At 36.8% G+C, this 72,089-nt stretch overlaps 2 protein-coding genes across 4 annotated transcripts in view; both read right to left on the bottom strand.

The window, feature by feature from the left end:
- Positions 1 to 36,841, bottom strand: part of LOC121428318 — a 47,938-nt gene extending 11,097 nt beyond the window's left edge. For 2 of the 3 annotated variants that reach the window (XM_041624874.1, XM_041624877.1), the window contains exons 1-13: positions 30,754 to 30,861; positions 19,715 to 20,019; positions 12,945 to 13,122; positions 11,786 to 12,040; positions 10,746 to 10,969; positions 10,142 to 10,294; positions 9,222 to 9,354; positions 8,260 to 8,491; positions 6,906 to 7,289; positions 5,469 to 5,770; positions 4,678 to 5,086; positions 4,078 to 4,297; positions 2,555 to 3,603 (exon numbers count right to left, since the gene is read on the bottom strand). In XM_041624874.1, the coding sequence (XP_041480808.1) occupies positions 2,555 to 3,603; positions 4,078 to 4,297; positions 4,678 to 5,086; positions 5,469 to 5,770; positions 6,906 to 7,289; positions 8,260 to 8,491; positions 9,222 to 9,354; positions 10,142 to 10,294; positions 10,746 to 10,969; positions 11,786 to 12,040; positions 12,945 to 13,122; positions 19,715 to 19,894 (3,719 nt within the window). In that variant the 5' untranslated portion in view covers positions 19,895 to 20,019; positions 30,754 to 30,861. Of the gene's footprint in view, positions 1 to 2,554; positions 3,604 to 4,077; positions 4,298 to 4,677; positions 5,087 to 5,468; positions 5,771 to 6,905; positions 7,290 to 8,259; positions 8,492 to 9,221; positions 9,355 to 10,141; positions 10,295 to 10,745; positions 10,970 to 11,785; positions 12,041 to 12,944; positions 13,123 to 19,714; positions 20,020 to 30,753; positions 30,862 to 36,604 lie in introns of those variants that run through there. The other variant, XM_041624876.1, reaches the window with a different exon arrangement.
- A 7,759-nt stretch (positions 36,842 to 44,600) lies between these two features.
- On the bottom strand, positions 44,601 to 56,246 carry LOC121429117 (syntaxin-6-like). Its single transcript, XM_041626030.1, has 7 exons — positions 55,750 to 56,246; positions 53,687 to 53,856; positions 52,426 to 52,583; positions 51,538 to 51,648; positions 49,456 to 49,562; positions 47,959 to 48,053; positions 44,601 to 45,934 (listed from the first exon to the last, which is right to left on the bottom strand). Exons 1-7 carry the CDS (start codon positions 55,782 to 55,784, stop codon positions 45,861 to 45,863), a joined length of 750 nt encoding a protein of 249 aa, XP_041481964.1. The 5' UTR covers positions 55,785 to 56,246; the 3' UTR covers positions 44,601 to 45,860.
- Between the last annotated feature and the right edge of the window lie 15,843 nt (positions 56,247 to 72,089).

Below are 72,089 nucleotides of genomic sequence, written 5' to 3'. Positions count from 1 at the left end.
TCATTTGAATGTTACTTTCATCAGACATCTTTATTTTCTTACAACTTTGGATTTATTTATTTATTTATCTATTTTTATTTATTTTATTTATTCATTCATTCTTTTGTTATTTTTATTATTTAATATTTTTGGGGGGGGTGTCAAATTGATCCCCCAGTAAAAATCTGGTCTGAAGTACAAATAGGGATAAATGTATATACCCAGCATCATCATAATAAATATGAATAATCAAATTTTTCATATTTGTTACTTCAAACCTGATTAATTATGTGTAGGGGAAGGCGGGGTAAGTTGAGCATAGGGGCAAGTTGAGCCACCAGCCCCAGGCCAATAATGAATGAGTCAGACATTGTGGTGGTGTCATGTATTGATGACCCATAGCATAACCCCTAACCCCACCGTACTGTTTCCAACTTTGAAACAAAAAGTAGTTTTTTAGAGGGGAAAATATGAATTTCAGCCAAAAAAGTAAAAAAGAGTGTGAAATAGATAAGTGCTTTATAAACACACACGTCTTTAAATATAATAAAGACATGATAACAACATTATTAGTCCAGGTATGGATCTTCATTCTTGTCATAGTCTTTTATATGATGGATGCATAATAAATGTGTGGATACAAAATTATCGCACTAAGTTCGGACTGGGGTAAGTTGAGCCAAACAGCATGGGGCAAGTTGAGCCATGGTAATTCCTATGGTAATGTATCTTAAAAAACTAACAAACCATAAAAATCGATTGAAATGCAGGCTGAAAGGAGCAAATTTACATGACTGCTCTTTTCCTTTTACAGAATGTTAGTATTTATAGAGAATCAGCATATGAAAAGACTTTAAACAAACAAGTGGAATGCCTCTGGCCGTCTCACCTGCATCACGCGGTTCAATATAGCAGGAGTGCTGACTTTGCATACTACTCTAACTCGCACAAGATGTTCAGTGATACATGGTTACTCTTATGTCCTCTTTTTATGAACTAGACCAATAAACTTACAGAGATATGATGGTTATTCAACAAAAAAACCCAACATGGCCAAAGTTCATTGACCTTACATGACCTTTGACCTTGATCATGTGACCTGAAACTGGAACAGGATGTTCAGTGATACTTGATTACTCTTATGTACAAGTTTAATGAATCAGATCCATAAACTTTCAAAGTTATGATGGTAATTCAACAGATACACCCAATTCGGCTAAAGTTCATTGACCTTTGACCTTGGACATGTGACCTGAAACACGCACAGGATGTTCAGTGATACTTGGTTACTCTAATGTCCAAGTTTAACGAACTAGACCAATAAACTTTCAAAGTTATGATGGTAATTCAACAGATACCCCCGATTCGGCCAAAGTTCATTGACCCTAAATGACCTTTGACCTTAATCATGAGACCTGAAACTTGCACAAAATGTTCAGTGATGCTTGATTACTATTATGTCCAAGTTTCATGAATCAGATCCATAAACTTTCAAAGTTATGATGGGAATTCAACAGATATCCCCAATTCGGCCAAAGTTCATTGACCCTAAATGAACTTTGACCTTGATCATGTGACCTGAAACTTGCACAAAATGTTTAGTGATGCTTGATTAATATTATGTCCAAGTTTCATGAATCAGATCCATAAACTTTCAAAGTTATGATGGGAATTCAACAGATATCCCCAATTCGTCCAAAGTTCATTGACCCTAAATGACCTTTGACCTTCGTCATGTGACGTGAAACTCATGCAGGATGTTCATTGATACTTGATTAACCTTATGTCCAAGTTTCATGAACTAGGTCCATATATTTTCTAAGTTATGATGACATTTCAAAAACTTAACCTCAGGTTAAGATTTCGATGTTGATTCCTCCAACATGGTCTAAGTTCATTGACCCTAAATGACCTTTGACCTTGGTCATGTGACATGAAACTCTAATAGGATGTTCAGTAATACTTGATTAACCTTATGGCCAAGTTTTATTAACTAGGTCCATATACTTTCTAAGTTATGATGTCATTTCAAAAACTTAACCTCAGGTTAAGATTTGATGTTGACGCCGCCACCGCCGTCGGAAAAGCGGCGCCTATAGTCTCACTTTGCTTCGCAGGTGAGACAAAAATTGACATGCTGGTTCTTCCCCCCATACATTTTGTACATAGTTTTTGTGGCTTACCCCAGAAGGTGGCTCAAACTTACCCCATATATGGGGCAAGTTGAGCCATTTGACATCGGTTTTTTCAAAGGTCACGATGACTTTCAGTGTGGGGATAGAAAGTTATATATAGGTGGAAAATATTTCAAAAGAATTAAATTTCAAGGCAAGGTACTTATTTCGACAAGATTATTAATCATATCAATTCTAACTTGGAAAAAGCAAAAATTGTCACAACTTACCCCGCCTTCCCCTATATGCAAATTTCAGCCCCAAATTCGCTTTGCATCTAAAAATTCTGTGCCAACATGCCCCATTGGGTTATCTCTTCCTTTTTGACCTTTCAAAGCTGTATTCATGCAAGAGGAAAATAAATCCATTCCTATCAAAACAAAAGAAGAAGATGTACTCACTCTTTAAGAATTGAATCTTCAAGTTCCACTGAAGGTCCTTGCGGTGTCCTGATGTAGTAGCCATCTCCCTCAGGGGTCTGGAACCCTGGAGCGACTTGGCAATCCTGAACAGTCATGTTGACAGGCATTGTGTTCTCCACCATGCCAGCACTCACCTTCAAAGGTCCTGTGTTACTTCCTAGAGCCCTGGCGGAACCAGACACTGGTCCATATGAAGACGCAAGAGCCCCTGCATGGGGGTACTTGGTGTACATGTGCAGGATGGGTTCTTTACTAACAAGCTGGGCTGGCAAAGGGGCAGAGCTGCTTGAGAAGTGGGGTAAAGAGACGGGGGTTTCCTCCTCTCTACGACCCATCTCGATCTGAATCTTGTGACCACGCTCAAAGTGACTGCTGCCAGCCCTCTGATCCTGCTGCTCAACCTCCTTCAAGGTTCTCTTCAGTTCATGCATAGACATCCTCTCAAAGTCCCCCATGTTGTGCGAGCCATGAGGTGCCTTCTGCAGCTGTTCATCTTCATTCGTCGAGACGTGCCGTACCAACACCTTGCTGTAAGTCATGGTGTAATTGGTTGCCGTCTCTTTTACAGCCTTTCCAGTGTTTGGCAGAAACAAAGACGTGCTCGTCCAGGGATTGTAGCTTCCAACTTCACTCTCACACCTGTCATCCTGATCTGCATTGTCATCATCATCATCATCAAACTTGGAAGTCTCTATCTCCTCTTCCGTATCAACGTCAATACCATTTTTTCGGTGGTCGATATCATCATCATCATCATCCTCGATTCCAGTGAAGCTGAAGCTCAGGCCTGCTGATACTGCTCCCTTTGATGAAGTGGACGTTCCCCAAAGGTTATCACTGGGTGATGTCCACCCAGGAGGGGCATTGTTCGCGTTGGACCAAACGCTGGTGGTAGGGTTGTTAGAAATTGAGGGTTTGCTCCAGGAGATAATAGCTTCTTCATCCTTTGTATCACTATCATCCTGGATTTCATCAAGCATGGTCACCAGGTAGGATTGGCGCTCCTTCAACTCAGTCAGGCTGGGTCCCTGATAAAAAGAAATGTTCAGGTGATATTTAATTTCTCATAATATCATGTGTGATATCTTCTTAGTTTCATTTTTACAAGTAATATAAGTAATTTTCAGTACAGTGACAAAGTAAATGGATTTTTGATAGAATGCGGTCAAAAATTTATGCCCCTTCCATTGCCAGGCACAAAAAATATATACTATACACACAACTACATGAACATGAAGCAAAATAGAGGATATGCCATATGAGGTTCTTAAATATTTGTGAGAGCAAGATATATCACTATCAGTGTATGAAATGGCCTCAAAATATAATGAAATCATCATCAGCATTCCCACATGCAAAACATGAGCCAAGTTATTTGTGTTGTCTGTCCAGAAATCTGAGAGCTAATTCTCACAAACAGCTGCTCCTAAAACATGGCCAAGGTTTTTGTAATAGTACTACCGTTTATAAGTAGACACTGACAGAAAGAGAGCATGACTTACTCTCTCAACTCTAAGAGGTGGTTTCGGTTGGGGCGGTGAGACTACTGCCTTGTGACTTGGTAACTTAGGCCTCTTAATCTCTGGTCTCTTGGGGGCATCATCAGGGATATGATGACCAGGGATCCTCTGCTGGCTACCAACTGGTAGTGGCTGTCTCAGGTCAGTCACCCGGTGTCCTCTTCGCTCATGTGATGGGTAGTAATCAGGATCTCCATGATACCTACAGGATGTGAACAGAATACAAACAAAAAAGTAACTTAGTTTGTTATCAGTACTGTCCGAAAGACCAGAAATCTGAGGCCCAGGCTAAGACGAAGGGCAAAGCCAAATTGCCCAAAGCCCAAGGACTTCAGACCTCAATGGCCAGAGCCAAGCCTTCCGTGGTCAAGGCAACATCATTGACCCCAATGCCAGCCCTGTCGAGCACAACATTGTTCTTAGCTATTAAACTGAGACTGTTGATGAAATAAAAGTCACAAAGCTGAATTACAGTAAAGAACACATTCCCAGTAGATATCCAGAGAAGTGTCCTAAGTTTAAAGCATGAACAGATCATCTTTTTTCATCTAGCCACCAGAATTATTGAATTTATTCACTCACATGGGTTGTAGCTTGTACCTCTGGCTTGGCAACAGCGACGCTGGCGGAGCCGAGGGCTCAACATAGTCTTCTACAGGCACCACATCATACGCCTTCATGGTGTGAGGATCAAAGTAACGCTGCACCACTGGTCTATGGTACTGCCTTGGCTCCGCTGGTGGTGTCTGTGGTATCACCTGGGATTCAGGGTATAGATATCCACCACCGTTGGTGCGATGATAAGGGTAAGGATGCTTGTCTGCCTGGCGTTCATATGGATCACCCTGGGATGGTGGCGGTGGTGGTCGGGGCATGGTGGGCACCAGGACACGGGGATGGGATGCAGGAGCTGGAGGAGCTGGAGGAGCATGACCATTATAGCCACTAGGAGCCTCTTTAGGGGGCATTCGCCTCTCATAAAAGTACCCATCTGTAAAAGCAAAAATAATATAATCAATGAATTTCCACCATAAAAGTATTTTTGACCTTTTTATTATCAATAGGAGTTTATGTTGAATAGTTTCATTAGTTTGGGGATGGGAAACATGACTGCCATGAAAGTATTATCTGCTTGTAAGTAATCAATCAACAGGAAACATGAAAGCACCATCTAAATTAACTTTATACATGACTAATAACAGCGTAAACTGTGATCATGTCAATCCACAAACCATGTTACAGCTTCCACTAAGCCCCAAGTTCCAAAAACAATGTAGGAAGGCTGTGCAAAAGATTTGCTATTCTAGATGATATACAAAAAGACTCCATACACGTAAAATTGGAAACTCATAACAAAATGAGAGTATACATACCCTCAGGTGGTGTAGAATATCTGTCAATCTCTGGATCTGGTAATCTCCTCTTGGCTTCATGGTGAACCATCGGTCCACCACCACTGCCTCCCACACTGGATGTCCTCTCTGGCTCCACCTCCATAGAAGACTCGGTGGAATTCATGCTCATGCTCCTACTGGCTAGGTACATCTTGGCATTGCTGCTTGGCAGGACCCCAGGGTAATGAAGGCGTGATGGGAGCTCTGAAGCGGAGTTACCAGCTTCCTTCGTCAATGCCTGCTGCTTGTTACGAGCTTTGAGACCATACAAAGACGCTTGTCTGGAAATAGATAGGTATAGGAGTTTTAATAACAACAACTATGATGATGATGGTCATAATGACGACGATGATGACAATGATAATTATAGGCATTTACATATCTATTTAAAAAATTCAAAGGTGCATAGGGCTTACATCAATCCAATGTTATCAAAGGCCATGGACATAGATGTCCTGTTGACTGGCCTTGATGGCCTCCTAATTAACCCTGAATAATTATTGTGCCCATTCTTTATTTTCCATTTCTTTTTGTTTTATAGATAAATGAGGGGATTACCTGGCACAGGGCAAAAGGGACAATAGAAGATATTATGTACGGCTGTTACAACAACTGACACCATGAGAAACAGAGCTGATGAATCTAAGGGCCTTTTCACACGTGAATCTTGAATCATCACTGTAGTGATGATTTTCTTTTTTCCCCCTTCCACATGGTTCTTTATTTTCAAAAAGCATAATTACACTGTATAAACATTTACAATTTTTTTCAGACAAACAGTAAATAAACATGGTATATACATAATTCCTAATAAATAATTGTAATGATGATTGCTATTGCAATCATGACTGTGATTAGCATTCATGATTCTAATCATGTTCTAGTTTGGTTTCACACGTGCTAAACATTCGTCACTAGCTTTTTCACTGGAATCATCATTCTAATTATTTTTTTACCATGTGAAAAGGCAGTTAATGTGGTTATAAAGGTCATTGCTCCCAAAGAGAGAGCAGATACACAGAGGAAGTATTGACAAAAATTGTGAACGTTACAAGCATTGACCTGGGTATGGTGGGTTAATGGGGAATTCATATGAGAATTTGGAATGATAAGGCTCAATGGACAGACTGAAATCATGTAAATACACTTCTGATATGCACCTTGTAAATTAGATGGCATATTTCATTGTGACTGTGCTATGAAACAGTGATGGCTTTGTCTCTGGGTCATTGTCTGGCAAGCAGTAGATGACAGATGCTGGTTTTAAGATTTCAATATTTTTCAAATAAAAATGTGATCTAATTTCCCAAATGCAAGCCACATATCTACTTATATTTACTATAAATTATTTGCAAAAAAACAACTAATGAGCTCAATTCTAAATCTAGATTGTGATCTTGTTCTTCAAGTACTTACATATCATCATCTAGACGGTCTTCATCATGTTTTTCAGTGGAACTGATTGAATTGAATGAACTGGTAGGGGGTCTGTGGGTCTGGCCTGATTCAGACTTATATCCAACAACAGAGGGCGTTCTTTCCTGGTCGGAAAGCAGTTGAGACACACTGCCGTAGCGAGACTCGCTGCCGAGCCTCGGAGTGGAGCGATCATCATCAACACTGTACTTGGACTGATCCATTGAACTGCTTATTGTGGTACTTGGCATAGACTTGATGGTCATCTCATTCTTACTCTCGCTGAAGGAGCTGTTCAAGGAGCTGCCCAAGGAGCTGTCTCCCCGAGAAAAACCTGAATTCTTGTTCAGGGATGACAGCAGTTGACGGCTTTTTGAACGGTACCTGAAATGAATGATAGGGACACTAACTTCATACATTTTCAAAATAGTTTCCAGTCTTAAAGAAGGATGGAAATGTAAGAGGGAGATAATAGTGCGCATCCAAACATACAGCCTAATGGATATGACTACTGGTACAAGAGAGGCAATTCTAAACAATCTTCAAAACAGGTGAGGGATCACCTAAGAGAGAGATGGAGTGTGCAATTGCAGACGTTTCTTTTTAAATTCATAATTAACAGCTTATCATGCCTTGAGCAGTTTATGAAGTGAAGAATTGAGGAAAATGGGGGGGGGGGCGGGATTCAGATGTACAGAGGATAATTATTTTATGAAATGACCCAGAGGTATTATTTGTTTGCAAGAATGATTAGAATTATTAACTTGTTAGAGTAATTATTGAATTAGATCATGACAAAATAGATGAACTAATATTGATAATCTATATTAATGTTTAACTTCTTTGTTTCCTTGACAGGCACTCAGTGAGAGGGTTCTCAACTTTATACTTTCCTTGAGCATGTAATCAAAAATGTAATACGATGCTATAGAAATCTTACCTACCACTTCCACTAAGTTTGACATATGGAATGTTTCAAAAGATCAGCAGTGTTGTGTGAAAGACCAGAAAATCTGAGACAAATGCCAATTCCAGACTGTCCAGGGCCAAGGACAATGCTAAGGCCTAACTAGCAGCAGTCAAGACAGTTCAGTATGATCACAACATCAATGATTTTCAATAAAAGATAGTTAAACCTATTGAAATTTGGTTTTTATTTTGTTATTCCTGGTCTTGTCTGGCTTGTCGGAGGACATACCCGAGGTCAAGGCTATTTAAGACTCAAGACCTAAGAGGCCTAGTCCAAGACTCAATGTCCCAGGCCAAGCACAAGAAATTGTACTTGAGATCAAGGCTAGCCTAAAGGTGCACAACACTGATGATCAGATGCAAACTATATTTATCTTCTACTCACTTCTCTAGCTCTTCCTCTGAGTGTGCAAACGTGCAGCTTGGACCCCGAGGGCAGCCTCCCTTCTGCATGACATCCCGACAGAGACTGGTCTTGTACTTGATGTTCTGTGTCTGAAGGTCCAGAGTCTTCTTGTTCTGGGGGTAGTTCTGAAGGAACTCCATCAAACCTTTGAGGACTTTCCTGACTGCATCAACTGCAGACATTATGCCTTCCCATGAGGAAATCATTGCACCTGTTGCACAAAACAATAGTAATGAGGTGGACGATGATGGTGGTGGTGATGATTGCATTAAAATAAATGAACTTGAACTAGATGATAATAATCACACTTGCTTATACAGTTCTTTACACTTACTCCATCATAAGTCTCTGAGCACTTTACAAAAATATTGCATGATAACTGTGGCTTTGGCAGAGCTGCTGAAATGTGCTCTATGTTTCAAGGAATGAATTAGACATAATAGTATTATGGTACATGTACATAATACGCAAAATATTTATCATCTCTATTCCCTTCACAAAGTGAAATGAATTTACATGTATATGAGAAATTGATAGAATTATTAATTTTAGTTGAATGAAATCATAAATATTATACTAGATTGTACAATACATTCCTATCAGCAATCAGGTCCATTTTTACCTTGCCCAATTTCAGTGCAGAGCAAAAATGATATATATCATACCGAACGAAATGAATGAATTGTTAGAACCCTAGACCCTCTGATTAAGAGACAAGAAGTAAGAACCACTACATCATGATGACTCCAATGATAGTGATAAATTGAGGGAAGTAAGGAAAACTAATATGCATGCATGTAATCTGCACAACTAAATAGTGAATGAGAAGATTTGCAAAAGATATGTTATTGTTCTTTACTCATGTCGGTGCACAATTTGCTGTAAATCATGAAATCCCATCGTTCTGCTTTGTAAGCTTAGAATGAAATGAATAACAGTACCTGGACTTGGGTCAATGGCTGCCAATTTCTCAAGCTGGGCGCGGAGCTGGGCCAAGCGGACTGGATCCCCGGAGCGCTGGAGACATATGGTTAGCTCCTGGATGCTGGAGGTGAAGGAGGCTGGAGTCTGGAGCTACAAAGTGTAAATGATTGAGGGATGTATGATCCAATATTTAAATTACTGATGCATTTATATATAATATGTTCCTAAAATTCATTTTCTGCACATACACAAGTTTAGATATTTTTAAATCTTGAAGGATTGGGCTATTTCAGAACCGAGGTAATGAGGACTGGGGGGGGGGGGGATAATGCCCCCCGCCCCTGTGATCTTGGCTGTAGTATTATGTGAATGCACTGAATTTGGCATGCACATTCTTGACAATGTATTTCTTGATAATTATTTTCTCAGTATAATGAATGAAATATGCAAATTCATTCTTGAAAAATATTGATTTGCACATTAAATAACTAAATGTATTTGTGATTTAAACTTTTTACAGAGGTTATGTTCATAATCTTATATACAGGAATTTGCACATCAAAGATTGCAAAAGTAAGACTTCTCTTTGATATATTTCTCTGTTTTTAGAATTTGTTTTGCATTCCTTGATTTTCACATTTTGCTTTTGTTTTGTTCATGAAATCTGTTTATCTTTTCGGTTTAAAACACAATCAGTATTGACTTTGGACATGAAATCATGTTTATGGGCAATTTTTTGTCTGGCATGGACTTACAATATGTTGTGTAATTTCAGAATAGAATACCAGTCCACCATAAATTTGGTCTAATAAGATGCACAAAACTTGAATATAAAAGTAAGCGAGTGGGCGGTAAAAAAATGTGCGGCAGTGTCGGAAAAATTTCTCGAAGGGGAGGGGAGGTCAGTTAACTTAGGGTTAAGAATGAAGCAACTCACCTTGTCAATGATGGACTGCATGTGGGATTTATGATTGAGATCGCCATAGAGAAGAGATGACCATTGCTCAGGTGATATCCTCAACCCAGCCTCAATGGCTATCTGAACAATCTGAGTATCATGCTCGCGTCTCAGGGAATCATAGTTACGAAACTGAAAGATCACACAATAATAACATGTAAGCCTTAATATGAAGATGGTACAGTTCCAAAGCAACAAACAGATTAATGACCTATATTTCCACATTACTTCACCATTCCACCAGAGACAATTAATAGAAAAAGTTGCCGACTGTGGGTGATACATCATATGGCATGTAGCTTCCAAAATTAAACAACACCATTTTCAATTGACAATAAGTCCAAGATCATCTGGAAAATCTTAAAGAGGGTTAATTTCAAGCGTAGAATTCATATGCAATTATGTTTTGAATTAATCATTTTATGTCTTAATTGTAAGTATTTTAATAGTAATGCTATAAGCCTTAGGGAATTAAATTAAGTAGGTGTCATGTGTACCCCCTGAGTAGATCTGTGAACAATGAATACATAGCTACTACTAGATCCTTTATTTTCTTAGCAATGAATTCAAATAATCATCTAACCTCTTCTTTCAGCTGCATAAGAGAGGATTCCTCTTCCCTCTTGGTGACCTTAAAACAGGACGCTCGGTAGAGGAGTTGAACCACGTGACCTACGCTGGTCTTGGAGGCCTGAGGAAACTGCATCTCAAGTTTCTGAACCACAAACATGACCAGGACCTTGCGAGAGAGAGGTGTCCCATCCTCAAGAGCCAGTAAAACAAGCTTCAACGTTTCTTCCTGCATGGCTGCAAAATGAATTAAGGGAGTGGAAAGTTTGGAGAGGTTTACATACATGTTTATGTACAGAAACATGGTCATAATGAAATTCAATTCAATCAATACATGTATATGAATGTTGGCATAATATGCAAGTAGATAAAGCCATGCCTTAAATTTTAATATTTTGGGGGCTCAGCCACTTTTCCCCGATGTCAAATCCCTATATTACAATAAAAAATGGAGAAAATTAACAAATCTCCAAGACAAATGAGAGGGGGTATTGAAGCCTGTCAATAGGGCATTCACTGCCATGGCTTGGATAGCCTTTGGATTGATTTAAGCCCTTATGAAGTCACACTGTAATTGCTCTCAACAAACATCAGGAAATTAATTACCAGTAAGGATAGCAGAATTTGTACAAGCAAAAATGCTTAGCGTGGGAAGATATATCAATTAATTTATTTCATCTTCTATTGGTGACAAGCAGCCATGTTTAAAATCACATATTTGGCAAATTATTTTGTAGGTTCTACAAACGTCCCTCATAGTGTCTTTAAAACTATGTTCATAACATCAACATTTATTGTTGCATTTAAAATATGTCATTTTGACATATATTTTCAAGACTCAATCTATTACAATGGTATGGCATCTTTAGAATATAATATTCAATGCACTGTGGTTTAAATCACATGCATTATTCATAAACCACTACCCTGTGTTGAAAGAGAAACATGCAAAAGAACGAACAATGAATGAGCGCCACAGTGGGTTTGAACCCACACCTTGGGGTCAAGAGGCCTATGTACTAGACCACAACAACTCTACATCATTTAACATACCAGGTCCAAGAAACTGACAGCCTCTGGCACGCACAGCAGCCCACAGGTTGGTGGAGAGCTGCTGTGGGTTCTGATGCTGGATGATAAGCTCTGTAACTATCCTCTCCCCCAGAGATCTGGCCGCCCTGACAACGCGCGCCCTGCCTTCTTCCTCAATCAGCTGGCAGTTGACCAACGTGACTAGTTTACGCTGGATGGGACGGCTAAGGAGGGGTGTGGTACCATTCTGAGTTCCATTCAGGTTACTGGGTGGAGCTGGAAAGTAGAACAGAAAATGAACAAACTGTGATTACAGATCACAGATGATGTACAATCACACAAACTGTAATTACAGATCACTGATGATGTAATATAGTAAATGACTGTTTTGGAATGACCCCCCCCCCCCTCTCCCCCCGAGGTCAACCAAGCAGTCAAACAGTGCCTGCTTGAGGCTGTTGGTCACTGGTGCAATTTCTTCCAGACCTTTGGGCCGGTAAAATATAAATAAAACGTATGAAATTCAGTGCCACTAAGACTAAAGACTATGAATATCAACCACTGTTCAGGCCTTTTTCCCTATCTTGAGCTATAACGTATGTATGTATGTATTACCTCAGGCATGTGATCAATTTTTTTTCACGTATTTTGTATTGTGTCTATAATTTCCTGTTTTTCATTATGTTGTAATTTTTATGTATATTTGTGTATTTGCTTTTATGTCTGAAAATCTGTAATTCAGCCTTTTGGCTGCGAATGATTTCTTTTGTTCAAATAAACCATTTCTATTCTATTCTATTTTAAATTGAAACTTTCACATGATGCTATATTTCTAAACAATATATCAAACAAGAAGAGAGCTATGAAAATAATAGTACAAGAGCAGGATTTCGCAACTTTCTTGCATAAATTTATAGTTCTGAAATGTTATAATCCCAGTTGCATGGATACATCCATTTCGTTCTGCTTGCATTGTTTGCGTCTTTAGTTTAGTTACACCACTTCAGAATTGCCCCGATGTCGAGTGATCGCGTTCAACAAGAAATCGCGATCGATCAATATTGCATCCAAGGCAAAGGCCACTTTCAATGACCTTGTAATATTTGGAGCCCTGGAGATCATTAATTATTATAATTTGTCAAACAAAACAAATCTCTTTACATCTGTTCGACAAGCTAACCTTTGCTGAGAACCTTCAGGTAAAGAGCTAGTTCTTCAATGACACCCTGCGTGGCAAGGTAGTTCTCAAACTCGGAAGGTTTCAAGCCATCGGGAATGCGATGCCTCATTGGGTCCCTCATCACCTCCTCCCCAGCAATCAGCTGGAGGATGGCATAGTTAGTCGGGAGCTTGTCAACCTGCAAAACAAACCAAAGGACAGTATTCAGCTGAACTAACATTGTGGCAGCAAACAATGATTCCATAATAAAGCATCAACAAAATCAAGTTGTCAGAACATTATCTCATAGATCTACAACTGGTACATCGAAATAAAACCCAACTTTGTGAAATCATCAAATCTGAAAAAAAAAACACTCTGAAGATCACAAATGCAGATAAGCACATGTGGGCTTGGGTACCATTATTGGTGCTTTGAAAAAAAAACCCACACCTAGCAGGAATACAATGCTTATTTTGCTCATTTCTGAGTAATCACAAATTTTCCATGGTAATCATTTGGAACATATTTTTTTTATACATACAAACATGCAGGTCTTTCTTAAAAAACAACAACAATAATCAGTATATGCTCCTGTTTCAAGATTTCAATATTTCAACAAGTGGAATGCCTCTGGCCGTCTCACCTGCATCACGCGGTTCAATATAGCAGCAGTGCTGACTTTGAATACTACTCTAACTCGCACAAGATGTTCAGTGATACATGGTTACTCTTATGTCCACTTTTTATGAACTAGACCAATAAACTTACAGAGATATGATGGTTATTCAACAAAAAACCCCAACATGGCCAAATTTCATTGACCTTACATGACCTTTGACCTTGATCATGTGACCTGAAACTCGAACAGGATGTTCAGTGATATTTGATTACTCATATGTCCAAGTTTAATGAACTAGACCAATAAAGTTTCAAAGTTTTGATGGTAATTCAACTGATACACCCAATTCGGCCAAAGTTCATTGACCTTTGACCTTGGTCATGTGACCTGAAATGCGCACAGGATGTTCAGTGATATTTGATTACTCATATGTCCAAGTTTAATGAACTAGACCAATAAAGTTTCAAAGTTATGATGGTAATTCAACAGATACCCCCGATTCGGCCAAAGTTCATTGACCCTAAATGACCTTTGACCTTAATCATTAGGCCTGAAACTTGCACAAAATATTCAGTGATGCTTGATTACTATTATGTCCAAGTTTCATGAATCAGATCCATAAACTTTCAAAGTTATGATGGGAATTCAACAGATAACCCCAATTCGGCCAAAGTTCATTGACCCTAAATGACCTTTGACCTTGGTCATGTGACGTGAAACTCATGCAGGATGTTCAGTGATACTTGATTGACCTTATGTCCAAGTTTCATGAACTAGGTCCATATATTTTCTAAGTTATGACATTTCAAAAACTTAACCTCAGGTTAAGATTTCAATGTTGATTCCTCCAACATGGTCTAAGTTCATTGACCCTAAATGACCTTTGACCTTGGTCATGTGACATGAAACTTTAATAGGATGTTCAGTAATACTTGATTAACCTTATGGCCAAGTTTCATGAACTAGGTCCATATACTTTCTAAGTTATGATGTCATTTCAAAAACTTAACCTCAGGTTAAGATTTGATGTTGACGCCGCCGCCGCCGTCGGAAAAGCGGCGCCTATAGTCTCACTCAGCTTCGCAGGTGAGACAAAAACTTAGGTTTGCATGAATGTACATGAAGAATTAGATCAACAATATGATAAGAATTAACCTTTATTTTGAATTAAGTTATTGCTTGCTGGGACTACATGTACTTCAGCTTAGCTTTAACTCAGATACCAATTCAATAACAAAGCAAAAGAAACAAGCACCTTTCAAATCCCGAGACAGAATTTCATGTTAGGGTATATGATAGGTTTGAATGAATTCAATCTCAATTTCTTTTCACGATGTACTTCACAAATGACTGGTTGTTATCAATCAACATTCTCCATCTTTTGTTATGAAAGGAAAATGAAACCTTTGGAGCAACATAGCTTGTGTGAAGACAGAAAAATCAAAGAAACAGATCAACAAAGTTTGAGCAAAATTGAATGAATAATAAGAAAGTTACGAGCATTTGAAGTTTAGATCATTATTGTAATTAGACCCTCCCATTGGCAATAAGACAAAGATGTGTGATATCACATGTGAAAAACTTTCCCATTGCTTTTGTATATTCACTTAAAATGTCTCTTTTAACATATCTATCAGAAGATCATTAATTCTTTCTACAGGAGGGCTTGTTATTAATGTTGTAACCCGCACCCGTTGCGGTACGGGTTAACCTGCCGGTATGCCTCCGATCGCGGGTTGCGGGCCGGGCCGAGTTCATTCTCAAACCCGCAGACCGTCATGCGAAAAAAAGGGAGAATAAACGACGCATGATAAAAACATTCACAGTGAAAATTGAGTTAAGATCATGTGCTTCTTACGTGGCAGATTCTTTTAGAGACGTAGATATTTCCTTTTAAAAATGCCGTCGTATTTTTGTCTTGTGAATAGTGAACAGGATTGAGTCTGAGACAGTTCAACATGATAAATACATCGAGTTGCAAAGGCCAGCGCCAGTGCGTGCATGCAGCGCAGTCAAAAGCAACCGCATGGGCCAATGAAACTCGATGTTGAGTTTCCCGTCCCATTTTTTCCAGCTCATAATGAGGAACCGATTTCATTATTCATTATTTTTCAGAAGATGAAAGTTTGACCTTTTGTAACCTTTTAACGCACTTTATTCTGTGGAACTTGAAGCCAGGGAAAAATTAATCATTTTTTTTTTTGGGGGGGGGCTCCATTTTCATTTTTTTGCAATATTTCAGGGGCTCTTTTCAAATGCTACGTTTTTGTATTTTGAGGAATACCTGTTCACTTATTAAATTAATTATTACTTGTTGTTTAATATTGTATGATTTTTAAAGTTTTTTTCATGCCTAGAATCTTGGATGTGGGAGTGTTTTTGTGGGTGAGACTGTGAGTTGAACTTGATATAAATGAATTCAATATCTAATTTTTACTCCATCTAATTCCAGTACTTGACCATGTAATAAAGGCCCACATACCCTTACTTTTCCTGAAGTTCTTTGAAAACGCAGATCTCCACGAAAATTGTATTTCTCTATGGGGGAGTCTAAATTTGGTGAGAATGAACTCATTAATAACTTAAATATACATGACAATGAAGAAATCATCAAAATTCATTGGCAGTTTTGAAAAATATACCCGAAATATTAACTCTGTCTGAAGCAGAAAATCACCATCATTGAGGCCTTTACAGAGCGAATTGTCCCCCAGAGCTCTGGCAGAGAGACAGAGCTCAGACTAGCTAGCACAAGCGCCAATGCGTACGTGGGTGAGTCTCCCGTCGGCCTTGTAACAGATTGAGCTTTGATGATTTTTTTGTCTGATATTTAACTCATCAAATGATTTTTAAGTTATAATTAGCTAATGAATTAGCAAATAAGATAAGTTATTTTGGATGAGTACTAGGCCGTATGATAACTCACCAACGCGAGGTTACAAGACTTTGGGATTTATTGAGGTAGCTCAACCATACCTCGAGCGATGTTCGTGCAGGCTCCACCACTTCTACGGTTGTTGAGTGGAGCCTGCGCGAACATCCCTCAAGGTATGGTTGAGCATGCAGCGTCATTCCATTCACAAAAAAAGAAAGAAAAGATTTGCAGGTATTTACAAGATATAAAAATATCTGTCTCACTGAAAAGCTTATATTAATGTTTTAAATCAGTTTTGAATCTAGATATCCAAATAGTTTTTTTTCAGAATTTGATTTTCAAACGCGGGCCAAATTTCATAACGCGGGCGACGGGAAACTGAACATCGAGTTTTAGCGGCCATATTATCGAATGAAATACAAAAACAGAAGGAAATAATATAGAGATAAACGAGAAGAAAAAATTGACTGTATCATTATCCAGGTATTTATTGCAATTTTGATTACTTTATAGACGAGGTCCCATAGAATTGAATATTGTAATTATGATTGTTGTGAGTCGCAGTGTCGACCGACCTGGACTGAAAAACAACATTGCCGTCTGCCGATCCTTGCTGGGCAGCCTGGGGCCTGTTGCATGACGAGATGAGCGATACGTAGGAACGTCCTAGGACCATTCTTCCGAGATAGGAAGATTGGCGACAAATCAGCGTAAACCGTTTCACGAAGGCAATTTTGTCTTCCAAGTCCGCGACATCGTTTTATATCGATAGTATCGGAAAGATATTTAGTCTTCATCGTCACCTGAACCTTTTATTTCAGAATGACGACTTTTCATCAAATCATTTATTTCAATAAAAGGAGATCAAATGATGTTTTATTTATCACTGATTGTAGAATTTAAGTACGGAGCTTAGTTTATGAGGTAAAAAGAGAAAAAACTTTAAAGATTCACAAACATAACTGAATAAAATCGAATTTTTCATTATTTCACTTATTTAGAACATGGTGTCCTTTTAGAGACACCTTTCATTGATATTTCAACGAAAGAGACCCTTGTCCGATATAAAAATTGATTTAACTAAGTAATTTCGACATTTTATTAGTTCAATATTCTGTATTTTTTATAGAATACTTATGGTTAATTATAATTAAGCAAATTATGCGTTAATAGTTATTTGTTGAGTAAAAATAGGGTTTGAATGGAGTAAACAAAATCAACAGTGTCTGATTGTATGAGACTAAAGGGGAAAATATGAGAGGCTGCGTGTGAAAAATCTAATTTATTTATTTTATTTGTCAGACGCAAGAAATACAAATGTGAGTGATTAGAGTATAAACATAGCTCAGTTGCATGAGTAATCGAAGAGAAGGAAAATATGAACATTGCTGCAAACATTTCCAAGTGAATAAAGTAGTGCTTTGCAATAATAATTAAAACACAGAAAAAGTTGTGCAATCCGCTATGGAGAAAATACTATTTACAGAAAAAATGCTAAAAAATTACAACGATCATAAACGTTGGTCATAGTTTAAAGTTGATCATATGATTTATGGAAGTTTATATAAGAATATAAGGTTTAAGAATATACAATATTATTATGTTCAACATTTCAAAATTAAGGAGTAGAGACTACCGTGATTCTTTTAACATGACATAGGAGCCGAAAGGGGGCCTACCCTAAGATTTAAAATGCGCCTCTTCGTATGGACTTTTCATAATATTTTATTTGATGAACTTATCTTCATGTGATGAATTCGTATATAGGCCTAATCTGTATCTTAAATTTTTATTAGCTATTTTGATACTGCAGATTTTTGTTTTGTTTCACTGTTTCACATCTCAAGTTGCCCAAATCCAAGAATTAATTTTCAGTGATTAAAATCAATCTCATCAAAAAATAATAATCATAATGAAAATTAAATAAAAATGAATAAATGATTTAGATGTTAAACATTTTAGTTTTGTATCTTTTTTTTTTGCTTAACGTTATAAACATGTATTTTTTTCCTTACAAAATTTCTTTTAAAGAAGTCTTTCATGTTGTTCAATTATCTATAATGAGAAAGCATGAGGGGTCAGAGAGATAGTGCCGCCCATTTCGATAGTTCAAGTTTATTTTTTTAATGGAAAAGGGGTGGGGATAGGACGGAGGGAAAATAAACGAAGACATATTTTTAAAAATATTTGGGCCTACATTACCCCCCTGCATTACCCCCGGAGAAGTTAAAATGACATCCGTTTTTGGTCGTCTTGTCGACGTGAAATTGATGACAAATAGCCCCCATATAAAAAATAACTTGGCGCCATCCCAGATAAAATGCACCATCAACCCCCTAAAAAAATATGTTTAAAGGTGATATGTCAGTGTGGCTTGCCGTAAACGCATTTTCTCTCAGTGCCGACGGTGGCGGGCGGTGTGCAAAGAAGATCATGCCTACGTAGGACATGTCTGGAGGTGTCTTTCCAAGGACCATTCTTCGTATCGCCCAAATCGGCTTTGTGAAACAGTTGAGCGATATCTCGTTCTTACGTAGAATGGTTCTACGAAAGACCATTTCATGCAACAGGCCCCTGGGCTACATGTAGCTAGCGCGCTGAGCTGCGGCTAGCTAGCTCCGATCCGAGGCGTTAATTGCGTAATCATGCTTTCAATTTCGAGATCAGATCGGACTCATTTCGTGGTACAAAGTCACCCAAAAAACATTTTCTCTCCGGAATAAAAGGCAAATTTGCAAATTGTAAGTAAATTCACTCTAGGCTAGGTAGTAGTAAACATATATTTTCCTGATTTGAGCCTGTATAGTGTGGGGGTTTTTCATTTTTCAAAGATAAATTGACTTGCGGGTTAAAACCCGACGGGTCAGCGGGTCCCGCTTGCAAATTATTGGATTATACGGGACGGTACGGTTCGGGTTTTCACTTGCGGGTTACAAGATTGCTTGTTATACAGATTTTCAAAGAATATATTAGAGATTGTATCACCATAAGAGCAAAAAGAGACATATTGGGGGTACCTTATTTTATAGTCCATCAAAGGGAAAGTTGTTCACATGTGACATCACACATATCTGTCGCATTGCCAATTTAAGGATCTCTATAGCATTAGTGATTGCCATATTCAAATGCTCATAACTTTCTCATAATTTGTCAGATTTTTTTCAAACTTCCTTTGATCTTATTCTTTTATTTTTCTCTTTCCACACAAACCCACTTGTTCCAAGGGTTTCATTACCCTTTAATAAAAAGCCAAACCCTGTCATGTCCTTCCCTAGAATGAGAGATCACACTCACATCTTTTGAAATTGCAGTCTGATCAAACGGGCACTGCTGACGATGAAGCTTACTCAGGCACATCCTGCAAGCTGTGTGACCGCAAGAGAGACTGACCGGCTGACGTCCGCTAGGGCTGAAGTCCTTGCAGCACACCGGGCAAGAGAGGACCTCTGTCCACTGTGGGGCTTGGAATGGCATGATGCTGATTGATGTGTGGGGGACCTCCCAATCCCAATATGGTTCTGCTCTGCCGTATCAGCAAGCAGAAAAGCCGAGGCTAGAGAACTTTATGATGTCTGGCCATGATTGCACCTACTGTTGCACTGTGAACAAATTTCAGAAAGATTCAATAAACAATGTTAAAGGTTTTATAAAAGAGAAAAATAAACAGGGTATACAACAAACAACAATCCTTTGGCTTAAAAAAAAGGTGTTCAAAATGGCACTTTAATTAAAGTGCTTGAGTGTAGTTATAACTGTCCAGTAAAATTAAACAGTCAAAAGATTTCTCTTAAGTCAAGTCCACCCTGGATGTCTTTCTCAGCTTTATTTCATACCAAAACCGCACATAGCATACTCATCTTGTGTGTAAATGCACAATTCCCAAAAGCAAAAATCCATGAAAGCCATAATGCATGTCTATATCTATGGCTTCAGTATGCATTGTGTGGTGCACTGTACTTAAGGTAATTTAAAAAAAACAGAGAGATGAAATATGTACATGGATGCCTTTCTATCAGCCTAAAAACTCTGAAATCAACGAAAAAATCAAAAGAAATGCTTTTGATACGTTATGAACAAAGATTTTGAGTAATTTCTACCGTGCCGATAATAATAGAACACATACATGTATGTGATGAAATTAAGATGGTGTTTCAAGTCACTTTACATTTCACTTTTTTGAAGCACTTAATAATGATTTTCGGATGCAATTTTTTCTGGGCTTCATTTTTAATCATATCACAGACACAGGTGACAAGTTGGAACTCACAGCTCAGATTTTTTTAAAGTCAAGTCAATGTTAGCCAATGCCTTTACATTCTATGGCCACACACAGAAACTTCAACAATTTATGTTTAAAAAACAATCAATGAATTGGTCCGTTACCCTGAGTTAAACCCTAAAATGAGAAAATAATGTGGCGAAACTTGAAATAAGCTACAAAATCTTTCAATTAGCAGAAAGTATAAAGCAAAGCAAAAATGAAACAAAACATACTGTATGTGTGACAGGCAGCGGCAAGAGAAGGGGAAATAAAAGAACTGAATCGGAAAATAGAACACATTCAAGACCCTGAATCAAGAGAGCTTGTTTTAGTTTTCTTTTTTTGATTAAGTGATAAGGATTGTATTAAGTCTTTAGAAAGGCCATTCCAAATGGTTGGCCTTTGGGAACATATAGACTAGCTCTTGATGCTTCATATTTAAAAAGTGGAATATATAGATCTCTGGAATTTCTACAAAGTGTATTCATTTATATCATAATTACATGTATATATAGGAAGAAGTTAATCCTTTGTAAAGGGAGCAGGTTGTTAATGACAGAATACTTAGCTAGCACATCAATGATGAGGAGCTCACCCGGCATCTTGTAACGAAATTCAACACAATTTCTAATTTTAGCCCCCACCCCCGGGCCCGGACAATTACCCCCTGGACAATTACCCCTAAGGACAATTACCCCTGGGAACAATTACTCCCGAGATAAATTGCCCACGGTAAAAGAATAATAAATACACGTTAAATAATAAAAATATGAAAAGAGGGCATTTATTGTCGCTATGTTGATTTCTTTGTTGCAGCCTAGCTACGAGACGCGTATAGAGGGCGGCAAAATCATGAGCGGTGCAAGATAAAAAATGTGTGCATTTGCCGATAAATATCATGAATCTCACCTCGATGCTAAAATATCCTGCGTGCTAGACCTGGTGAAGCGGGATTTAGCACTGAGGTGAGATTCATGATATTCATCAGCAAATGCACGCATATTTTATGTAGCGCCGCTAGGCTGCAATTCAAAGACGAAATGGCGGCAAGAGCATCTAATAATAATAATAATGCTCAATTCTTGTATAGCGCATCACACATAGCATAGCATGTCCTGTGAGTAAATGCTTCTCTTTTCATATTTCTATTTATTTAATGTGTAATTTTTTTAAAGGGACAAATTTTGGCCAAAAGGATATTGTAGAATATTGGATGAATATCTAAAAGGATATCTAAAAGGAAATTGTAGCCCATTTACATAAATTTGGGCTCAAAACCCTAATTTAAGAAAAATGATGGTGCATGTAGTGCAAGGCAATGGCATGCTGTCCCTGGCTCCATGGAGATTAACCCAAGTACCTAAAATGAATAAATCTCTACATTAGGAGATTCCTGCATGTCCTGGCTAGTGTTGAGTAGTAGGACAACAAAAAAAAAAATCAGAAAATATTGAAAAACTCCTCCGAAACACAAATCCTAATAGGTCTAGTCTACATGTATATCACTCAGTTTCAGTCTAAGTCTACATGTACATGTAAGTTAGGCCTAGGCTAGGGCAAGGGGGTGCAACACTTGTCCTGACAGCTGCAGCTAGCCTAGGACTAGGTGTAGTCACGAAAATTACCGGACACTATCATGATTCCAGACGAAAACAATCTCATACCGAAAGACTTCCGCAGTTCAATTTCACAGAGCAATACATGGAACAAGATTGCAAAAACAAGGCGAAAAATCCAATAGAAAATGCTTTTAAAAAACGTCATGTAAAATAGTTTTGGTCATTTTCAAACAAAAGTGGACATGGGGGTGAAAATTAAAACTTGCTAGAAATCAGTAGGCTTTAATGGTTTTTGAAACTAGACATCTCAAAGTATATTTTTCCATTTCAGTTACGTAAAATTATTCATTGTGTCTTGAAATACAGTGAATTTAGTGCAAGGGAAATTTAATGTTACAAAATGTTGATTTTTGCATTAAAATTTACATATTGCCTATCACAATATAAAATTTGTATCAGAAGCATATTTGTTGGCAAGATACTAGCTCTGTATTGTATCTAACTCCTAAATAACAAAAAAAAATTATCTGAAGTGTTTTTCTGAAAAAAATAGATCTTTAAATTTTTAAAAATTGGTTGTCGTGTCACTCACGTTTTAAAGACAAAAAGTTTTCTAGAGATGTGTATTCTGAAAATTAATTTATCCCAGTACAGGAGCAAATACAGTTTTCCCTTACCTTATTGTATATAAAGTAACTTGGTCCAATGTGTTAAGGTTAAGCTAAAATTAAAGGTTAAAGTTGTGTCGTGTCACTCACAATGTCGTGTCACTCACGAAAGGTCGTGTCACTCACGGTCTCATATTGTGTATAAAAAAGGACATCGAATAATTTTTAAAGCATTTTACAACATAAATTCAATGATGGAGTCAAAACGTTGTACTTGACATCATTTAGGCCTACATGTATGTAAGGCTAATATTTTTTTCTGTTTTCCCAACTTAACACCCCTATCAATGGAAATACAGAAATCGACATTGAGTTCATCCATTTTCTTCCTCTCCATGGTTTCCTCAGTTTCAAAAATCCTGACAACTTTCCATTCGTGTGAATACTCAGATCCTGATTTATTTTTTGATGAGGTACTGAGATAAAAGAATATAATAACGTAATCAATCAACACAAAAATATGAATTCATATATTAAGAGAAAAACTACTACCGGTATACATAGTAATGAACAATTGAACACATTTACAGTGCATAAAGATTTGGTGATGTTTCAAATTAGTCAGGTATGACTTGAACATTCTCTGTCTCCATTAACGGAAATGAGTAGAACGTTCACCTATCTTTTCAGGAAAGTTATTTCTTTGTCTTACTAATTAAGAAAGGCTTAAAGTTAGCAAGGTCTGGGATCTTTATTTTGAAATTTCCAGAAATCGCTAGAATATTCTAATGGTAGAAAAGTGTATGACAAGATCTCTGTGAACACCAAACATTCTTTCAAAATCAGAAAAAAATCTTTCCCTTCTGATTGATTAAAATGAACCTTTTTTGCCACAAAGCTTGTATTCAAGGACATTAAATAAACAATTTTTTTGCAAGAACATCTCAGGTGAGAATATAAAGAGATTTAAAAGAGCATTTTGGATATTGCTTGAAGAAGCTACATGCCTGGTTCAAAATCATTCTTTGTTCAGCCACCATTCATACCACTAGTGATGAACTAGGGCCTGCACAGCAAACTACCATGATCGGCCAATGTGGGTTCAGAGTAGATTTGCATTACACACAGCAAATTGATACAGTAACTTATCTGTAGGTCCCAACAAGTCCCAACCAAGACCAAATTTGCATTTGAGCAACTTTGGTTAAGTTGCCTTGCCGTGTTTTCAAATACATCAGTTTATCTTGGGGAGGGGTACCCTGGTTAGAACTGAGCTGGACCTTGTGGGGAAAACCTATGCCATATGGAGGTATAGGGGGAGTATTTGATGTTTGGGGATGCTGAATTGACTTTCAGTGTAACATCCAAGGGCTCAGCAAAGGAAAGGCTAATGACTTGTAGTTGTAGGTAATACCAACAGACTGTACTGTGGCTGTTTTTGCAAGAATCAAGTAATTACTATGCATCTTTCACCTTGTGGCTTTCCATGTATTACCCTTGGTTTGGTTTATTATCAAATATGATCATTAGCAATGAAAAGCAGCTTGCAAGATTCTTGCTGAAAATCAAAGCTCTGAACTTGGTACAGTGCCTTTGGAAGGTCCACATACAAGCAGTGTTCAGGAGAAAACCAATGCTTGATGAGTTGAACTTGATCCCAATTCAAGTTTCTCAAGGATTTGCTAATAGTCCATCTGAAGTGTTCAGCCAAATAACTGTGGTTTGATACAGTGTACAAAAAAAGACACTGAAGCTGCCAAGTCCTATTTGGACAATGTCTAAAATATTAAAGGAGGATAATGGAGGATAATATTCTAATCCATTATTTCAAGAAAGAGGAGTCATGCATGACATCATTGGCTACCAGACCATACCAGATGATGCGAGTGACAATTGAGAATACCTTTCTTACAAGGAAAAATGTTTCCATCAGTTGTGGATGCTGAATTGTAAACCCGTAAACTGTCATATACAGATAGGGAGAAAGAGTTTTGAATGAAATCAGGCCACAAAAAGAAAGTTTGAGTTGATGTCAATGCCAAGACCACATAACAGCTCCTTCAAGTGCCTCCTCGTCCAAAGAGAAGAGTGGTATAAGCTTGAGTGTGACAATGTGGTATGGTATAGGGAATGTGAGTTGATAGGCAAATACATGTATGACCATAAACCAAGAATTAATCATCAGGATGACACATTATCAACTTTGAAGAAGGCAGTTGTTATGTAATTAAGCTTGTTTTATGGTTGATGGGATTTCACTCTTGTACATCATGCCAAAAATAATTTCATTGTTGTATTTTTGCACTTGTCGTGTCACTCACGTTTTGGATGTCGTGTCACTCACGGTATATAGGAGGGCACCATTTTCCATAGAGAAGGTTTGATTGATTCTAACTATATGTGCTAAATAGGTACACTATTTACATACATGTATGGGTACTCGCAGTACTCCTGGACAGTTACTTGGGCACGAATCCAATCATAAGTGATAATGGTCAAAAACCCATGTCCAAAATTTGTCGTGTCACTCACGCACCATTTTTCGATCATATCTCCTAAACAAATTGTAGAATTCAAATCAAACTGGCAGTGACCCATGCCAGTCCTACATTGTATATAATATAGTAGTCATGATTGATTCATAACATTTAAGTTTAAAGATATGAGCCCTTAACCGTCTCCGATTGTCGTGTCACTCACGTTTGAAAATGACCACTTGCATTAAAGGGGGGGGTAAACTGTGTGTGGACTCTCATTGCGTTAACTGTGTGTTATAAATAGTCTTAAACATACGTTTTCAGATATCTACTATTAAATACTAAATTGACCTATAATTGTATTTGTATAGAGAAACACTGGTTCACTTCTCCAATGTTACTTGTCCAGTCCGTTCTCGAAGCTGTAGACAATGACTGGGTGCATAAACTAATTATTCATTCCTGAGATTATTCCATGGTTTTCTCATTCTCATGTAAAAGATTTCTTAGGTTTCTCAGTGACTAATCTTGGAATAAACAGTTTAGTGGAACAACCAATAGAACAGAGACCAAAGTTTTTGGTCTACAATATAAGAGTAGACCAAAAGCTTTGGTTTCTGTTATGTTGGTTGTTCTTGTTCCGCTAAACTCCGTTGGCTCCACTCACCAAATACAGAGACCGAAGTTCTAGCTCGATCTGAAAAGGGACTCAATGGCCATATGTTTATGTATTAAGTTCGGATAAAACAGGAAGTGGGAGTTGTGTGACAGCCGAAGTCAGTCAGTTTTTTCCCCCTTTTTATTTTTAATTTTATTTTTTCCCGTTTTGGTGCATTTCAGGCCAAAGGGAATAATCTTTATTTTGGACAAGTTTTCTTTTTATATATTTTTATGAAATAAAGACAAAAATCGATGAGCCCCGATGGGGGATTTTGCATTGTTAACCCCATGAACCCTAATGGTTATCTAGCGAGCCATGTACTAGTACTACTAACTAGTATGGTCAGTTCCCCCATGTCTGCACGGTCTCCCAAGTCTGCGCACCCGCGATTCTATTAAAAGAAGCTACGCAACGAGCATGAACTTTACACATGTAATACATAGACAGGTATTAGAAAAAAGATCCGACTCAAAATGGTGGAAAAATAATGAATTCAGGGCATTTTATGTGACGGCCTCAAATGCAGCCTTTGTCATCAAAATCCCTGAATCGTGTGCAAAGTGAATGAGTGCACAGACATGGGGTACCATTTTTTTTTTCAATCTGAAAATGACTGCTCGTGGTTTTTTCAAGAAAATGAATCTGGGTGCCCATGGTTTGATAGGAACACAAATACAAGGACACTATTAAGAACAAGAAGAATACTGTATGCATCGAACCTAGAAGTAGAACTGATTGCTACAGGAACAGCCCAGTCCCCTTCTTTATGAGACTTTTAAACTCCCATGGACTGTGAAGAACTTTGTCTTTATACCTTTGTTGTTTTATTTGTAGCTTCTCTTTATAAACTGTAACTGACTTTTGGAATATTTTTCGAATTGTTAATTTCTGCAGTAATCATTCAACTTTCTTTTCTGAAAAATCACTGGCTAATAATGTTATAACCCACTTCATATTTATATTTTTGTTCAGATCATATTACTTCCATGTCCTCTTATTTTTAATTTAAATTCCTTTTGAGATATAAATTCATTCATTACTCCGATTCCTCCAACTATTATTACCATCAACACAGTGTTTCTTTAGAATCATTATCAAGCATATCGAGAACAATCCCAACCCAGATTACTGTTTCATTTATAATGTTTATACATGTTTTCCTCCTTCAATTTCACCCAAATTAATAGCTTTCTTTTTTTTTCTTTTCTAAAAAGCAAGTATTTTTTTTCATACAATCCACTCTTTAATCTACATGTAATGTTATTCATTCAAAATTGGTTAAATATATATTTATGTTAAAATGTTCATTAAGGTATACATACATTTAGTCTACTCCTAACCTTTCCCCATGCCTGCATTTGACATTACTTCTCCCTCTGTATACTTTTCTTTTTGTATCCCCTTTCCAATATACTTTGTCATTTTTTTTACTGTTTCGCTTGTTTGTTTACTGAAATTTTACTCTGTACAAATTCATGTAATTCAGCCTTTGGCTGCTAATTGTACTTTATCACAATAAATACCATTTATCTATCTCTCTATCTATATTTTCTTTCATTTTTTAATGAGAAATTTGGTACACTTACTAGTCTTAATAATATAAGGAACACTATTAACCAAAAGATTTTGCGAAATAAGAAATTCATGTAGAATCTCAACTCAAATTGTTAGGTGCGCAGACTTGTCACTTGGGGCTCACCTAGCCTGGAGGCGTCTGGGGAGTAAAAGTCATCTACTCTACGTATGGTTACTCCCCATTGACGCCTGGGATCCTAAGCTATATTCACCCACGTACGGGTACAAAACCTGAAACTTTCGCCCCCGAGATTTCTACTTTCCCTCTAAAAGATCTAGCACTAAAACATGTACATGGGGTCCAACTTCATTTCCAACATTTCTGCGATATTGATTTCAGTTTTAATGAAGAATTCATTATAAAATCGAGAAATTTGTTATGAAAAGATGGGAAGAGCTTACAACCGTGTTTACGTCGCCATCTTGATTTCTTTGTCTTCCGCTTGGCGACAGCACGCAAATCGCGCGATTTGCGTGCTGTCGTAAGCTCTTCCCATCTTTTCATAACAAATTTCACGTTTTTTTTAATGAATTCTTCTTTAAAAATGAAATCAATATCGCAGAAATGTTGGAAATGAAGTTGGACCCCATGTACATGTTTTAGAGCTAGATCTTTTAGAGGGAAAGTAGAAATCTCGGGGGCCAAAGTTCCAGGTTTTGGTATGGTAGTGGATCGTATTACCGAACACTTTTCATGAATTTGATCATATCAAACACATTATCCCAATAAAATTCACCAAACTTTCACCATAAATACAAAAATACCTACAAAATATAAATATGCAGAAATTTTGCCAAAATTGTCCTTCATTTTTACAACATCAGCTTCCAATTGGACCTCTCTTCGCAAGTGAAATATTTTGGTCACTTGAAAAAGGTATCGTATTATTACCGAATGTGTGTTTTCCATGGGAAAAGTTGGGAACAAAGTCACTGATGAGCTTTTTGACCATATTTTATTGTTTTGATGATATTAGGACTTCAAAATAGTGTTTTTGATCATTTTTCTATTCAAGTTTCCTTTGCATGCTTTGGAAGGATGTTGCAAAGGTTTGAGCGTATTTGATTATTTTATGACGCATATGAATGATGCGCAGGTTCGGTAATACAACATATTACACAACGAACAATTGCCCATAGACTGTGTACAACGGATAGATCGTCTCCGCACAGCGATTCGAAGACCACTGATTGGTCAATCGCGTAGATCACGTCATGACCATGTGGTCCCAAAAATAATTCCTTCGGACTGCGTGCGGAAGTATCGATAGCGATAACGATATCCGGTCACGTTGTGTACGCCGTAAATGGTTTTGGTTCGTGATCGGATCGCTCCGGTATCGATCAAAAATTATCGAAACTCTGCAATTTCATGCATATTCACGCGACGCTCCGAAACCCGGAAGCCAATTGACTTTGTGCACGTTGCGATAGACTCTACAAATTCCAACGAACACGATGACATATAGACGCTAATTCGTAAGATTTTGACGGAAAAGCAAGAAGTAATCGAAATTTGCTTACCTGCGCAGTATCGGTGAGAAAATAGATCCTCCGAGAATACCTTTCATAATTCATATAAAATACGGGAAAGTGAAATTCTGGGTCGATTTTGGTACGAGGTGATAGAGAATTGCACACTTGTTTTGGTGGAATTCTGTGTGGGGAAATAAAAGGCTTGCACTGCGCATGCTTACTATATTTTCATTCATAAATTGGTTCTCGGCTAGGGCTGGATGACGTCATGTAATAAGCAAAAATGTACACGACTGCTACGTTCACGCTCCGCTATCCGTTGTACACAATTGTTCGTTGTGTATTACAAGGCCAGTCGGTAATACAATCACTCACTATACCCGTACGTGCCTTACGATGTCAGTGGGGAGTATTAAATTAGGCAAATAGGGCAGTGTATACAGCCACACGCGTGTGTCTTTACCATCCAGCCACACGCGTGTGGTTATATCCAGAACACCTATCTGTGGATACCGCCACACGCCGCCAGTAATAACAGTAAAACACGTACTGGTATGTAGGTCTGACCGTCTATATCACGATCAAAATAACCTCATTTCTTCATTAAATTCTTACATTCTAAACCCCTTTGATATCCTTAGATCGTTTCAATTTCATTCTCACCGTCTTCTCTCCTTGCTTTTCTTGTCTTGTTACAAACGGTCGTCTGTTTAACAGCAAATTCTCTTTTTCTACTTGTGTCGATTCTGGCTTCCTTCGCGGCGGCGGCAGACCCATACAGCGTCTACTAAAGTGGTAGCCTGCGCTGCGCTAACGCTGTATGGGTCTGCCGCCGCCGCGAAGGAAGCCAGAATCGACACAAGTATAAAAAGAGAATTTGCTGTTAAACAGACGACCGTTTGTAACAAGACAAGAAAAGCAAGGAGAGAAGACGGTGAGAATGAAATTGAAACGATCTAAGGATATCAAATGGGTTTAGAATGTAAGAATTTATTGAAGAAATGAGGTTATTTTGATCGTGATATAGATGGTCAGACCTACATACCAGTACGTGTTTTACTGTTATTACTGGCGGCGTGTGGCGGTATCCACAGATAGGTGTTCTGGATATAACCACACGCGTGTGGCTGGATGGTAAAGACACACGCGTGTGGCTGTATACACTGCCATTAAATTACTAGTAGTAGAGTAGATGACTTTTACTCCCCAGACACCTCCAGAGTCCAGGCTAGCCTAGGGCCCACCATCATCTGATCATTATTTATACTAATAGTATAATTTATACTATCAGTACTAGTACGGTACTAGAAATAAATTTAAAAAATGTTAAAAAACTCCTCAAAACAGACGGCTGCCACGTACCAGTACCAATACCATACCGTAAGTGGTGCAGCAGTAAATAAAAATTGCAGATGGCGAAGTATCGCGTTTGCACATTAAAGTTGGAGACCGCCGATTATTGCCGATGGCGAATTAACGAGTACACATTTAGAATTTCGGTATCACGGAAGCGTGTGAGCTCAATTTGATGTATGGGCATTTAGAATCGCACGCGCCGACAATAGAGAACGTACCGTAACCATACCCACGATTCTACGCCAAGACTGTGATTGAAAAAGATGTTTTCACTAATTACAGCAGTAACGACGTTAGAATCAATTCAGTACCAAACTGCGCCTATAGACTAGCTTGAAACAGTTAACCGTTTATTCTTACCAGATGCGGCCACGGGTTATCGATGACAGTGATTCGTTCCGAGAAATGTTGCCGGATATTCTTCGTTGACGCTAGATGCTATGTACACTGATGGCTAGTAAGCTGGCTGGAGCTGCATAGACGCGCGCTATATACGGTACTGATTTCCGCGCGCTACAAAGCAGCGAAATTCATGTTGAAATTTATGTGATATACTAGCGCACATAACAAGTCCGCCGGCGCGCGCCGAGGCGCAGGCTTGGCCTTGGCCAGCCGAAGCCGTATTTCTACCGTGATCTCAACTTTCGCGCTCGCGATTTCGATTGGCAAGGCAGGCGCCAGCTAAAGCTGGTTCTTTCTGGTAAAATCTGGCGAGCTGTATCAATCATTATTTTGCACATCTGCGTCCAGACTTTGGAAGTTCGGAGAGCATCCAGCCTCCAGGGGCCGACAGCGGCACTGGTTGAGATGACTGTGACAGGGAGCTGAGCGAAGTTGAAAGTGTGCCGGGGGGGGGGGGGACCGGGGGGGCACAGGGAAAAAGAATGCACCTTTTCTTTTCACCCATTCACTATCTTGAAACAAAGAAAAAAGAGAGACTTATGTAGGCAGTATACTTTTTCCTTAATTGTTTTCTTGTTTCTTACCAATAATGCTGTTAATGACACGATATTACGTTTTTCCTCTGCGCAGCGTTTTGTTTCGAATATAGCAATGTTTTATTTATTTATTTATTTAAAAGAAGGGTAGCTCAATCAGCAACAAGCTGGTTTTCGTTGAGGCCCTTCGTGAACAAACACAAATATAAAATATGGTAACATATTCAAATATAAACAAAGAATCAAGGAGCATAAATACTAATATTGAAAAAATGAAATGAAATAAGCATAATTAACTATGGAAAATAACAGAACAAATAAAATATGATGCTGTACAGATGTTACCTAAAACTAAAAAAACGAAAACAATATATACACATGAAAAGAGATAAAATATAAAATGAGGAGAAAGAATAAAATAGATTCTACCATTAGTGCCTATTACATATTAAAGTTTTTTTTCCCATTTAGCCATTTCCCGTTTGAACTGTTTAATGTTTTTTTATGATTCGGAGGTGTTCGGGTAGTTTATTCCAATGTAATGGTCCTGTGACAAAAAAAAATGATTTCTGATAAAAGGTTGTACGAGCATATGGGCCATTGGCACACTGATTATCATCTTATTTGTGCTTCTAGTTGTTCGGGAGGATACTTTCTCTATATAAATATACTTATCACAAAGCACCTGGGGAGCAGCTTCGTGTAAACATTTATGAACATGCATTTTATGAGCAAGATGCTTTACAAAAGACATTGCGTATTTTGGGCCAGGATAATATTTTGAAAATTTGTTCAGATGGAGTTTCCCAAGAGAATGTAGACACCATGTATGCTGCCCTCTTATGTAATCTCTCTAACTTACTGTGATTAATTTCAGATCTTCTCGATCAGACGGTACATTATATGGGGCATTACAACAGCCCAATACAGCTTATTCAATTGTGCTTCATCAAAAAATACTGTTTACAGCGACGAATATATAGTTCCTAGATTTTGTTCTGAATGTTCAGACTCAGCTCGATCGAGATCAATAAAGTGAAATTCATTTCCAGAATATAAAAACACATTGGTCAAAAAGTTTTAAAGGAAAGGGGGGGGGGCGGGGGCGATCGCCACACCAATGAAAATATTGGGGGGGCAAACATATCGTTTTGTCACCCCCCCCCCCCATAATTCCGCATGTGCAAAAATAAAATAAGATTGTAGCAAGCGAGATTAAGATACACAACTCGTTCTTTATTTAAAATCGTGCTGAAAATATCCGCTTTTCAGATTGGAATATACAAATTTTCAGCTCGAGCTTCGCGCTCGCATCATTTCTGTAGCAAAACCCCATACTTTTTATGATAGGTGAATAGAATGTCCCGTTTTCAGTTCTAAACCTCAAAAGAACTCCCGCTTCAATTTGAAATTATCTTTTCATGGATTGGATATACATCTTGTTCTTTATTAAAACGTCAATTAAACTGTCAATTTTTTTCAGATCGAAATATAAAGATTTTCAGCTAGCGCTCCGCGCAAGCATCTATTGTTGTTTTGGATACCCATCTTAATCATTGGTACCAAAAATGCTTAGAATATCAAGCTTTCATGTCAGAATATAAAGAGATTCATTCGGGCACTCACATTACTTGCGTGGTGAGATATTTATCCTCCTCATGAGTTACTTCAGTATACACAGGTACTTTTTTCCGTATTTAAGGTCAGTATACTAAAAAAAATCAACTCGCGCTTCGCGCCCCCCCATCTGAAAATAAATCGACGCCCCTGCTAAAAAATGTTCCAGTCGTGCGTAAAGTCGGTAACTTTACGAACAATTTTATGAAACACCCATCTGTTAACATGGTTAAGGATTGTTTGCAGTTAGCCAAGAAAACGATACATATTTTAACAATAACATGCGAGCGCGAAGCGCGAGCTGAAATATTTTGACATTCGACCGAAAGAATGGATATTCTAAGCACTTTTGGTAATCGTGAACATTATAGTTATATAAATAATCCGAAAAAAGCTGGAAAAATGAGATTTAGACCTAAGAGCGGGACACTCTATCCATATTATATAAATCATGAAAAGGATGGGTTATTGGGTATCGATCTGCCCACATTATAATAATGCGAGCGCGAGCAGAAAATTTTGGATATTCTGATCTCCTAAATAATTTAAGCATGTTTTAAATAAAGAACCAGCTGCGTATCTCAATAATTGTGCGTTCGCGCGTTTTAGATTTAGACCTATAATCTAGAGATTTGAAATACATTATTTTATCATGACAATCAATATTGTGTGCGCGAAGCGCGAGCTGAATTTTTGCTATATTCCGATATTTCTTTCTGAAAAAAAGGGAGAACTTAATTATTAATTCACGAAAACGTTATTATCTTATTTATTGATCTAAAAAAAGGGCTATTGAGACCGCAAAAAAAGTGTTGACATATTAAGGCCTTAAAACTAGACATTTTAAGCATTTTTTTTAAATTATGAATAGGATGCATGTATTAGGTTTATATAACTCTATGATTTTTAACAATAATGCGAGCGCACATCGCGCGCAGAAATTCTTTGTAAACTTTCATCAGAATAGGATTATAAGTAGTTTTTTTATACAGATGTATACATTTCCCACCAATCAAAATGGGAGCGCGCAGCGCTAGCTGGTTTTGACAATCAATCCTGAAAAGGGCTATACTTTGAGAACTTTATGCAATACATGAAGAGAATAGGTACTTGGCAAATCAAATAGTGCTTAGCGCCCAGCGCGAGCTGAAAATGTTTATCTTCAGACAATAAAGCGGATATTTTACAGAGCACTCATTTAAAAAATAATAATTTGTAAGTAGAAAAGAATAATGAAAGATCGATGTCCGAGCTGAAATATGTTTTGTATGTTGACTTCAAAACTTGATATTTTAAACTCCATATCAGCTTAACAAGATAATGTACAGAGTGTCTCATCGAGAATGCAATGCAAGCGCGAAGGGTGAGCAAAAATTTGTAGTGACATGAAAGATTTTATTCCAAGTCTTCCCCTCACATTGTTTTATTTACTCGTCTTCGACCACTTTTTTCCTTCTCTTTTTCCTTCCTTTTTTTCTTCCCCCTTTTTTTACTCCGCCAATGGGGGGGGGGGCAGGCCCCTCCGCCCCCTAGATCCGCCTAACAGGCACCTATGTGAGAAGGCAAAGGGGCAATCATTAACAAATAAAACGGGTCCTTCTCAGGTGAAAGGGGCACAAAACTTTTTCATGAGGAGGCATTGGTAAAAAAAGACACTTATACGAGAAAGGGCACTTGGTAACACCTAAAACGTGTCCACTTCAGATGAAAGGGTCACAGAACACACTCATGATCATTGGCGGCGGAAGCCAAAAAATTTAGGGGGTGTCCACCTGAAATTTTGGGATGGACACATGTAAAAAAATTTTGACAAGCAAAAAAAAAAAAAAAAAAAAAAAAAGGTCATCAACCTAAATTTTAGGGGGGGACAACACACGTTTCAGGGGGGACACGTCCCCCCCGCTTCCGCCGCCTATGCTCATGAGGGGACATTTTCTTGGTGAAAAGAGCACCATTTAAACGATATATATGTAATTTTTGTCTAAATAATATGCACGGGACTACTATGTATGCATGAATAAAACGCGAAGATGTTTACAGTGAAATGGGTAGAAACTTTTCCCCCGCAGCAATTCATTTTTCTCGCATTTTGTATCAAACAATGTAGGTAGGCCTATCTTGATAACAGTTTGTTCATAATATAATCATAGACTGTCGCAGGAGAATTCTACATGATACAAGAGCCTCCAGAGTCAGACTTCCTGGTAATGTATAGAAAAAAAATCAATTTGCTTTTAATTGAGGGAGTTCCCATTCCCCAGGGAAACCCGGAAATGTTTACATTAATACATGTCGGTATAAATACAAAACAGAACGAGTCGCTTTCTTGTACGTCACCGAAACTGAAAACAGCGAAAGTGCCATTAAGCGAGGCATAGGCCTACTTCTATAGTATTAAGTTCGTTTACATTCAAAGAGAAAGTCAAACAAATAAACAGGCGGATCCATGCAGGGAGGGGCACCCATGCCCCATAGGCGGAGCCCCCCCCCCTCCCCAAAAAGAGAAAAAGAAAGGAAAGGAGAGGAGAGGAGAAGAGGGTAGGAGGAGATACATAATTATTTTGCCCAATAAATAGGCTGATATGGAGCCTATATTAAGTTTTGAAGTCAATTTACAAATATATTTCAGCTCGGACATATCGAGCTTTCATAATGTGTTTGATTTACAAAGTGATTTTAAGTGCTCTGTAAAATGTCCGTTTTGTTGATATATCAACATTCAAAGCTCGCACTGCACGCTCGCATTATTTAATTTGTCTAGTACCTGTTCTTTTCGTGTATTCCAATTCCATAAAGTTCTCAAATCATCCCTTTTCAGGATTGATTGATTGTCAAACCCTTTCAGCTAATGCTGCACACTCGCATTGTCATTGGTAAGCAATGTATACCTTTATCATGTCTATAGTTATTTTATAAGAAACTACTTATATAAATCACCTTTTCAAGACAGCAGGGGCGTAACAGGGGTCGAGGCCGGGGGGGTCATAACATGGTATGAACAGGATTTTTTATGAATGTGCCCCGAGCAATATGGGGGGGGGCCCAATGCGTAATAAGTACCCCCCCCCCATAAAAAAAAATCAATGACTTTTGTCATTCACTTGATAAAGACGGTATGTATTCGTCGAAAATTTGTGGACTTCAATAACTTTTGTTGGATTAAAGCATGAAAGTTTCAACCTTGTTTATATATATATATATATATACATACACACGCACATTCATAACACCTAAATGCTGTATGTATACATAATTATTAATATGTTTTGATACTCTCAATGCAATTCCACATGATGATGCCATGGCTTTGGGCTGTATAAGATATCATCGCGCGGTCTCAGGTATGTGAATTCAAAGTAATCTATATTCACATTGAAAGAAAATAATGCAAAAACAGACAAAACAAACGATGAATTAAATAAATATGCGCCAATGTATGACGATAGGTCCACGTCCGTCGCTTGGGTATCTGTTTAGCAAACAAACGAAATCAATTCAATTTGTGTCACTTTGCGAATATATATAAAGGCCTACCGTGAATTGAAATTTAACGCTTTGTTGTTGTTTTTTTCAATACATTTATTTACAATGAATCTATCATCCTGTTTGAATAATAAATGAAAGAGAAAAGGGTATTCAGTATCGTGTATACTTACTATTATTGTTGCTCTTAACTTTAATAAGGCATATAGTCTCCAGGTATTAACACAGGTATGGAATTAAAAACAGGGACCTTCATTCACTTTCCCTAACAAATTCCAAATGAAGATCCATCGATTTCGACCCGTTTCCAAAGTATTATTACGCAGACCTTTCGCAGATGACCGTACGTTTTCTGACTACTTGTCCACACTGTTGACATCAAAAGGCATTCTGATAAAAAAAATTCAAACTTGTCAAAGAAAGGTTAAAATTTCAAAATATTCTTGATGTCCGACGCTGGTCTGCGGTATTTATATTCATTCGGGGGTTCCCCTTTCACAACGCACGCAACGCTTCCGCTCTGCAACTCTTGCCAACTCCCGTTGTACGTGATAGTCTTCGTGTTTGCAGACTCGGCTATTAAATTCCGAATCGCTGAATCATTACTTGGCTCTATTATAATGAAATCTTACGCATTGTGTTGCAACCATCCAACTCGGGTGACAACTAGGGTGATAATCAGTAGCTCTAACAAACGTAATGACTAAATATCAATATGACCCGTATAATAAAATTCAGTGGATTCATGGAGTTCGTAGACCAAAATGAAGAAAGAAAGAAAAAAAACCCAAGCATGCACAATCACGTCAGTGACTAAATGTCAACAAACTCAACAGATTGAGGTCCGGCTTACGGCTTATCTATTGTCAACTATAATTTGATTATATGAATAATCGTATATATGATTTCTGTATTATCATTTCGAAAAAAATATATATGTATTTTTTAATTTTAAAGAAAATGCAGTTACTTTTTTATTCCAAAAACAATGAGCAGAAATTTTTAGTGAATCTGTTCACTTTCAAACTTTCTATTATTCTATGAACTCTCAATATTCTTTAAAATTTTCACCATCTGGGATTACCAATTTTTTAATGACATTGGGTCAAATCCTCATATCAGTCTAATTGTTAGTTTGCAATCGCAATTATATCCAGGCAGAAATATATGTTAACATTATGAAATACAAACACCTTAATGGCTCGAATATCACAAACAAATGCACATTATCCACAAAGATAGTCTGCGTGGTTGTTTTTTCAGAATAATTGACTAGCGGCCAATTTTTCGGGATTTTATAAGCCCCTAAAAATAACTGTTATACTTTTAAAGTGGCACGTACTCATTGTTGTTATAAGTCATATTAAAGTTTACTCTATTTAGTAAAAGTAATTTTCGTTTTATAGGGGTTACATGGGGCGGATCCAGGAATTTATCTATTGAGGGGGAAAGGGGGGGGGGGGCTTTTCTCATTTTGTCTGCAGGATATTCATTTGACAGACCCCTTCCTAAGTGGTAGTGGGGTGGTTCTCGTTGTACCCATCCCCAATTCCCCTTAAAAAACTGTGAAAACGAGAAAAAAAAGTTACGTAAAAAAGAAGTAAATGAATAATAAACAAACAAAACTAGTAATGATAGTCATTATCATTTTAATCATTGCGGAATCCGCGCTCGACATGAAAAGTATCTAACCTCATATAGCTGCAGGTGGAAAAACATGGGGAAACTGCGATGAACACGAGGATTTTTTTCAATATAAAAAGTGGAATTCATAGCTCAAGTCAACCCCTAGACAAAATTGGTTTGAGTAGAGAAATTCGAACAAGTTTAATACTAAAGATTTTATCGAAATAGGATGTAAAATAATAGAAAATGTTATGATATTTCGAATTTATATTATTTGCACGAAACATTTAAGAAGCCATGAATCTGAAGTTTCTATATTATTTGCAAAAAATAAAAGAAAGAAGTTATTATTGGTACGAAACAAATTAAAAGAAAGTTTCTTGTTTGCACAAAACAGAGATATGAACATTGTGCAGTTGTGTTATTAAGAAGAACCGATGATGTCACACAGCACATTTCTTTTGTATTTTGTGATATATCAAATAATCGAATCTCTCCTAAAATATTGCAAATTTGATTAAATTTTCATAGATTAAGTGAGATTCTTGTCATTTCAATAAATCATGAAGTTAACACGAAGTTGAAACTTTTGATCACAACACAAAAACAAAACAAAAATCGAAAAATCGAAAAATTACCTCCAAATTTTCGGGTGCTGACTGCAGCCTTCCTCAGCGATTGAGTGTTGAGATCAAAAGTTTCAACTTTTGTTGAACAAAGTTATTTTCAACCAACACAGATAAACTTTCATGATCCAACCCTCCACTTTTTTTCATTTCATTGCTACGTTTCAATCCCGCATGTGTAATATGCATTTCTTCATTGTAAAAATGATTTATTACGAAATGCACTTTGATGATTGTGGAATATGAATATATCAATAAATAAATAAATAATTTTGTGGAAGTCCTACATTATTTCATTCTAAAGAAACAATAGATATATCAAGAAATATAGTATGTGACACTGGCATTCTCTTCTTCATACTGACCCGGATGTACATGTAACTGTTCTATGAAAACAAACAATACTAAAAAAAATGCCAGGGAATTCATTGGTTGCCGAAAGTAGCAAATACGTAATGGACAAAAGACTTCAATGGTCATGAAGGTTGATCGTGAACAAAATGAAAAAAAAATCAGATCACAGTTTGCTATTGAGGCAGTTAGTTCCGCAGTGAAAACGTCTACATCTTGTAAAATTATCGACATACAATTTACACAAACATACCCGAAGTCATTATCTTTTATCTAGATGTGTCATCAAAGGACGGAAGAAAAAAAAATCATGGAAGTGTCATTCCCCTTTGAAATTCAGAAACCGCCCACCAAATAATATTTTGGCACCCTTTCTTATCTTTGAGTTAAGTTATTCATTCTTTAAGTATGAATAATAACTTATAGTTAGATGACATTGGTTTATTTGTTGCGTATCTGAGGAGGGGGGGGGGGTCGCCCTGACATAATTTCATTTTTTTTGGGGGGGAGTATTACTTTAGCTTAAGAGGATAGGTGCTACGTGTATATGGAGAGTTTTCAGTAACCCCCGACGAGGTATTAACAGGTAAGACTTTGTATATGCCTACATTTGGCTCTGGTGTCTTGCTAATAATTGGGCTGCTTTACTTGCATTGATGCCAACATCCTGTAATTTGATATTGATTCCTTTAAAACAGCAATCTTACCGGAATCACGAGCTGACATTAAAAAGCGGAAACTTCTTCGCTGAAAAAAGGATAATCAATATGCCACAATAACATCCTGAAGTCATATTAGTTATTCAGAAGGCCTATCATATAGAATTACCCCGATGACGAAGAATGAAACCCTAAAAACAGCGGAACGAGGTCCGTCTGTGAGTGCTGGGGCTGGATTCTGGAGGCCTTTAAACTCTCTTTTTCTTATTTCCTTTTCAATTTAAATTTTCCCTATTTCCTTTTAATTTAACTGGTTCATGCTCAAGTTGTTATTTTTATTTTTATATGCTATGCAACTGCAAGAATATTTATTAGGAGGCTGCACTCTACAAGCTCCGCTTTTCTAGCAGCCTCCTCCATTTCTAATCTGATATGTAATCTCTGAATATAATTTTTGTACAGGTATACTTGAAATATGTTTTGTTATTTATATGTCAAAATGTACAAAACAAACTGTAATTGTTGAAAATGGAAATAATAGAAATGAAAAAAATATATCATGCATGTATGGTATATTGTTTATATTTTCATAATTTAGTTCTCAACCACCAAATAATCTTTCTCCCCGTCTTTCTCAAGGAAATCAAGTTTACCACAAGTTGGTTATGATCCCGTTTATGATAAAAGCGTATATTAAACTGCCAAAATCTTCACCTCGATCTAAATAAGCAGACACCCTCAGAAGTGTTTAATATAATATCAATACCTCTCCAACATTTCTCCAATGTTAAATTAGGTGAACGATATTGGTTTATCATCTAACATTCTTCCCAAAATGACGACTCTAGATGTATATGCGCTTACAGTGTTACGCACTGAGCGATGAAAGGCAGCCCGAGCTGAAGCCGGGGTATGATGGATATGATGAACAATGAGACATGAAATAGATTATTTCTACATAGATGGCGCTATATAAATGTCCATTATTATTTTTATCATTATCATTATTATTATTGTTATTATTATTATTATTATCATTATCATTATTATCGTTATTCTTACTATCATTATTATTATTATACAGCCATGGGATTGCATATAATACAAGAGTGTTTTTTGAAGGCAACCAAATTCATATCTTACAATTTTTGTGGTTTCATACACAACAAACAAAACAATCCAGATATTATTTGTGCCGGGTTCCTAACCCTAATAAAAGCATCTTATTTTCTAATTGCCCGCAGCATATCAGTTTCAGGTCATACATATTCACACTATCACGTAGAAAGGGGTTTAACAAATACTCAATGGGGAGGGGTTCATAACTTACAAAATGCAGACACACATGTATTATAATATTGTTTATATATATTCAATTCAATGCAATGAATTTATTTGGAACATTAACTGATATCTCTATCATGAATGCTTCATTTTGGCATTTCACTGCAACATATATTACACAACTTACAGATTTTTATTTCAAAGTATTTTGTCCATTCAAACGTACTAAATTGTGTGATTATATCAGTACACACAAAACACTTGGCGTTGTAATGTTACATACACTAGTACATAGTCAAGGTATAAACATTATGTTTAATACAGGTATCATAATGGACAGTATAAATAACAATGGTATGGCAGGAGTAATGTCTAAAGTTTCTCTTGACGGCTTTCAACATTCCTATGACTAAAATTAATGAAAATAACAACAAAATGCACTTCTTTCATAGCACAAATTGACATGCATCCCTTCTGTCTATAAATAAAAAATAGCTTTCTAGAAGTGCCATAAACATAATATCAAGAACAATATATAAAGCCCTATTGCATAACACTTGCATGTACATTTGTGAAAGTGAACTTGCTTGTAATTACCATTCATTACAAAGAAATAATGTCTTCCATTTCATGCTTTAGTCTTTTAGATCATTTAAAAAAGCTGTAATCTACACTGTAGATGAGGATACACAGGTTAATAATTTGTAATATTTGTTTTGGAGCAATCTCTGTGGTTTGGCATTTCATTCAAAATTTTCCAAATTGTTGTCACGCTACTGATAAATATTACATAGCTCCATGCATGTATAGGCATATATCATAAATCGTCAAATGTTAATTGAATATATTGGCATACCTCAGCTACAGGGATATGTACATTAAGATTAGGAATACATATCAGTCTTTTTTTCATAAAATCAATCTGCTCTAATTGAATTTAACCACAGTTGCGAAAAGAAAGTTCCACACTTAGTATACATTAATACAACATTAACAAGAGCAGAAATGGGAAAGTCATCAAAAGTAATAATTGGAATAAAATAATCATTAGCCCTTGATCATGCAGACAAATGATGATCATTATAGCTGTGCAAATGAACAATACTTGCAGTTTTGTAGCCGTTTCATGTTTGGAGAAAAATTAATGGATAAAATTTACTGTTTTCTAGCCATTTTCCCAAAGGCATAAAACAGCTACACAACAGCAAGTTGGTTCCTGTGACACAAACATACATTGGATTTTTTACTGTATCTGAGTGCAAGCCTAATGTACAGAAATTTCAACCAGTTGTAAGGGGGGGGGGGGGTGACAAAAACAATTTGCATCTTTTTAAAGTTGAAGTCCATTCCAAAACACACTGTGATTTGAATCCTCAGAGGAAAAAACACAAGCATAAGGGTGAAAAATTCATCAAACTTTAACCCAAAATAAGTTAGTTATGACATTTTAGAATGTTGCTTATTTTTTCACAAGAGTTGTTATAATGCATAACTCAGTGACATGCAAATGAGATAGCCAACAATGTAACCCGCTCACTATTTATTTTGTGTTTTATTGTATGAATTATAATACTTCAACAGATTTGACAATAACCCTCTAGAATGAACAATAAAAGGTTACAAAAATGGCAATTCCTACTGTTTAGTGAAATAAAACTTTGTTTGACATTACAATGAGGTGAAAATTAAAATAGTTCATATTTCATATAACAAATTACCAAAAAAAAGTAAGTAGGCGATGTCAACAGTACCCTCATTGGGATACTGACCCAGATGTGCATACAACTATTTTGAGAAATTAAGTATAATTCCATAATCTCAAAATTTTCTTGAATAAAAATTCTTTGATTTTATTTCAATTGATTAAATTTTGATTTTTCCTTTTTTATTCAAATCAACTTTTTTTTCTGAAGTTGGCTTGATCTTTAAATTGAAATGTTAATGGCTCCAATGACCAAACATCAAAGACCTAATGGCCCGTATTCTGAAGCCGGGTTTAACTCTGGTCTAATGTTGCAATGTAACTATGGATAGAAAAAATTGTGACATAAATTGCTAATCCTACAGGTTCAATTAATCGGTTCATTTGACTCTTTAATCTTTCTTAACTGTCTGGAAAGGATACACAAGACAGTTGTCTTCACTATTAAAGAATTAGGAAAGAGACAGTCAACAATAGAAGCACACCATGCAAACAAAATTTTGACGTGTTTGGCTTCCTATAATTTTAGCACAAAGTTAGACCACGGCCTAAGTTAAACCCAACTTTGGAATACAGGCCAATGAGTTTAAAATCTATCTGGATAGATGCCAGTCGACAATTTCAGCAACACACAAAACCTTCTCTAAAACAACCACCAGAGGGTGTAACACAAGCATTAAAACCTGCCAGTATTGATTATCATTACATACATGTACGTGTACCATGCACATGAAAAGAATTAAAATAAAAAATATCAATAAAAATACATATACTGCAATAATCCCTCTGTGACAGGGAAATGTTTTATAATCATGATATTGGTAGTATTCTAGGAGGTGGGAGATAAGCTTTACCTTTCTAGGGATGCCAGAAAAAAAAATCAGGCAAAAGCTTGAATAAGTTATCTCTACCATGAATTTCAATATATTACATTTCTCAATAGTTTTTTTTTGTAAACAAACTCCTAAAAAGGTCCCCCAAAACAGTCAACAGAAATATTCACTCATTCGCTATACATGAAAAGGATACATAATTATACAGACACACACCGTTATGGCTATTGCTGCTAAACATCTGAGAATAATTCATCTAAAATAGAGCTCAGCTAGAAATCAAATTGATCTATGATTAAATATTGGCAAGTATACAATTTTCTAAAAATAAATTTACTAGCAAAGCCACATCTCAAAATCAAATTACAGGCAGGAGTCATACATGTATACCTAAGGTCAGTGACGGATCCAGGTGGGGACATCCAACCCGTACCCCCCCCCTCCCACTTTTGAGTGCCACAAGAATATTTGTTTAGGGAATATATCTTGCATATATATGCGAGTGAGGACCCTTTCTTTTGTGCTCGTCCAATTAATTTTTCTGATATAAATCACCATTCATTGGGGGTGGGGCTTTGTTCGCGTGTAAGAAAAATAGCGTTTTAGAATGCAAAATAAGCAAGCACTTTTACTGCGTATTAAGGTGAATCAATGCTTTGACAGAAGTATTAATCATTTGATGATAAAAATTATTGTTTCTGTCATGTGCCATCCCCCCCTCTCAGAAAAGTGTGGGGGGCATATTATGCCCCATTTCCCCTGGGATTTACACCCTTGCTTACAGTCAAAAGTGATGAACATCAATGTAATAACAATCTTACATTAAAAAATCTTTGAAAATGATCAGATATAATGAGTAATAATATAGGATTTGTATAGCGCACGTATCCACCTTGCTAGGTGCTCAAGGCGCTCCTATATTAGCCCGGCTAAGCCAGTCTACTAATTCCAGTGCGCACAGCTTTTTGGGGAATTACTTCCTGCCGGTACCCATTTACTTCACCTGGGTGAAGTGCAGCACAGTGTGGATAAATTTCTTGCTGAAGGAAAATATGCCATGGCTAGGATTCAAACTCATGACACTCTGTTTGAAAGGCGAGAGTCAGAACCACTAGACCACGACGCCCCCACATATATAAGAATGTTTGATGTAAATCATGCAAATATATCAACATTAAAGATGTAAATGAACACAAATTCAATTCCCTTTTGCAAGGAGTTAGTTTTGAAACACTTTTCATGTGAAATTAGTGGTGGAAGGATGCAGCGTTTTTCATGACGAGTGGTGGCCAACAAATTTTCTGTGCTGGTCGGACCCGACCACTGCCGTCCACTGTAGCTTGAACACTGCCCGGCAGGATACACCACTGAAAAGGTCTTGAAGGAATTCAACCCATGTCAGCTTATCAAGTGTCTCTTTAGTGACTTTGTCTACAGTATAATTATTTTTCCTCAGCTAACTGTATAATACTAATAGTACACATCATAATAAAGAAATGCAATAAATCACTTTTCGTATACATCCTTCATGTCTCTGAATATCAGAGCATTGTACATGCATACAAAGCAACATTCTTGAGCTGCTAACTGCAAAAAGAAAATTCTCTATCACATCAAAGAATCTTACTCATACATACATGTAGTACTAACATCTAATCTTCAAGCTATTCAATGCTGTCTGCGGTCAGGTAGCATCATGTTTACTTATATATTATATTCAAGACCTACTCTAACTTCACTTATATATTATATTCAAGCTCTACCACTGACGGAGCAGCTTTGTATACATACACGTAATATAGGTAGTTTCTACAGCATATTTGTACTTGTGCTCTGATAACTTGTGCTCAGACTGTAACTTGTCCATTGACCAGATTTTACTGTGGGAATTCCATGGTAATGAAGTCAATGGAAAACTGTTTTTGACAAGAAATGCTCATGTTACAGAAAACTTTCTATTCAGGAAACTTCCATATTGATAAGGGAGTTTTGATGATATCCACATGATGCTTTTGCTTTGGACATTGAATCCTTACAGGATTTTTCCACCTGGAATTAAAAGAAAGATAGGAGGGATCTTCAGGATAACGTACTGTCTGCTTCATGCCATAATGTGATCAATTCCTTCAGAAGTCATCCACATGGATAAGAGTGATTCACTCCAGAACTACGGGATACCTTTTCCTTTGGATGGTCATTCCTTTCACAAGTGATCTAGACGAGGGCGGTATATTTCATAAGATGACGAAGAGTCTCTCAATCACATGGACAAAAGAGGTGGTCCTGTAGAAGTTTCCTCCATGCGGTGGTCCAAGAATGATATCCCCAAGGCAGTCATGACGATGGTGTCATATGAAGAAGAGGATGATGATGATGAGCATGACTACAAGAAGAACAGCGATTGCCATCCATTGCCTCTTATCTAATGAAAGAAAGAGAAAAAATATGATTAAGGTGTTATGAAAATAAAAATACAACAGGTTTTTTAAAATCATTTTTTGGTTCGTCTAACACCTACACCTCACTACTTTCATGGGAAATTTGACAGCAATTTGATAAGTAATAATAATAATAAATGGCTTTTATATAGCGTGATAACTGCTCAACGCGCTTCACAATTATTACCTGGTCACTGATGTCATAGCTTTTAAGCAGCCTGTTAGGCCCACACTTGCTCAACCGATGATGACAGTCGATACCCAATTGGCTCCTGGGTGAGAGTGGCAAAATTTGGATTGACGTCTTGCCAAATGAAAGGATGCCAGGCAATTGTGGGATTCGAACACACGGCCCTCTAATTACAAGGGGAAGGTCAAAACCGATACACCATAGTACTTCCACAGATGCAATATAAATCACACATAGTCAAACCATGGTACATGTATATTGAGACATATGACTAGAATATTTTAGTCAAACCCCTGGAAAATGCCTTATGGTAAAGTCATTATCTCACTGTTCCTGGCCTGACACTGCTGCAAGATGCTAATGAGGCTTGGTCAAAGATTTCTAGCTGGTACAACTGAGTTTCCTTTCCCAAATGATTGCTCAGTTACAGATACTTCCAATGCTCTTTAGTCTGGGATAAGCAAAATTCAAACCATTCCCTTGGAAGCCAATGCAGCACCGACTCTATAGGCCACCGCACACCTGACGATTGGTCTGTGACCCGATCTTAGAATAAAAAGTAGTAGAATTTGATGCTAATTAATGAGACATGGAATATCTCACTGTAAAATGTTCTAAATCATTGTAAGATTATGTGTTTTCAAATCTGTGACAATGTTATCACCTTTATTAGAATAAAAGCAAATTCAACATATAGTCGTAATGACATCATAGCAATCGTATGACTGGCTACGATTTTGAAATTAATTTAGCCTTCATTCCAAGATGAAAGCTTGCAAAAGTTGCAATCATCCAAAATTGTTATATTAGTATCCTTTCAGTTAATTTCGACCTCAAATAAAAAGACAACTTTCATTCACATTTTCTGAAAATGGGCAAAATGCAATTTCTCCCAAAATTGGTTCGAGGACCAGTCGTAAGGTGTGTGCGGTGGCCTTAATGCTGAAGTCTTTGGATAATATAAGAGCATGGAAAAACATTTCTCACATAGTGGAATGCTGGTCCATGCACTTTCAAAAGTCTGTAATCTGAAAGCTCTATGACTCTTTTGCAATCAAACAAAAGAAGGATTTAGAGCTTTGGATAATTAGTATGAGGGTACAATAGATATTTTTAATCTGAAAACTTGACATTCACAGCACATCCTGTTCTCAATGTCTCATCTCTATATAGGCCTATATCAATGCAGCATCTCATTATGCTTTTATAAACAGTTCCTGATGCTAAATCATTCTCACACATATAACGCAAAAGGCTCCTGATGAGGATCAATGCTCTACAAATCTTAGGGTAGCAAAGGTTCTTGAATTACTCCAGGGTGTGTGTGTAGGGGGGGGGGGTGGTAATTGGGTTACTTTTAGTTTCTCAGGCCCGTATTCTGAAGTCTGGTTTAATTTAAACTCAGGTTTAAAGTTGTGGTTCAAGTATGGATAGCCAATTGTTTTTTTACATAAATCATTAACAGTAGAGATATAATATTTCAGCTCATTGGCTCTCAAATCATTCATAATTGTGTAGGAAGTATAAATAGATTGTTTGCATCATTGATGAATCAGGAAAGAATATAGTTAACATAAGAAATATACAACTTAATGAGAATTTTGACATTTTTGGCTTCCCATAATTTTTAGCACAAAGTTAGACCATGGTCTAAGTTAAACCTGACTTCAGAATACGAGCCTCAGGGTCTAAAATATAAAGTTTGTGGTAGAAAATATAAATGGATGCCAAACTCAAAATCTAATAAATATCCTTTGAAAGCACACAAATACAAACATTATAATCAAAGTACTGATAGCAATAAAAAAAGGTATTTACCATTTGACATTCTTGTGACCTTGGCCATCTTCTTCATGACAGTGTCTAACCTTGATTCTGTGTTCTCTAGCTCTGTTGAAAAGTCGTCTAACATCCTGGCGAGAAAAAGAACAAATCAAATAAAAAAAAAAAATAAATAAATGAAAATGAAATAAAATCAAATCAATTAATTGGAAAAAAATTCAAATTTTCAGATTATCATCAAGAAATAGAATAAAGGAGGGGTGAGATAATGGAAGATATAAAGAGCGGATATCATCAAGACATCTACACATAAATATGAAGATATATGATATCTTAGGGGTTTTCCCTGTAACGCAATAAGAATGAACAGCTATTTTAGGTTCAGTGTAAAGATGACAGATGAAAACAAAATGCAAGGGTAAATATACGGTGGAGGTAAAGAGGGTCAGGGTAAAAATGGCAGAGATAGAAATGGCTGAGATAAAAATGGCAGAGGCAAAAAATGGTACAAAAGGCAGAGGTAAAAGTGACAGAGGTAAACTTGGCAGGGATGAAAATGACAGATAAAAAAACAGCAAACTTTTTACCCCTGAGGTAAAAAGTTTTGGAGCTGCATAACGACAACCGCCCATTTACAAAAAAGCGGTTTAACTCTTTTGTTTTCCAAGTAAATGTAATGACACGGGACTAGTTTATAATATAGTTGAATTTTCATAGAATCTCTAACAATAACAGCAGATTAAAGCTTTCTGAGGAGATCCATTATGAATTGAATGACTGTGTACATTTTATCAGGTCTTCATTAGAATGTCTGCAAATAAACCACTACTGTAAAAGTGAACATTTCCGCAAGTGGGAATTTTCGAGGATTTCGCAGCAAAATTGGCGAGCGCGAATTTAAAAACACAAATTTATAAGCATCTATTTTAAAGCAAGTTTTGAACTGCGGCTCAATTGCGTGTTTCTTTTTGGCAAAGAGACTGCGTAATTCGACTTGTAGAGGGTGACGTTTAAGCAAGCAAGCTTGAGCTCCAAAATCATATGTATCATGAGAATTCGTTCCAATGCGATCATTTTGTTTTAACAGTCGCAGATCAGTATTCAAATAATTTTGCTTGAAATATAAGTTGCTTTTGCTGTTTGATGGTGACTGTTTAGTTCTGTTTAGTTTTTAAAAAGAAGTTTTGTTGATCCCATGCACTTTGAATAGCCATAATCCCCCCTGTCCTTACCAAGTGCTCAGCCGTCCATACCAGGCCAGCAGCGCTTCCATTTTTCCGGATGTCCCCCCCCCACAAAGAAAAGTTGCGCTAAAGCTAATGATTGGATCAAAACAATGCTGAATTACACCGCTTTAGAGCTAGAATTTTGATCAAAAAATACAATTTCGTTGCTGAAATGTTAATTGAAAACATTCACAGATGGGGAAGAAGAAGTAATTACGGAGTGTGCAGCACGAATTCAAGAACCCGCGAATATGTTTTGAAGCTGCCAAGCGTGAAAATAACAGCGTTTACAGTATTAGAAACTTACACTGCTTGTTCGTCGAGTTCATTCCCTATTGTATGACTCATGTTCTTCAGCACACCAACGCTGTCGGCTACCCTCTCTATTTGATCATCTTGTGATTCCATTATTAGCTGGCAGGAAGGAAAAAGAAAAAGAATGACATTTTGCATGAAAATGATCGGAATTACCCTGTTAAAAGGGTTTTGTATCCAATTGGCCTATCAGCTGAGTCCTCATTGTCCGGTGGTCTACTAACGCATAGACTAAACCTAATAGGCTTGCTACCAATTTGGTCTCAATATCATTGTTGTTCGGACCACACTTCACTTGGTCTGATACCCAATTAGTCTATTCTCATTTCGTCAAATACAAAGATGGTCTATTTTCACTTCATGCATTTATTTCTTTTTCCTTTCTTGACGATATGTAGACATAGTAGAAATTATATGAAACGGTTATAGGGATATGTAGACATAGTAGAAATTATATGAAATGGTTATAGGAAAATAAACTATCTGAAAATAAGACAATACGTAAATGGGCTTAATGACAATAGACGATCTGAAACAAGACCAAGTGGGGCGAGATCAAATGAAAAGTAGTCAAAGCGGGTGTAGATTGACAAGGTTGCAATTCACCAATGGTAGTACATCACCCTGGCATGCTCGCAGCTTTGGAGAAATTTGGCACTTTACCCCATATTTAGGCCCCCTCAAAATTTTTTACACATTACGCTAAGCTCTGCATCATCGCGAAACCCGTGGGTAAAAATATTTCCTAACTTGCTTCGTACTAACACATATTTTAGTAACCATCAGTAGGCCTGAATCGGTCATGCAGGAACATTGGAATCTGTCAGATGCAAGTGGATTACAGTATGCCTTTTCTCATTTTGATGGTGTTGCTATGGCTACGAAACAATTGACAGGCAGATGCATGATTCATGCTTATGAATTCTATCCGAGAATAAACATCCAGGTGGGTGTTTCATAAAGCTGTTCGTAAGTTAAGAGCGACTTTAAGAACGACTGGTGATCCTTTCTTACGCGCTAAACCGTCGCCAATGAATATAGCATATACTACAAGAAAGGATCACCAGTCGTTCTTAAAGTCGCTCTTAACTTACGAACAGCTTTATGAAATGGCCCCCAGTATTCCTTTTATTTTTTAACTTTCTCACAATACTAACATACTAATGGATGTTAAAAGAACAATTAGCATGATATACATGTATACCTTCAATTTCACGTCTGGGGTCGTCTGTGTGTTTGCTCTTTGCTTGCTATTCAATGAATGATTTTAGAATTATAACATGAGTAGCAACCTTCTGTTGCTTAAAATGAGTTCTCTACAGGTATCAGGAGACTGTTTTCAGACAAAATGAGGTTGCCATCATTGACGTAAATATAAAGCATTTATGAACTGCCCTCAAGGTATTTAAATTTGAGATTCCGGATTTTAAAATTGAAGGGAAATATATACTAATAGTTAAAGGACAAGTCCTCCCCAACAAAAACTTGATTTGAATAAGAGAAAAATTCAACAAGCCTAACACTGAAAATTTCATCAAAATCGGATGTAAAATAAGTTATGGCATTTTAAAGTTTCACTTCATTTCACAAAACAGTTATATGCATATCTCGGTCGGTATGCAAATGAGGAACTGATGACATCACTCACTCACTATTTCTTTTGTATTTCATTAGATGAAATATTTTTATTTTCTCATCATTGTCATGTGAAATGAAGTATCATTCCTCCTTGAACACGTGGAATTCCATTATTTTAACATTTTGTGCTTCAGGCAAGGAGGTCCTAGTCGTCAAATTCGTAAATATTGAAATATTGTAGAATTCAAACAATAAAAAACAAAAGAAATAGTGAGTGAGTGACATCATCGACTCTCTCATTTGGATGTAACTGGCTCGTTCATATAACTATTTTGTTAAAAATAAGCGAAACTTTGAAATGTCATAACTTTCTCATTTTACATCCGATTTTTATGAAATTCACAGCATTATGCTTGTCTGATTTTTCTCTATTGATTCAAATCAACATTTTTCTGAGGTGGACTTGACCTTTAAACACCATCTTTATGATATATACCTGTTGCTGCTGATGACTATCTCTAATAAATCTCTGGTTATCATCTTCAGCTTCTTGCTCCAGCCGACTGTATTTATGCTTTGCTCGTCCAGGACCATTCGTTAACAGTGACTGCGGAGAAAAATAATTGAAACATATACATGAAACATCATTTGCCACATGTGGCAAATGGTCATTGAACTTTTCCAATTCTGATTAGCAGTTTTCATCATTAGGGGGAAAAGATTCCAACAAGGCATCATAGCACTGTGATACCAGGTAAATTATTCCATATTCCCTGTATTACAAGACAATACAAGCCTCATCAAGACCATTAATTTGTGGAAAGCATGTTCTGTTCTTGCATATCCAAGTCCTTTCTCCACACCTTGCATTAGGATACCTTGCATCATCACCACCTTTGTTAAATTCCTCAGAAAAAACAATTTTAAACTTGGAAAGTCCTGAATGAAATACAAGTTGTTGCTGGCCACATAATGTTGAGGTTATGAAAGGCGATTGTAGAAACGCTCCTTTCCTACTGGACCTTACCTCAGGGTGCTACATAAACACTTGCCCGGGGCAAGTAAAACTTATAAAAGCAAGTGTTTTGAAGAAAAGACCAAAACTACTTGCCCGAATTAGGCAAGCGAAATTCTCACCGTAGAATTACCAAAATTAGGGTCGATATGATATACCGACCCTAAATTTGGTCATGGCGGGCAAGATAAAATCACTTTGTAAAAAATGCAAGAATGAGGTACATCAGTTCATGTCTAAAGTTTTTTTCAAGGATTTTTTGGGCAAGTGAAATAGATTTCAGGCAAGTATATTCCAACTATTTGAAAATTTACTTGCCCAACAGGGCAAGTTCATCTAAAAAGTTATGTAGCACCATGCTTTTAATACCTGTCTAGCTTTCTTGTCCTCTCTTGTTCTTGTTCCTGGACTGCTCATGTGGTCTTTCATCTCTCTGACTCTATCCTTAGTCCTCGTTACAAAGAGTCTCCTAGAGTCTAGATCACTCGGTTCTATCCTGAATTTCCTTGGGTTGGCTTCAACAATGCGTGATGTCGTGGTTAAAGAAAATACACCTACTGACCGCAGGAATGATGTGTTTGACTTCCCTTCATATATAACAGCTGAATTCAAGAGAACCTAACTAGTTTCAGTAATCATATGGTTGTCCATCAGTTTTGATGACTGAACTTTCAGTTTAAGAAATCAACTGGTATTAAACTACAAAACATTTAAAAAGATTTCACAGGCAACACAACACATGGTAAGGTAGATTTCATAATCTCTGGTTGATATAACCTTGCAAGAATCACTGTCCAGAATATTTCATGAAGCATCTTGTCAGTGATTTTCATTGAATACTTTGTCCTGAGCCAATCAGATGCAAGGATTTCAGTAGCTTATAACACTAATCTGTAAATATTTGTGTCATGAAATGCTCCCAAGGATCTGTATCAGAATTCGGTTCTACAAGGGTTCTACAATTAAAATACAGTAATTGTTGCAAATAATACCAATAGTAGACTTGCCTTCCAGACTTGGGGAGGCAAGATTTAAACTAGGCTGGGCACAAACAAAAATTATGAAGTTTAGTTGATGTATCAAACAGTTGAGACAGACAGCTGAAACAGGATGGAAGACCCAAATTCATAATGCACAAGATTTTATTTATATTAGGATAAATTACAATATCACTACTCCCTTATTCTCTATACATGTATAATTCAAATAGACCACAATACTGTACATAATAAAGGAAGTTCACAGGGACAGGAAAAGAAGGATTTGACTTGGTCTTAATATAAAAGTTGGATGGTTATCTAAATGTCAAGAGTCTTGTGCTCAAAGATAAGTCGGATTAACTTATCTTGCAAATCAACTCCTTAGCCTCACACATCTACAAATTTTGTAAACAAGGCTTTGAGCAAGAAATAAATTCCTGACAGGTACCAATTAACATCATCTGGTTTGAGTGCAGCACATCGGGGATCCGTGGAAGGAAATTATGCCATGGCTGGTATTTGAACCCACGACCCTCTTTGTCAAAGTTCGCAGACTAATCCACTACACTCCACATTATTGCTAAGCAACACAAATTCTATAAGAAATAAATTACTTGAAGTTGAACATCATTTGCTACAAAAAAGGATATTAATGGTTTCTTCGAGGTCTTCCAAATCCCATTCTATACTCCTAAGACTATTCCTGAGTTCATTCATTGTCCAATCATACTCCTCCTTGCTAACACTGTTTGTGTCTTCTAAAAGCTTGGTCCATCTCTGGTATAGCCCCTCTGATGTGTTCACAGCCTTCTCTACCTCCCTACCAGGAAAAATTATGAAAAGAAGAAAAAAATCAGGGGTGATATTCTGAGGCAATTATATAATAATAATAATAATATGTCCATTTATATAGCGCAGTTACTATGTGCATATACTCAACTGCGCTTTGATACTTGGTATCATATTATTACCCAGGCTGTAGCTGAGCTGCCATATTAATAGGCGCTAAAGCGTTCAAGGAAAAATCCTACTGGGTACCCATTCACCTCACCTGGGTCGAGTGCAGCACAATGTGGATAAATTTCTTGCTGAAGGAAATTACGCCATGGCTGGGATTTGAACCAACGACCCTCTGTTTCAAAGTCCGGAGATTAATCCACTGGGCCACAACGCTCCAATTATATGTTAAAACACTTTTTTTTATCTCTTATTAAAGATGAAATTGGTTTTCTGAGGTGACATTTTATTTCTGCGATAACATTTTATCTAAAGATGATACATGACAGAGCATTGTCACTTTGAAGAAAAAATAAAATAAGTTAAAATAGGGTGGGGCTATTTTCTCTGCAAAGTTCATTTCAGCAACATAATTTTTAGGTGAATGAGATCCAAATGTTAAAATGAAACATTAGGAAAAATTACATTGTTATTGAGAGCAAAACCTTAACATTATTCCTGCAGAATTAGGAATTGCTTCACAAGACTTTTCTTGACTTATAAAATACTGGTACTGTCTTTGAAATGCTGCGATGTTGACATCAACAAAAAAATTAGAGTTTCGTCACTTTTTTGGTAAGAAAGCTTTGTAAAGATGCCTGAGCGTATAGCGCAAGTGTATTTGAAGTCACTCAATTGATGCAATCTCACTCCTTTGCCACACCTCTTGGCAGAATTTATTTTAATTCAGGTTGAACGAGATGAGAAAGCTACAAAACCGCTTTTCTCATTGGACATTGCTTCAAGAATAGGTTTGTCTAACGAAGATAAAATTGTTCTCAGAATACTAATTTGGAGAGATTTTAAGGGTAGATCTATTTTATGTCACTGATTTCAATGGAAATACAATATTTCATCTGTCAAGATAAAAAGATCTTGGAATGGACACAAGATGAAAATGCACATGGATGACAACTTTAAGGCACTTTCTACTTTTATTGCATGCTGAATTAAAAAGGGTACTTTGGGGTTTAAAGAGAGTACCGTAGATCTAGATAGATATTCTAGGTCTATTTTCTAAGAAATATAGAAATAAGAATTATGATTACGATAAAGGCCGAGTGTTTTTTTTTAACCTGCAGTATTTTTTTCTAAAGGAGAGAATAAAATACTGCAAAAGGGATCATCATCAAATTCTCCCTTAAAAATATCTGTCCACCCTCCACACATGTATGCATGTAATTATAAGTCACTTTTAATAGTCAAGTTGGAACAAGCACTATCAGAAGGAACGACCGGAAGTCTTGACAGGCTTGCCTTCTTCTTCTTCCGCACACTGATCATGCTGATGATGATGATGTTTGCATAGATCTCAGTAATTTTAATACACTAATAATTTATTCCTGTCATTCATGCAGACATGGGTCATAATTTGTGCTGACATAGGTCATGGTCTGCACATTTCGATTCAATTGACATCTTCATGATCATGCCATGGCATGCATGATATGACATAAATGATATGACAGACGGGTCTAATAACGTTTAGTGATTTGATAAATTAGTTTAGTTTATTACTCCAACGATGTTGTAGGACTAAGCCTGTTCATCGATCAAAGTAGAATGTCTATTGCTGCTCTCCTTCAGACAAAATTAGATGCGCTAGTTATGTTGGCAGGGAGGGGTGGCAGAGGTATCATAGAGAGCAAAAAAAATCCATGAAAAACACACGAGAATCAAAAATCATTCATAGGCCATTAATTGTTCCACTACTCACTCTTTCACAACGAAGAATGGATCTTCAAGTGACATGACTCCTTAGTTCAAAACAACACAACTGAGTAAAAGGTGACGGTACAGTTGGGAGACTCTAAATTCCAACGGCAATGTTGTTACTAAATTGAAGGGCTGAGCTGAGCTAGCACACTAGTAGTACTAGTAGTAGTAGCAGCAGGGAAGACCACGTTGACCAGTGTCGCTGTGAGGTCGCGCCTACGCTCTCCCGTAGACTTGCCGTGTGTAACCGCAGGTACCGTAGGCGTAGTGCTTCAAATTTCTCGTCAAGAATATGTGTAAACCAAGGTTCAAACAAAGGTAGATGATGTAGAAATATCCATAATTTTCAAAATCAGTGTGTAAATTAACGTATTGAATACTTGAACGGTTGCTCTCCTCGGTGAAAATTCCCCTAAATCCCTGACATTTGTTGATGACACGACTCCAAAATAACGTCAGTTCTGCATCTGCGACTTGACCTTTGATTGTAATTTTATGCATGAATGATGACGTCACAAGGACAGGGATTTTCCCCCACGCCACAATTCAAAACAAAAACTTCATTTTTCAATGATCCTTTTTCGTAGGTTGAACCGGACACCCGTTTTTTTTTTCCAAATCCCCCTTTTAACATATTTTTACATTTTCAACACGTTTTAGTCTAGACGTATATGTGGACGCCAGAAATTAGTTAATATTGAGAAAGGGACCGATTGGTTAAATAATTCTGATGAAGTTTAACCCTTAATTTTTTGTGATTACATTGTATATGCTTGCCATATTAGATATACAGATAAATGGTTAATTTTATAAAAATCATACATCATGGCGGCCAAGCCGAATTGTGATGCATTTAAATATAAATTAAAGGCTATCCCAGGTTACTTTTGGCTTAGTTGTTTCTTAGCGTATCATGACATCTGCCCCCTGGACCATCTACCCCCGGATATCCACCCTCTAAAAACATCTAGGACATCCACCCATAAGGACAAGTACCCCTAGGACATCTACCCCCGGACATTTAATTACCCCTTGACATACCCCTGGACATCTACATCTGCCCCCCCCCCGTACATTTACCCAAGGACACTGTTTGCCGGATTTCATCGAGATTATGCATATCTCAGTTAATAAAATCATGCGAGAGTGCGTAGCTCTGGATTTAAAGATTTTTTTACTTTTCAGCACTTTTTAGTGAGCATGAACATTATGCGTATCTCTCTAAAACAGATAATGAAGATTTCGAATCGCGAGCAGAGTTATTTGTGCACAGTGGCGTAACTACGGGGGGATGCGGGGCACGTGCCCCCCTAATCGGCTGACCCCCCCCAAAAAAAAAAAAAAAAAAAACGTGAAAAAGGAGAAAAAGAGGGAGAGAGGAAGAGAAACGTAATGGGAAAGAATAAATTATTGTTCATTATGAAGTTATATTTTTTTCATAACTTTATGAAACATAATTTGACCAGGGCCTATGTCTTCATTTTTCCTGGTGCTCGCATTGTCTGTTAAACTTTAACGAGATATATAATCCTGTTAAACCTCCCGTTTTCAATATACTTCCTCGCACTTAGAGTTATAATTGTTTTTTGTACAATAGTAGAATCTATGCTTCTTTTTCATGACATACTTAAAGTGATTGCTACATTTTAGGTTTTAATATAAAACATTTCTTGTCCGTGCTTATGTTCGCACGGGTGTTCACATTAGTGGATTGGTGAGATATGTAGTGCTCCCCATGAGTTCCTAGAACAGTCCTTAAAATGTCCCTTTTTCTGATCTCAACATCAAAAATTTTCAGCGCGCACTTCGCGCTCGGTCTTAGTGAATTACTACAAACAAGCTTTAGAATGCCCCTTTTCAGGTTCGAATTTCCTAAATTTTCACCTCGCGCTCGCAATATTTGATTATTGAGATGCGTATGTTAAAAGTTTCAGCTCGCACTTCGCGCTCGGTCTTAGTGAATTACTACAAACAAGCTTTAGAATGCCCCTTTTCAGGTTCGAATTTCCTAAATTTTCACCTCGCGCTCGCAATATTTGATTATTGAGATGCGTATGTTAATGATTACAATGACTACAAGTGATTCATGTATAATTCTAACAAAATCAGCAAGGGCTTAGCACTCGCATTAGATGATTGTGGTGAGCTATGTTATGGATTCCTTAAATATAGTCCTTGAAATCTCCCTGTTTGGGGTCAATATATACAAAATTTCAGCTCGCGCTTTGCGCTCGCATTGTTTAGCGAGACAGATACGTTTCATGATTACAAAAAGTTGATTATAATGTCTTTTTTTAGGTCGGAATATAATTTTTTTTTTATTTTATCAGTGAGATACATATCCGTTACTATCATTTAAATGTGTCTGTCTGGCATGTCTGGTATACCTGGCAACTGAGCGCGCGAAGTGCGCTCAGTAAGTGACTTAAAATTTTTGCTGGTTCCCCCCCCATGCCGTAACCCACGGTACGCCACTGTTTATGCATATTGACTTTAAAGCGGGATATTTAAAGGTATATGTTATCATATTGAGCAGATTAACATCTCTCTCAATTGGCAATGTGGGAGTGAGGCGCGAATTTTTTATACCATGACATGTAAGTTTTCCAATAATTCTCATCCCCCTACTTCGGTCACTTTTCTTCTTGTATACTTTCCTTTCTCCTCCCCTTTCCCCCTGTTCGCTGTTTTTTTTTCTAGTAGACTTGTTAAGAAGTTAAACGCTTCATTTTTTTTTGTAAAAATGCCCTGCTTGACAGAAATGTTCGTTGGGTCTAAAGAAAAAAGATATGATAACATGAAGTTTAAAATAACCCGATGAGACAATCTGTATTTATGCAAATAAGCAAGTTATTTGCATATTTATTATCTATGAGATCTTTAATAAAACCAAGCACTTCTAAATTTTGACATAAAGACTCTGAGGCCTAAAAGAATCAAAATTGCGAAGAAATGTTTGGGGCATCCCTGCATGTACATATCTTACATTTTTCACGTATCCTGAACAATTTATGAGGAGTAAATCATAATGGAAATATATCAAATGGGTTTTATCTCTCTTAGAGGGGAAGTTCACCCTGAAGAAAAGTTTGTTGTAAAAATAGCAAAAAAATAATAAAAAATATTGGTGAAGGTTTGAGGAAAATCCGTTAAAGATTAAGAAAGTTATTAGAATTCAAAATTTTGGATATGCGAGTAGCATTCCTACATAGGGAATGGTAAAAAATCAATGAATTTCAAATTTTGTATGGTTCCTGATAACTTTATTTTGTTTTCTATTTATGATCGGGTGTGAAATGATTTGTCTATTGATATACACAAGGCACAGTAAAAACAATTGTCAATTTTCTGAGAAAATGACATTTCATAGATTTTTTACCATTCGCTTTGTAGGAATGCTGCTCGCATATGACGTCACAAATTCAAAACTTTGAATTCTAATAACTTTCTTAATCATTGACGGATTTTCCTCAAAACTTCACCAATATTTTATATTATTTTTTCGGCTATTTTTACAACAAACTTTTCTTCAGGGTGAACTTCCCCTTTAAAAGAAAGTATTCATAAAATAAACTATATGTCACTCCCAAATTACCACAAATGCATTTAATGTATAAAGGTACATGATCTTCAAAGTACAATTAATTTCATTAACTTTATTCATAACATACAAATACACTATTTGTTTCGACCCTAAGGTGGATGCAAGAAAGAAAACCATTTACGAAAAACAAAACCTATTTGTATACATGAATTACTGCCTAACTTGCACATGAATTCATGCAAATTAGCAACAAAATCATATTTTTGTCATGATATCGCTATTCATATGCATAAAATTAGGATAATGTAAAAATGTTGAATAGGGCTAGATGAATGCTATTATATTTTTTTCATAATTATATGCACATTACCTCTCATAATGTGTGATATTACTGAATTTTACGAACAATACTATACATATTTATTTACCCAATCATATATCTTACTCCGTGAAAAAATGGCTTAGAAGAAATAATGTGTTTATGCAAACTGTTGTATAATTTGTATAATTTTGTCTATATATTATTCATATTCATTATAAATTCATATGTATCATTGAAAACAATTACAAAATGGAAATCACTTTATGTTAGGAGATCCATCTTACCTCCAAAAATATTAGATTTATTATCATTTCGTTTCTTTAAGGGGACGCCATGGTCTAATGGTTACAACCCTCATTTTTTAATCAGAGGGACGTGGTTTAAATCTAATCCTTAGCGTTTTTATTCTGTCAGCAAGAAATTTACCCACATTGTGCTGCACTCAACCCATGTGAGGTGAATGGGTACCAGACATGATTAGTTCCTTGAATCCTCTACCTACTACTGATGCAATGAGCGCTCGAAGGCAGCTCGAACTAAAGCCGGGGTAATCATAATAATAATAATGATAATGCGCCTCGGAATAGATTATTTCTAGACAGATGGCGCTATATAAATGCCTATTTTTATTATTATTTTTTCATTGTTATTATTATCATCATCATTATCATCATCATTATCATCATTATTATCATCATAATCATCATTATTATCATCATCATCATTATCATTATAATTCATACCCAGGGAAAATGGGGGGGGGTCATCAATACTTTACCCGATCTGTATCCATTCACACATTCATCGCAACTGTATTCTTATAACATTGTATCATACTTGTATATCCCCTTCTGTGATAGAAGTAATGTCATTCAAGCGAACGTGATACAGACGGTTTACCTGGTTTACCATAATTTCAAACAAGGCTGAACATTACATACATACATACATACATACATACATACATACATACATACATACATACATACATACATACATACATACATACATACATACATACATACATACATACATACATACATACATACATACATATTGATATCATTTTTAAAGTTTTTGTACGTGTCATTGTGGCATTGCAACGTTTAGCAAAATCCATATTATTCACAAATTTCCCACATGGTTAACAATGCATTTAAACTTTCCCTTTCAGGTAAGTATATATATATATATATTTTACCTCACGCTTCGCGCACATTAATCGTTTATTGAGATACACATCTTCATCTTAAAAACGTGATTAAAATGCCCTGTTTTCAGATATGTTTATAAACCAATTTCAACTTGATCTTCATGCTTGGAATAAAGGCATATCCATCATTTTCTTTATAAAAAATATGCCTAAGTTATTGTAATTGCGGATTATTGGCATAGATCAAAACTTATATTCGCAAAATGTCTTTCCCGAACACAGGCACATTAGTATGATTTATTGTATTCATGTCTTCTTTATTTTCAGTCTTATTTGATTCCAATTATTCAGAATCATCTGAAACTTCACATTTTATGTTGAAAATGCGAAAAATTGTCATGTATGCAAATTAGATCATTAAACTTGATTACCGCATTCTCTTTTACCATTTTTATCAATTTTGACATTTCCATGAAGTAGTATATATTTTACAAGAGTGTTTTGATAACTACTCATTTCAGAGGCTAATTTACATAATTCATGTTAATTAGGGTTTATTTGCATATGTACAGAGTGTCTCTTTAGAGCAAAATATTCCAATGAGTTCAATAAATATAAATACCAAGATGAAAATTGTACTAAAAATGCAGTGTTTACCCCCCCCCCTTTTTTTGCAGTTAACAGATCTACAATTTTTGTCTCGACTGCATAGCAGGGTGCAACTATATAGGCGCCGCTTGTTCGACGGTGCCAGCGTCGTCAACATAGAATCATAACCGAAGGTTAAGTTTTTGAAATGTCATCATAACTTATAGAGTATATGGGCCTAGTTCATGAAACTTAAGCATAATGCTTATCAAGACTGACCTAATATCCTGCAAGAGTTTGATGTCACATGACTAAGGCCAAAGGTCATTTAGGGTCAATTAACTTAGAGCATGTTGTGGGAAACAATATCAAAATCTTAACCGAAGGTTAGGTTTTTTAAATGTCATCATAACTTAGAAAGTATATGGGCCGAGTTCATGAAACTTGGACATAAGGGTTATCAAGTATTACTAAACACCCTGCCTGAGTTTTATGTCACATGATCAAGGTCAAAGGTCATTAGGGGTCAATGAACTTTGGCCAAGTTGGGGATATTTGTTAATATCCATCATAACTTTTAAAGTTCACGGATCTGGTTCATGAAACTTGGACATTGCTTAAAACTCGACATCTTGCAAGAGTTTGATGTCACATGACCAAAGTCAAAAGTCATTCAACGTCAATGAATTTAGATTATGTCGGGGAATCCAAACAAAATCTGAACCAAGGTTAATTCTTTTTTTTTCATATTTAACTCTTTTGATACTTCTTTTAATAGTTCATGGAAATGTCAAAATTGATAAAATTTTTAAAAAAAGAACGCGGTAATCATATTTAATGATCTAATCTATACATACATGTAAATTATGCGCATTTTTATGGAAGCTTAAAAGTGCCAACTAGATGTTGAGATAATTATCTCGGGAAGTCGACATCTTGATAGCAAAATATAAGATGACGAGATCCTGGATCTCATCATGTTGACATCTTTTAGAAGAGATGATGAGATGACGAGATCCTGGATCTCATCATGTCAACATCTTTTAGAAGAGATGTTGAGATGACGAGATCCTGGATCTCATCATGTCAACATCTTTTAGAAGAGATGTTGAGATGACGAGATCCTGGATCTCATCATGTCGACATCTTTTAGAACAGATGATGAGATGACAAGATCCTGGATCTCATCATGTCAACATCTTTTAGAACAGATGATGAGATGACAAGATCCCGGATCTCATCATGTCAACATCTTTTAGAAGAGATGTTGAGATGACAAGATCCCGGATCTCATCATGTTGACATCTTGTAGAAAAGATGATGAGATGATGAGATGATCTTGTCATCTCAACATCTCTTCTTAAGATGTTGACATGATGAGATCCAGGATCTTGTCATCTCATCATCTCTTCTACAAGATGTCAACATGATGAGATCCAGGATCTTGTCATCTCAACATCTCTTCTTAAGATGTTGACATGATGAGATCCAGGATCTTGTCATCTCATCATCTCTTCTACAAGATGTTGACATGATGAGATCCGGGATCTTGTCATCTCATCATCTCTTCTACAAGATGTTGACATGATGAGATACGGGATCTTGTCATCTCATCATCTCTTCTACAAGATGTCGACATGATGAGATCCGGGATCTTGTCATCTCATCATCTCTTCTACAAGATGTCGACATGATGAGATCCGGGATCTTGTCATCTCATCATCTCTTCTACAAGATGTCAACATGATGAGATCCGGGATCTTGTCATCTCATCATCTCTTCTACAAGATGTCAACATGATGAGATAATTATCTCAACATCTCGGTGGCACTTTTAAGCTTCCATACATTTTCAACATGAAATGGGAAGTCTTTTCGTTAAATGAACAATATGTTATTGTTGTGTTGGGGTTCGGATCTTATTGCTCTTTTATTTTTCAACCAGACTTAAATGAAGGAGTCAATACAAAGCCTGTACAGTTCATATATACATTTATTGAAGATGATAGCTAAGGTGATGATGATGACAAATAATACAGGAACATGAGTAAGTCTGATGGTGACTATACTCCACTCTCTAATCTATCTGTAACAATCTCTGAAGTAATCTCTAACAATCTGATTTTGGTTCAGAAGTGAACCCCTTTTATATTGGTCTGGTCTAGACTCTTTACAATCAAACAGGTGTTGGTCAACCTTGGACGCTTGACCAAAACAATCTGTACGTCATAACTTTACTCTGAATTGGGGGAGTTGACCATTTAGGGAGAACATGAAATGTAGTGAATAAGAAACTCATTAAATGTGTGTGCGTCAGAAGTTTAGCTGGAAGAAGAATGAGTAATACTTTCTAATGAAAGTTGGAGTTGGTATACTTCCTGTAGAAGTATTGATTGAGTATAGATTATGTATTGATATAATATTGAATATGTGAGATATGTGTTATCATCACATAACATCCCCTTTTGTTAGAAAATGTGGCTTTCCCACATTTGTTTAAAAAATATATTGAACTAATGGTCCAAGTCCAACATAGTTAAACAATTGAATTTCATGTAAAACAAAATAATAATATTGTGAAACTTTTTAATTTATCTTCTACCTCCTCTTTCTCTCAAACTCTCACACAATGCAGTATGAAAATACATCGATAAAGGAAAACTGTTTCCAATAATGTGCAGACTTATGCACTATTCCTGAAAAACTATATCACATATTTATACTGTACAAACAATCTTACATACAATAGAATACATTTAAATCCAACAAGATCAAAAAGTTTGTAAAAACAATTATTATAGGCGACATAGCAAAATTCAACAATCATTAAACACAAAATATCAAATTCACTGTTCTATCAGAAGATATATCCATAATCTTCTATCCAATCAATAAAATTCTCACAATTTATGATTTCGGAAATAAAACGAGGGCGCTCAAGATATTGGATATACTCTATGCAAATCTAGACCAATTTTACTTCATATGAAAGAAGTGTAAACACAGAATATTGTATAATCCAAACCTTACTCGTATAAGTTAACGTCATATAAGACAAATTTTCCTATGTCATAAATATCTAAAACGGTTCTTCAACAAGTACCTATAAACTTGTAAACAATCATAATAAAATGATCTAAAAGCAAATTATCACATCTGCCAAATTATCAATGTCTTGATACATACTAAATACATTTGTATGTTAAACAGAGAAAAACTCTAATAATCAGACATGATATATGAACCTTTATCAATTTCACACATGAAATTACATAAACAAATTCTGCAACATCCTCTTAGGAGTGCCTGTTACTGGTACAATTCTATCAAACAAAATCCTATGAATCAACTGTTCATGATCTGGGTACATATCTATATTCCACCAAAAATTCACTTGTCTACTAGGTTTGTTATCAACCTGTGGTTTGTCAAATGAAACCAAAATTTGCAAGTGTCCTGACTTAAATCGTCCTCTATGAAGAGTCATAGTATCACTGGTAGGGGCAGTTAACAATAAGTCAATTTGTTTCCTTAACTCGTCCTGTGTCAGTTTCTGAGGGGTAGCTATACCTTGGTTATCTATCATTGATGAAGTATATAGACTCTCATCAATTGGTTCTGCTTGTTGATAGCACATGATTTGTTCACAATCAAACTTCGACAAAGTTTCATCATTTTCATTGATGAATTGTACTGTCTCTTTTTCAGAGCTTTCTTTGTCATTCTGTGTTTGGTTGTTTTCACCTAGTGCTTGTTTCAACTTTTGGATGTGAGTGATGTTTTTCCTTTCATTGGATGCTCTTACAAAGCAGGGTTTAAGCCTATTGTAATTGAACACATCTCTTAGGATTTCTCCCTTTAGTGTGGCCAGAATATAATGAGTTCTGTCTAGTACCTCATGGATTACCAAAGGTCCACACCATTCGGCAGCAATCTTCTTGGAGTTTGCTGTCAGGGAAGAAGAGCTTGGTTTGTACAAATAGACTAATTGTCCTACTGAGTAGATTGGGCTCTTACTTAGCTTCTGTGAAATGTTTGAGTTCTGTCTATCTTGTTGCTTCCTTTGTAATGAAAGCATGGTTCTAGAAATTTGTTGGAATTTCTTCTTAAGATGATCTACATATTCTTCATAGGTCTGGGATAATCCTTTCATAGGATTGAAAGTCAAGTTAGTCAAGTTGGGAGGTTCCCGTCCGAACACTAACTCGTATGGGCTATGATTCCCTAACTGAGCTGAGGAGAATGAATTATAGGCATAGCATGTCGTTGAAATATATCTAACCCAATCATTTCCAAATTGGTTCAAGTTCACTTTCAAGAACTCTGAAAGTGTACGGATATGTCTTTCAACATGCAAACTACCGTGATTCTCTACGCTAACTACTTTCTTCTCTATCTGAAGTGTATCACACAACAATGTCAATAACTTGCCTGTCAATGATGCGGCTGCATCAGTTACAATGCAAGAGGGTGGTCCAAATACACAGATAACTTTCTGAATCAAAGCTTCACAGATAGTCTCTGCGTCTAAAGTCTTCAAAGGTGCACAAATTACAAATCGGGTTATCTCATCACATACAACCATCAGATGTTTGTATCCTGTGATTGAATTTGGCATAGATTTGAAGTCTAAGCTAATCCTACCAAATGGGCGGTATGAGTCTGGAACTCGAGTATGAAAGGGTCTAACTTTGTCTGGTTTACCACGAAACTGTTGACATCTAAGACATGCTTTTACATAATTGCTTATCCTCTCAAACATATTTGGGAAATAGAAATTACGTCTGATAGTCAAGTACGTACGCATAGTTCCTTGGTGGTTACTAAGAAGATTATCGTGATATTGTGATATGATCGTGTCTGTCAAAGATTCTGGGATAGCAAGTTGTAAGGTGTAATCATTGTCATTGTCATGAAAGAATAAACGAAACAAAAGACCATCACACAAAATGTATTGCTCTGACTTGGTTTGTACAGCTCTAGCTGCTTTCTTGTCACTTGGCAATATATCATAAGCCAAATAGTCATAGACTGGCTTATAAAATGGTGATGTTTCCTGTTCAGTTTTCAAATTCCTCATATCAATAGGCAAATTATAATCCCTAATGATCTTTCTTTTGATTACTTCCATGATTTTGTCTACCTCTTGTTGTTTCGGAACATGTCCGGCAACTACATTATTTACTTTAGTAGTAAGGGGTCTAGGAGGTGTATACAAATCACTTGGTACATCCCTATAATTATCATCAATAGAAGATTCTCTATTCTTATCAACTAATCTTGGTTCAACTTGAACGTTATTCTGTCTACCAGTCCTGGGTTGAACAGGTGGGTCATTATTCAGTTCAGTCTGACCATATGGAATGTCATACTGAGATTGAGATCTAGGTAAATCCCTTGTAATTGGTAATGGTCCATTTGTGGTCTGCTGGGACGTTTTGCTTTGATTTATTGGGGTCTGTTCACATTGTCCAGTATCTGAAAGTTTCTTTGGAAACAAATCTGGGACCGAAATTCCCATCTTCTTGGCATAAGCCCTAGTAACAGTTCGCTCTGCGGGTTGTACAGGGTTAAGTGAATCATCAATTTCAAGTAAGTCTTCTTCTGAAAAGAGACTATATGCCATAGGAACAACATTGTCAATTTCTACATCATCTTCGCGTGGTGCGCGAGAAAGAAAGTCCGCCAAAACTAAATCTGATCCCTTCTTGTAACCAATTTTGAATGAATACTCTGACAATTTCAGTATTAGCTTCTGTAAGCGTTTAGTGCAAGGTTCTTCTTTTGATTTCATGATTTGCACTATTGAGCTATGATCAACAAATGCATCAAATTCACAACCTTTGAGTAGATACTTAAAGGCAGTGACATTTATCAAGAGTCCAAATAATTCTAATTCAGTTACACTGTATCTCTGGCATGCATTTGGTAAGACTTTGGAATAATATCCAATGATTCTTTCCTTGCCTTGAACAGTTTGAGTCAAATAAGAACCTGTTGCTGTTCTAGAAGTATCACTATACAATGAAAATCTACCAAATTTATGTGGCATGTGAAGAACAGGTGGGTTAGTCATCAATTCCTTAATTTTCTCAAATGCTTGTTCATGTTCATCAGTCCATACAAATTTACTATTTTTCCTGGTCAATTGGTGCAGTGGTCGTAAAGTGGCCTGAATGTTTGGAAAGAAACTGGAGACATAATTTACTGCTCCCACAAGTCTCCTAACCTGTCTAGGGGTCTTGGGCTTGGGTAAATCCCTAATTGCCTTACATCTATCTGTCATTGGTTGGATGCATGGGTCACCAAACTTGTCGATTGTTATTCTATGTCCCATGTATGTGACATCATCTCTGAAAATCTTACATTTCTTGGGACTGACCTTCAGTCCGTTCTTAGTAAGTGCTTGAAGTACAAGTTCTAATTGTCGCTTATGGGTTTTCTTGTCAGGGCTAAACAAAATGATATCATCATGATGGGCTATGCAGAAATTCCTAGAATTTGGTATTGTACTCAAAATATCATCTATCTTAGCTTGAAATATTCCTGGTGATACATTCAATCCTTGAGCTAGTCTCTTGTAATAGTAGTGTTTACCTCCATGGTATGATGCAATACCTGTGTATTTTTGTGCTTTCTTAGAGAGTGGGATACAATGGAAAGCTGATTTCAAATCAATGACACTCATTACCTTGGTGTTAGCATTTCCTATTCTTTTCAATGTCTCAGATAGCAATGGAAAGGGGTGATTAATACGTCTAATACGAGAATTCAGATACCTAAAATCTGTCACTACTCTTTTCTCTGTTGTATCCTTCTTGGATATGAGAAGAACTGGGGAAGTATAAGCCTGGTGTCCTACTTCAAGTATTCCTAGTTTCACTAGTTTATTGAGTTCAAGCTCAATTCTTTTCTTGTCTTGTTCAGTAGCAAAGTAAGGGCGAATGAAAAATGGATCGTCATTAGCAAGTTCAATGTCTACTTCAAAATTTGGGCAACTGGAAAGCTCTCCGTACAAAGAAAATGCTTCCCTATTTTCTTTAAGTAATTTGTACATACTATCTTGTTCATCATGAGAAAGTACACTATCTTTCAAATTAATCTGTTGCCTAATTATTTCTTCTTCTGTCATCTTACTTATTGGGTCATCAGGATTCAGGTGGGGATACTTATCTAGATTCTGGGATTGAACATCATTTGGTGTTCGTCCGTTGTCCTTTAGTGTCACAAACATGTCATCTACTGGAAGGGGTTGAGTTGTGCTAATTAGGTTCCCTAAATCTAAAGAGGCAACTGGTCTGCCTTTAGTTAGATGTATCGGCCTATCAGTGCGGTTAGTCACTAGGATCTGAGTCCTACCTTTCTGAAGTGTTACAATCATCGTATTAGGACAATGTTTACCAAGATAATTATTAGCATTGATGGTAACTTCAGAATTTCTGACATAAGCAGGCGTCTTGCCTTGCAATTTGACATGTTTTGTCTCTCCTGGGTTAATGGTTACTTTGCTCACTGGAGCCAATGCTACCTTCTTAGGTTTGATCTTAAACCTATTGTCTCGAAAAGTCAATGTACCATCTAGATCAGAAAGTGTATTCTGCCCTAAAATTAAATCAACACCTACTAGGTTGTCTACAATCAGTGCTGAGATCTCAAATTTATGTCCTTGTACAGTTACTTGAAACTTAACTACAGATCTAGCAAGTAATAATTGTCCATTTCCAATCCTGAATCTAACAGGTTTAACTTTGGACGTTGGAAGAGTGGAAAGATATCTGCAAGATTTAACATAGTTTCCAGAAATGATAGTCTTGGAAGCACCACTATCAAAAAGTATAAATATATTCTTTCCACTGGGCAAATGTCCTTTAACAAAGTTACGTCCATTAAGTTTCAAGTCTACTTCGTCTGTACCTAAGTATTTAGAATCATTAGTCATTGTTGGTCTAGATTTTCCAAAAGTCGGGGAGGATGCGAAATGAGCGCTATTCCCATTCTCCCGTTCTAAAAATCCTGTTGTCGGTTATTAGTGGTCCTACGTCTGTTTTGTCTTTCTTCCATGTCTCTTTGTCTAATTCGGCATGCTCGCCATACATGTCCGGGTCTGAGACAGTAGTCGCAAATGGTCCGTCGTTTACTATTAAACTGGTGGGCACGTTGGGAGGGGAAGTCATCCTTACGGTAGGGGCTGCGTCCTGCGCTCGTGCTGCGCTCGCGACTGCGACTGCCGCTTTGCCATGTGCGGTCTTGGCTTCGAGGTCGGCTTCGTCTGTTGTCTTTGTCGCATTGGATTTTCAGAGAGTGAATTTCATCCCGTAATTGTGACAATTCGTCCTGTGTCGAAAAGCTCACTTCAGTCCGAGTAGCATTGCAGTCATGATTAAGGTCGAGAAAACATTGCGCTTTCGCCGCAATTTCATCGCTGCCCGCTGTCTCGGGAAGAGACATGATTATCGTTGATCGGCATTTAGGTGTGAGAGAAGATAAAATCTTGTCTCTTACCTGTTTTTCCCCATAGCCGATGCGCGCCGCCGCTTGCCTAACGCGCTGCAAATACATCTCTGCGCTTTCGTCCGTCGTCATAGATAAGTCATTAAACTCTCTAACGTATGCATAGGTCGATTTCGTCCCGCTAAACCTTCCAATGAAGGAAGACTTCAGTCCTTTGTAGTCACTAAAAGTCTGGCCCTCAATCCAAAGTCTGGCTTGGCCTTGCAGGCTTCTTTTAAATGTCCGAAGAATGTCGGTGAATTGGGAAGGGTCAGTAGGGTTAAAGTCATGGGCATCCAAGTAGTCTTCAAATGTCAAAAAATGAGCTGTGCATAGGTCGCGGTCAATTTTGTCACCCGAAAATCTGTTAGGTAAAAAGTCAGTCTGTCGTAGGGGTGGGGTGGGTCTTGGATCTACAGACATATTGTGATTTATGTCTTAACAAAGTAAAAGTACAAATGAAAATCTACAAATGAATTGAGGAAATTACAATACAGTTTAAATTAATCAGATGCATGGACTATATAACACACTCTCTCACTCTCTCTTGTATCGAGGTAGAAAATTTAGTTTCACTTACCAAAATCAAATGAAAGAAACACGAAGCTTGAAAGATGCAAAAGCTAAAGTTCAATTTTAAGCTAGAGTCCAAAAGTCATCCAAATTATTCTTGCTTCTAGAGGGGCTGGAATTGTCATCAGTAGAAACAGGCGAGGTCGTCTGTTAATTCTGTTGTCCGTCGGGTAAAAGAAACATTGATGTTGCTAGAGCATCCTTCTGGTCTTCCGTCTGTTTGTCCGTCTGTCCATCCGTCTGATCATCCGTCTTTAATGTTTGTCGTAGAAGTTGTGGTGGCTGTGTCATTGAAGGTACATCGTTCTCAAGAGTTCTATATACAGGCTTGCAGAAATCTGCAGCAGTTTCATCGGATGTGTGTGTCTCTCTCTCTAACAATATATTAAAGTTCTATCAATCGGAGTTGAAGTTCATTGCTGGCTGAAAACGGGCTTCTCCACCATGTTGTGTTGGGGTTCGGATCTTATTGCTCTTTTATTTTTCAACCAGACTTAAATGAAGGAGTCAATACAAAGCCTGTACAGTTCATATATACATTTATTGAAGATGATAGCTAAGGTGATGATGATGACAAATAATACAGGAACATGAGTAAGTCTGATGGTGACTATACTCCACTCTCTAATCTATCTGTAACAATCTCTGAAGTAATCTCTAACAATCTGATTTTGGTTCAGAAGTGAACCCCTTTTATATTGGTTTGGTCTAGACTCTTTACAATCAAACAGGTGTTGGTCAACCTTGGACGCTTGACCAAAACAATCTGTACGTCATAACTTTACTCTGAATTGGGGGAGTTGACCATTTAGGGAGAACATGAAATGTAGTGAATAAGAAACTCATTAAATGTGTGTGCGTCAGAAGTTTAGCTGGAAGAAGAATGAGTAATACTTTCTAATGAAAGTTGGAGCTGGTATACTTCCTGTAGAAGTATTGATTGAGTATAGATTATGTATTGATATAATATTGAATATGTGAGATATGTGTTATCATCACATAACATTATGTTATTCATTTTCACTGCTTATTTTGTGACCTTAATATTGCTATTTTGTTATATATTTGTTAACGCGAATACCTTAGCGGTTTGATGTACTTTTCACTGCCCAATAACCTCAATCTGTAACACTGTGTTTTCTTTCTTTCTTTCTTTCTTTCTTTTTTTCTTTTTTTCTTTCTTTCTTTCTTTCTTTCTTTCTTTCTTTCATTCTTTCTTTCTTTCTTTCTTTCTTTCCTCCTGACATGATGAGATACGGGATCTTGTCATCTCATCATCTCTTCTACAAGATGTTGACATGATGAGATACGGGATCTTGTCATCTCATCATCTCTTCTACAAGATGTCGACATGATGAGATCCGGGATCTTGTCATCTCATCATCTCTTCTACAAGATGTCGACATGATGAGATCCGGGATCTTGTCATCTCATCATCTCTTCTACAAGATGTCAACATGATGAGATCCGGGATCTTGTCATCTCATCATCTCTTCTACAAGATGTCAACATGATGAGATAATTATCTCAACATCTCGGTGGCACTTTTAAGCTTCCATACATTTTCAACATGAAATGGGAAGTCTTTTCGTTAAATGAACAATATGTTATGTTATTCATTTTCACTGCTTATTTTGTGACCTTAATATTGCTATTTTGTTATATATTTGTT

This window comes from Lytechinus variegatus, chromosome 15 (genome assembly GCF_018143015.1).
Source record: "Lytechinus variegatus isolate NC3 chromosome 15, Lvar_3.0, whole genome shotgun sequence".
Taxonomy (NCBI): domain Eukaryota; kingdom Metazoa; phylum Echinodermata; class Echinoidea; order Temnopleuroida; family Toxopneustidae; genus Lytechinus; species Lytechinus variegatus.
This window is presented reverse-complemented; position numbering and strand designations above follow the sequence as displayed.

Excerpts from the sequence above, each read along its gene's own strand:
- LOC121429117 (XM_041626030.1), bottom strand. The coding sequence starts at position 55,784 with ATGTCACTTGAAGATCCATTCTTCGTTGTGAAAGA. Across the intron at positions 53,857-55,749 it reads CCATTCTTCGTTGTGAAAGA|GGAGGTAGAGAAGGCTGTGA; the intron begins GTGAGTAGTGGA and ends TTTTCCTGGTAG. Across the intron at positions 52,584-53,686 it reads AGACCTCGAAGAAACCATTA|GCATTGTTGAAGCCAACCCA; the intron begins ATATCCTTTTTT and ends CCACGACATCAC.